The sequence below is a fragment of the Geotrypetes seraphini genome, chromosome 3, assembly GCF_902459505.1.
Source record: "Geotrypetes seraphini chromosome 3, aGeoSer1.1, whole genome shotgun sequence".
NCBI classification, from domain to species: Eukaryota; Metazoa; Chordata; class Amphibia; order Gymnophiona; family Dermophiidae; genus Geotrypetes; species Geotrypetes seraphini.
In genome coordinates, this window is record NC_047086.1 from 255,885,584 (window position 1) to 255,957,672 (window position 72,089).

General features: G+C 42.1%; 1 long non-coding RNA gene across 1 annotated transcript; it reads left to right on the forward strand.

The window, feature by feature from the left end:
• Nucleotides 1-3,866: 3,866 nt before the first annotated feature.
• On the forward strand, nt 3,867-43,429 carry LOC117357899. The gene is made up of 3 exons (XR_004538894.1): nt 3,867-4,686; nt 41,699-42,700; nt 43,310-43,429. It is a non-coding gene; the product is annotated as an uncharacterized LOC117357899 (long non-coding RNA).
• The last annotated feature ends 28,660 nt before the right edge of the window (nt 43,430-72,089 follow it).

The window sequence follows — 72,089 nt, forward strand, 5'->3', positions numbered from 1 at the left end:
CTGGATCGGGGGGGGCGGAGCAGGGCTTCCACGCCGGCCCGATCTGGCTGGCTCGTGTTGGTGCTGTGCGCTGGCTTTTTTATGGATCGGGGGGGGCGGAGCAGGGCTCCCACGCTCCTCTCCTTGTGCAGAGGGGGCCGGAGAAAGAGTGCAGAGTCCTCCGGTGTTGTTTTTTTAAAGTCGGCTCTCCTGTGCCGGGAGGGGGGCGGAGCAGGGCTCCCACGCTCCTCTCCTTGTGCAGAGGGGGCCGGAGAAAGAGTGAAGAGTCCTCCGGTGCTGTTTTTTTTTTTTTTTTTTTTAAAGTCGGCTCTCCTGTGCCGGGAGGGGGGCGGAGCAGGGCTCCCACGCTCCTCTCCTTGTGCAGAGGGGGCCGGAGAAAGAGTGTAGAGTCCTCCGGTGTTGTTTTTTTTAAAGTCGGCTCTCCTGTGCCGGGAGGGGGGCGGAGCAGGGCTCCCACGCTCCTCTCCTTGTGCAGAGGGGGCCGGAGAAGGAGTGAAGAGTCCTCCGGTGCTGTTTTTTTTTTTTTTTTTCAAAGTCGGCTCTCCTGTGCCGGGAGGGGGGCGGAGCAGGGCTCCCACGCTCCTCTCCTTGTGCAGAGGGGGCCGGAGAAGGAGTGAAGAGTCCTCCGGTGCTGTTTTTTTTTTTTTAAGTCGGCTCTCCTGTGCCGGGAGGGGGGCGGAGCAGGGCTCCCACGCTCCTCTCCTTGTGCAGAGGGGGCCGGCGAAAGAGGCAGAAGTTCTCCGGTGCTGGTCTTTAGAAAAAGTCGGCTCTCCTGTGCCGGGAGGGGGGCGGAGCAGGGCTCCCACGCTCCTCTCCTTGTGCAGAGGGGCCGGCGAAAGAGGCAGAAGTTCTCCGGTGCTGGTCTTTAGAAAAGTCGGCTCTCCTGTGCCGGGAGGGGGGCGGAGCAGGGCTCCCACGCTCCTCTCCTTGTGCAGAGGGGGCCGGCGAAAGAGGCGGAAGTTCTCCGGTGCTGGTCTTTAGAAAAAGTCGGCTCTCCTGTGCCGGGAGGGGGGCGGAGCAGGGCTCCCACGCTCCTCTCCTTGTGCAGAGGGGGCCGGCGAAAGAGGCAGAAGTTCTCCGGTGCTGGTCTTTAGAAAAAGTCGGCTCTCCTGTGCCGGGAGGGGGGCGGAGCAGGGCTCCCACGCTCCTCTCCTTGTGCAGAGGGGCCGGCACTTCTACGTTTTGAGTTAGACCAAGTCAAAACAGGTATAAGTGCCAAAAAGGGGCCGCTGAGCTGATCGTGGCTGCTGCGATCAGCTCAGCGGCCCCAGCAACCTGCCTACCTGCCTACCCCCTAAAGCAATGATCACGGCATGAGAGATGGCTCATCTCCCCTGCCGCGATCCACCCTTCCCCCCCCCCCCCAACAATGTTCAGGGCTCCTTCCCCAGCCACCACCAAAAAAGAAATAGTCTTGTATTTTGTTGAACTTGAAGGTGTGGAGAGCTCACTTCAAACTGGATGATACCACAAAAATCCAGCGTACTGAGAAGCAGCAAACTATTACACTAACAGTCACAGCAACCTACATAAAGCACACTTAGAACCTATATATCAAGCTTATCATGCTATTACAGAACTGACATAGCTCAAATAGCAACTCTGTCTATGAAGAGACAGTACTGAGATCACACTGAGATCACACTTATCACACTGAGATCTAGAATACCATTACACCATCATCACCTATGGAGTAAACAGATTAAGCTGCACTGCTATCAAAACAGATTCTCAACAAATACAGAACAAGTAACTAAAAATACAAATACAAATATGCAGACAAAACCTGAACTCCAGGAAGTCAAACCTATGTAGTAGAACACTAGAAAAATAGAAAACAGAAATGCATTTCCTCTTCCCTGTGTAAAATATAAGAAGAGATGCTCATACCCACAGGCTACAAATTCCAATTACACTCCAAAATACATTACATTACATTAGTGATTTCTATTCCGCCTTTACCTTGCGGTTCAAGGCAGATTACATAAGAATTGTTATGAACATAAGAACATAAGAACATAAGCAATGCCTCTGCTGGGTCAGACCAGAGGTCCATCGTGCCCAGCAGTCCGCACACGCGGTGGCCCAACAGGTCCAGGACCTGTGCAGTAATCCTCTATCTATACCCTTCTATCCCCTTTTCCAGCAGGAAAATGTCCAATCCTTTCTTAAACCCCTGTACTGTACTCTGCCCTATTACGCCCTCTGGAAGCGCATTCCAGGTGTTCATATTGTTACGATATTAAGAAGTACTTAAGGAATATTTAGAACCTTTTCTATTTTGCTAAGGAGTAGTTGGTAATTGCAGGAGGTGTTCGGAACCTGTTTGGTTGTGTTATATTGGTTTTATGAATGTTTTGAAGAGTAGGGTTTGTGTTTCTTTTTTGAAGGTTTTGTAGTCTGTGGTCGAAGTCAGCAGATTGATGAGTAGTCGGTCCAGTTTCACTGTTCTGGTGGCCAGTAGGTTATCATACATTTTTTTTGTTTGACATTTTTGGTTGGCGGGTGTGTGAATATTGTGTGGGTTCTCCTTTGTCTGGTTGAGGAGGATTGAGTAAGTCGATTGTTCCAGTAGGAATTTGAAGTGCACTCTGGTTTGTATTGGGAGCCAGTGTGAGACGTGATATGCTTCTGTGATGTGGTCGTATTTTTTCAATGAATAGATATGTCTTAGGGCTGTGTTTTGTATTGTTTGAAGTTGTTTTATCGTGGTTGATGGGCAGGGGAGATAAAGTATGTTGCAGTAGTCTATTAGGCTTAGGATTAGTGATTGAACCACTAGTTGGAATTGTTTTCTGTCAAAGAATTTTCAAAATTGTCTTAGGTTTCTCATGCTGGATGCAGTACTCCAGGTGAGGGCACACCATGGTCCGGTACAGCGGCATGATAACCTTCTCCGATCTGTTCGTGATCCCTTTCTTTATCATTTTGCTTAGATTTTAGGGGTTAAGCTAGACCAGAAGTGCCCTCTTGGGAGGTTTTGTTACTAAAAGAAGTCTTTTATTGTTATTTATTGGTATGTATGAATTTATATAGGTCCGTCCTATCATAAAATGGAGTTCTTTTCCTTTATATATTTGTATTTGTAAACCACTTGGACCTGTCATAAGTTTTAATAAAATATAATACATATTACGGCTAGAGAAATGGCCCCATGAAGATCCTCTGGGTTGTGTGTGTGCCTGCATGGTCACATTGATGTGTATGTCCATGCACACACAGGAAGAAGCAAATCGACTGGTGTTCTCTCAGGATTTCTGCAGCTGGCATTGTGCTTGTTGCAGGTTTCCGGGTCTCGGCTGCGAGACCCAGAAACCTGCAACAAGTTGACTGGCATTTGCATATGTGCACACACATGCATGTCAATGTGACCATGTAGGCACACGTGACCCAGCAGAACTTCAAAGGGCCTTTTTTCTATCTACACTAGTAGCAGGGATTGCTGGATATGAGGGCCACAAAAACTATGGGGGCCACATGTGGCCGAGAGTCTGCATTTCGGACACCACTGACATACAGGGTCAGAACAATGGTCCATTTAGCCCAGTATCCTATTTCTACAGTGGCCAATCCAGCACACAAGACCTGGCAGAAACCCAAATAGTAGTAACATTTCATGCTACTGATCCCAGGAAAGCACTGGATTCCCCCATGTCTGTCTCAGATTATGCTTTTTTCCTCCAGAAACTTGTCCAGTGTTGTGCAGTCAAATTCAGATCACTACTGTCAGGGCCTTCAAGGGATTCAGAGAATCCTCAGCCCAACAGCCATAATTTTTTTTTTTTTGGTAGGGGTTACTTTTTGTTTGATGCAGTTTGATTGATTGAGCAGGCTGCCTACTCAACAAATCAAATTGCATCAAGTAAAAAGTAAACAAAAAAATAAAAAAACAGGGCTGTAGAGTTGGGGATTCACTGAATCTCCTGAAAGCCCTCACTGTATGCCACTGAATTTGTCCAAACCTTTTTTTTTAAACCCAGCTAAGCTAACCACTGTTACCACATCCTCTGACAACAAAGGTAAGTATACTTGTAGGCATATCAAAATGAGGAAGAGTGCCTAGATAGTTGTGAATAAAGGCTGATAGCACCTGAAACTCAGCCTGGTTCCTATTGAGATGGAAGTGAAAAGGAGAAGGGAGAAAATGCCAAGTCAATCCTTAACACAAATGTGGTGTATATATTGCATTAGTATGATAATATGCCCTATATCTTATAAAATGCTTTAGGGAAACTGCTTTGAAAGAAACAAAGGCATATGAATTATTTAGATATATAAATGATAGGAAGAAGTGTCAAAATGAAATAGTGAGGCTCAAGTGTGAGGGGGACAAATATGCAGAAACCAATAAGGATAAGGCTGATCTGTTAACAATTATTTCTGTTCTGTGTTCATGAAAAGACTGGGATGAAAGACTGGGAGTTGGACCGCAAAAAACAAATGCAAATGAGAATGGATGTATGGCAGACAAGGACAGATTCTCAGAAGACTGTGTTTGTGAGGAACAAGCTAAATTAAAAGTAGACAAAGCAATGGGGCCTGATGGGATACATCTGAGGGTGCTCAAAGAACTCAGAAAAGTTCTGGTTGCTCCGTTGTCTCGTCATTTTAATGTTTCCTTAGAGTCTGGTGTGGTCCCAGAGGACTGGAGAAGATTGGATGTGGTCCCTCTGCACAAGACTGGAAGTAAGGAGGAGGTTGAGAATTACAGGCTGGTTATTCTGACCTTGGTAGTGAGTAAACTATTGGAAACGCTTCTTAAGCAGAGGATAGTAAAATTTCTAGAATTGAGTGGACTGCAGGACCGAGGCAGCATGGTTTTACAAGAGGCAGACAAATCTGATTGATTTCTTTGACTGGATGACTAAACAGTTGGATATGTGAGGGGTGCTAGATATAGTGTACTTGGACCTTAGCAAAGCTTTTGACATGGTGCCACATGATAAATAAACTGAGTTCATGCGGTATTGGCCCCAAAGTGACAAACTGGATTAAAAGCTGGTTAAATGGAAGGAGACAAAGGGTTGGCGTTGTGTTCCAGAGCTCCTACCTCTTCTGGTAGCCTTCCCATCTGGCCCTCTCCCTTCCACCTGTACCCGGCTGCACACCCGGCCTCGTGGCCCTCTTCAGTGACTCGTTAGTGGTGGTGCTCAAGACAGGTTGCCAACATCAGTTCCTTCACTCTGCAAATTCCACCTTTGCGGAAACAGGAAATTTAAACAAAGTAGGCAGGACTCACCGAGGGAAGGTCTCAACATCAGCACCCTATCTTGATCACTGCTGCTGATGAATTGCCAAAGAAGGCCGCGGGGCAGGGGGTGTGGCTGGGTGCAGGTGGAAGGGAGAAGGCCAGATGCAGGACTCATGGGTGAGAGAGAGAAAGAGAGAAGGGAAGGAAACAAAAGGAAATATGCCATACCAGGCTGGGCCAAAGTGTGGAGGGAGAGTGAAAAGATGCTGACTACAGGGTGCAGGGACAAAGGCAGAGGGGAGGATAAGCCGAAAATGGAGACAGTGACATACAGAAGGGGCAAGCAGGGACTATAAGGATAGGGATAGAGAGGGAGCAATGCTGAAAGGGGGGGGGGGGGGTAGATGGGTGTATAGAGGAAGGCAATGCTGAAGAGGCTAGATTGGCACACAGAGGGGGATAATACTGAAATGTGTGTGGTGGGGAGGGGGGTGATGGGGAAACAGATGGGGTAGGGCTGAAAAGGGAAGAGCAGATAGGGACACAGAGAGGGAGCAATGCTGAAAGAGGGTAGTACTGAAAAAATAGAGGTGAAATAGAGACACAGAGAAGCAATGCTGAAAAGGGGGGGGGGAGATAAGTGCATTGAGAGGGCAGATGGTGAAAATGGAGGAAAAGAGGTAAGATAGGGACATTCGTGAGATAGGCACACAAAAGTGTGATGCTGGAAAAGCGGTAGAATGGTAACTCTGACAGACACAGAAGGGAAATGCTAGATCAAGGAGAGATGGGGGCTCAGGCCGGATGGAATGGGGAGAAAGAGGCCAAGCCATATGGAAGAGGTACAGAAAGAGGATAGACATTGGAAAGAATGAGACAGAAGAGAAGACGAGGAAAGTAGAAACCCAGAAACATCCAAGGTAGCTAATTTTTTTATTTTTTTTTAATAGCTGTGTTAATAAATATTTATAATTTCAAAATAGAAGTAAAGTGATCTTTTTATTAGACTAATTTTAATATATTTGTACTAGTTTTAAGAGACTAAAGTTCCTTCAGGTTTGGAAAGGATACCATGAAGGAGGTTTTGGCCTCTGAAAGCTAATAGAAAATGGTATATCTTATTTTCTATTTTTGTTTTTTTCTATGTGGTGATTGGTATTTGTAAGCCTTTCAAATTTATATCTGCTGTTTTTATATTTTGCACAGTACTAGAGGACATGCACCACTGTTTATGTGGCACTGCATTCTATGCAGATTCTGGCTTCTTAGGATGCAGTTTCATTGTTGTCTACATATTTTATTTTTAGTTTTCAGTTACTTATTTTATACTGGGTGAGAGTGTATCTATGTTCAGTGTGTGTGGAAAAAAGACATGCTTTTCTGTTAGCATTGACTGTGCAGAATTGATCTATACTAATCTGGCTTGTTTAGTTTTACAATGGGTGTACTGATGTTCTAGTACTCACTGCAAAGGTTAAGATGCTGCAATTTCCTAGGTGTGACTCGTGGATTATTACTAAAAATATTTTTTTCATATAGAGGAGAGGGTGTTTAGAAATGATTAACTCCAGGTGTCAAATATGCTAGGTATCTTACTGATGGCTGGAGTCTGAGTTCTAGACCCGATGCTGCACCAATAGAGGTCAGCTCAGGTCACACCGGTCACCTTATCTTCTGGTGCTTGTTGTGCAGCAAGCAAAAAGAGCCTCCTTTCCCCTCTGATCTTTTGCATTGCATGTAGCTGGAAGCCCAAGGAGATAATAATAATAATAATTTATTTTCTTGTATACCGCCCCACCAACAATTCTAGGTGGTTCACAACAAAGAAACTGAAACATTTCAGAACATACAATTTCAAAAACACACTTCTACATACATCAGTCAAATGCAGCAATAGCTAAGATGCGATCTCAAGTCGTTGCTATCATTAAAAGATAGGTTAAAAATAATTATAAAACACCATCGTAATATAAAAAAAAAAATCAGCATTCTTGTTTATCGAATAGATAAGTTTTAAATAATTTCCTAAATGTAAAGTAAGACTAGGCTTGAGCAATTAACGGGCTCATCCAGGAGTTCATCTTCCCTGCCTGATACTCCAATGTCCTGTCCAAAAAAGTCTTATAACGACAGGCCCTTGGGGTAGGGAAGATGAACATACCTGAGTTTCTGGTACATTTTATTGAATAAGACAATTTCAAGTAAGATATCAAATAAGAGGTAATAATCCAAAAAGTGCCTTATAACAAATATACCCAAACTTAAAAAACACTCTGGCCCCAAATGGCAGCCAATGCAGTCTAGCATAAAAAGGACTAACATGATCATATTTTTTAAGACCGAAAATCAAATGGACTGAAGCATTCTGAACTAATCAGAGTCTTAATAAAGTCTTTTTTGGTAACCCTAAATAGACAATATTGCAATAATCCAAGGTAGATAACACAGTAGACTGGACCAGCAACTGAAAGGACTCCATATCAAAAAACTTCTTAAAGGTCCTCAATTTCCACAAAATTGCATAACTTTTTTAAATTAGCAAGTCTGTATGCTTCCCAAAAGTTAAGCTACGATCCAAAGTTATTCCCAAAATTTTCAAATATCTCAAAGCTTTGACCCTTCAATTGAATAATTGTTTCCTGAATTTTATCATTAAGGCTAACTAGAAAAATCTTGTTTTTTTCAGGATTAAGCTTCAACCTAACCTGTAACATCCACAATTCTAGCTTTTCCAAAATATTGGAAATTTGAGTAATCAATTCATTCGAGATAACCTTGCAAGGTAACAATATGTAATATCATCCGCATATGTATAGAACATTACATTTAAACTTTGAAGTACCAATGCCAAAGAAACTAAATATATGTTAAACAACATTGGAGATAAAAGAGAACCCTGCGGAAAGATTGAAGAGGCCAGCCAGGATCCAGGAGGGACTTACTGCACAGACAGTGCAGTTGTACCAGGGTTCTGCTGCCCAAGTTAGCCTGAAGTTGGGAAAAAATAAAATAATGCTCTCTATCCTAAGACTAGGGGCAACCAAAAAGAGGATATATCAGGAAGTTCCTCCCAATTGCCTGTTCCCTGGGAAAGAGATAAAGAAAAGGCTATGGGGCTCATAATTAAAAAAAAAAAAAAAAACCCATCTAAAAAGTGGCCTAAATGGATACTTGGACGATCAAAAAGCCTGATCGTCCAAGTACCTATAATCAAAGCTGGTTTTAGACGTTTCTAAAATCAGCTTAGGCCTTTCCCCTGCCTCTAAATGCATAAAGCCAAAAGAGGCGTTTTTAGAGGAGGGGAAAGGGCGGTCGGTGGGCCGACCTAGAACTAGGCGTACAGCAGGTATAACCAAAGCTTTAGGCAGGTTGCCTAGTCGGCACTTATACGTTTTGACTTAGACCAAGTCAAAACAGATATAAGTGCTGAAAAAGTGGCCGCTGAGCTGATCGCTGCAGCTCAGCAGCCCCAGCAACCTGCCTATCGCTGCAAGAGAGATGGTTCATCTCTCCTGCCGAGCTGGTGATCGGCCCAGGTGGCTCAAATCCTGCCCACAGGTGGGGCCTGAGACTTATGCCCATATGCCCTGCCCATATGCCTAAGGCCCCACCCACAGGAGGGGCTTAAGCCTACTGGGCCTATTCTGGTTGGCCCAGGCATCTCAGGCCCCACCTGTGGGCGGAATTTGAGCCGCCTGGGCCAATCAGGCCCTAAGGCCAGCCATTCAACAATGGCTGGCCTGTCGGAAGGATGGGCTTGGCACCCGTCTGTCTGACCAATGTTTTGAAGTTACGGGGGGGTGGGGGTGTTGTGGGGATCAGAGGGGGGGTCTTGGGTTGGCGGGGGGCAATTGGGGGCTCGGGGGGTCCTTGCATCAAGGGTAGGATGGCTTGGGCTCCCTCCTGACCGATCGTGTCAGAGGGGGTTCGGGGTTCGCCTGGGCAGGAGGGCTTGGGCTCCCTCATGCCCTGATAGTGTCGGGGGGTTCGGGGGTGCCATGGGGCAGGAGGGCTTGGGCTCCCTCCTGCCCGGATCGTTGTAAAGGGGGGGGGATTCTGTAACCGGTATTGTTTTTGACAGACACAGGTTACAGAAACCAGCTTTTAGGCGAAGGACTGGCTCCTCCTTCGCCTAAAAACTCTTGTTTTGGGCGTTTGAGAGTTAGGCTTTTTTTTAGGTTGATTATATGGTGTTAGTGTAGACGTAGTGGTGGTCTGGGTGTTTAAACAGCTGAACGAAGAGGCAGGCCATTATTTAAAAAAACTCATTTTGGACGTTTTTTTGATAATGGACATTTTCCCTGCTTCTACTTTCAACGTTTAAGGCCTTAGGTCTTATGCCCCTCTATGGACTGGCTGCCAGGTCCTCAAGAAATAAACTCTAAATGGAATGGATGCTATGAATTTAAGTAGAGGATTTTTTTTTTGGGGGGGAGGGGAGTTGACAATTTATAACTTGTGGTCTGCTTATGTTACTGAGACTCCTAGGGCTGTTTGCTATATGTGACCATTTGCTGAATGTTTTTAAAAAGTTGGGAGAAGTACTGAACCTGACTATGGTCAGGAAAGAAAGCTAGTTTCCCTGGCTAGGCTTTGAAATAAAGCCCACAGAGCCTGCTAGTTTAGTGTTTGGTTGGTATTTTCAATTGACCCTGATGCTTCAGATCTGTTAACAGCTGGAGGACTGTTTAATGTTGTTTCCACATGGTTATAAACTCAAGGGTTGGTCCACTCCACTCAATATTTTATTACTCACAACTGAAAGTCTGATATATTATGGGTGCAACACAACAAAGGATGGGGGTGCCATGGAGGGCAAGTCACATGGAATGTAATTATAGTTTGCTACGACCCTGACTGCACACAGCAGACAACTGCCTAGGCAAATGGCGGAGCAAGGGGCGGGACCATGTGTCCTCTTTTTTGGCTTCACAAATATGGTAACCCTACTCAGGAGTAATGTAAGAAAATACTTCTTTACAGAAAGGGTGGTAGACGCGTGGAATAGTCTCCCATTGGAGGTGGTGGAAATGAAGACTATCTGAATTCAAAACAGCATGAGACAGGCATGTGGGATCTCTTAGAGGAGGAGATAGCGGATGTTGTGGATGAGCAGACTGAATGGACTATTCAGCCTTTATCTGCCATCATGTTTCTATGTTTCTATTATTCTCCTGTGTATCACCTCTTGATAAATAACATTGCTACTTATAGTATACTGGCTGTGCATAATCTGCTGAGCATGTTTTGGTTAAGGACTGTTTTATTTTATTTCATGAGCTTTTTAAAATCATTGTAAAGGATGCATTGCTTATTTGACAAAAAAAAATGTGCTTACCGTTTTTTTCAGGGAAAATGTGTGCAAAATCTGAGTGCAGTATTTTAGTGATGATATTAAAATGTACTGTCTCTACAGAATGAGATGTTAAATTGTAATCTTGGTAAAAATTTCAAAACAAGAAAAGTATCGTTTATGACAGCAGAACTCACATTATAGAAAACGAAGTCAATGAACATCAAAGGTGATTACTGAAAAAGACACATAAAGAAAATAGGAATGTACTCGTATAAAGAAAGAGTTATAAACGGTAGATGATCTCTATTTTACCTTGGTTATCAGCAGGGTAACTGCTTCATAGTTTTCAGTGAATCATACAGCTCATGGAATTTGACATTTTACATATCAATTGTATATTTATTTTGCATGTATTTTAATGCCAGTTATACTTTGTGCTATGGTAACTGTACTCTGCTTAACTGATTTGGGCAATAGTTCTTATTTTCCTCTTTGCCATATTTTAAACACACAGATATACTGTAGAAACAGACACTGGAACCCAGAAAGTAGGCTTGAAGGCTCAGATTTTATAAATGGCTCCTGAAGAAAGGTGCCCAGATTGGCACACCTAGCCGATGTAGGCACCTAACCTAGGCCCCTCTTTTACTAAGCCGTGGTAGAGGTTTCCACCATGGCCTGGAGCACTAAATGCTCTTATGCTCATAGGAATTCTATCCTAATGCAATAAAACATTCCGGGCTGTAGTAGAAACCTTTACCGTGGCTTGGTGAAAAAAAGAGGGGTGTGTGTAATGTTTTAATTAGCTTAATTGGCACCATTAATGGGCAATAATGAGCTCATAAATGACAAAAATTAAAAATTAATAGATGGTAGGGGCCCAGCTTGGTAAGTGCCTACTGCTTTCAGGTAGGCATCTAGCCCAAGATACCTACCAGAAAGTGGGTGTAGTTAGGGGTGGATCTTGGGCATGTTTTGCCACTAGGCACCTAACTTAGGTGCCAGTATTTAGGTCGAGAAAACTCTGGCATAAATAGGGGGCACCTAAGATTTTAACGTCTATTGGTGCCTATTTAGGTGCTGCTAGGCACGATTCAATTTGGATTTAGATGTCATATCGAAAATGTCCCTCTCCATGTAATATGTTGGTCATATAAATGCACTCTGAATATGGTCACTCTGTTCTTTGGTTTTACAGAAATACCTCTTTTTTGTTAAAGATCTCAATATGCATACTTTGGAAGAAAGGTGGGAGAAAGAAGATATGATAAAGCCGAAATAGAAACTGCTATCGAAACTGTCTAACCACTTTTGGCTGAAACCAAAATTGAAGAGTTTTCTAACAGCTGGAGCAACCCTTGTGGTGTTCCACAGGGCTTGCCATTCTCCCCTTTACTCTCTAATATTTACTTAGCATCTCTAGGAGATTGTCCAATTTCAAGATTAAATTATTTAGTTATGCAGACGATATCATGGGTTTGATCCCTATTTTCACCTCCCAGATTAATCAAATTGTTACAGATATCTTGTTGGCTATTGAATCATGGATGGCAGAATTTAACTTAAAAATTAACACCGATAAGACTAAATTCTTCTATGCCTCCCCAAATTTGAAGGAAGATGCCACATCAATTGTCTTAAATGCTAAAACTTATACTGTTCAAGCCTCTATTAAGATACTTGGTGCAATTTTGTACTGAATTTTAACTTTGAAAGACCAGGTTGATTCTATGGTATTTAAGGGTTTCCACACATTGTGGAAACTAAGAAACTCAGAGCATACTTCAATATAAATTAGTTTCGATTACTAGTTCAATCCCTAATCTTAAGCCAATTTGATTACTGTAACATCGTGCATCTCGCTGGATCCCCCCCAAATCTTCAAAGGCTTTGCATCATACAGAATGCAGTGGTTCGCCTGATCTATAATCAGAAGTATGATCATGTTACACCTTTTTATCATCAATTACATTGGTTATCGATTGAAGAGCGGACAAAGTTCAAGTTTGGATGTTTCTGTTTCAAAACATTGGCAGGCTTAAGCCCTGAATATCTTTTGGAATCATTCACAATCAATAGCTCCAAGCACTCCAAGAAATCTCATGCATTATTTTCTTTTCCGTCCACCAAAGGTTGTAAATTTAAAAGATTGCAACAACGTCTGCTGTCTTTCCAAGCAGCATTATGGAATAAGGACTTGAATTAATCATATCAGCTGATTCCTATCAACAATTTCAATGTGCTTTAAAAAAGTATCTCTTTATAGAATCTTTTGGAAATTAGGTATGTTTCGTTATTCGTACCCATCTTTTGTATTGTGAACTGCATAGAACTTAGTGGTAATTGTGGTATAGAAGTGAGTTTTTTATGTTTATGTTTATATTCGAGTCCAAACCAAACATATGATCAATTGCCAGTTTATCAGACAGCTCAGCAAAAACCTGCTGGCCTGATAAACCTAATTATGAAATCAGGGTCAAGCCATTTTACAGAGAGAGGAAGAAAATAATCCTTCTGCCCTCCATTTTAAGTCAGCCATCTCCATTAAATCTATCATCCTGCTATCCCCAGCCAAGTTAATAAAATAATATGCTTAGTTCCTTACATAGTAACCCTATATATCCAGGTATTTTTTCTGTCCCTATTGGGCTCACAATCCAAGTTATGTACCTGGGGCAATGGAGGGTCAGAAGGAGCTGCAGGGGGAATCAAACTTGGCTTCCCAGATTCTTAGTCCACTGTACTAACCATTGGGCAATGTTTCCCTAGGAGTTATTATTTTTAATGCAAAAGAAAAATTATGCAAAATCTTTCCCTGTTAAATCAAAAATATGAATTAATTGCTGAGGATGAGCTAAATTGTGAGTCACTTAGGACATATGTAATCCGCCTTGAACCGCAAGGTAACGGCGAAATAGAAATCACTAATGTAATGTAATGTCAAGATTGAATGCAAGGAAAGTTGGTTTTGAAGCCCAAATATTTCTGTTTGATTTCTATTATAGCTTGCTAATACATTCTAGGTAATCTTTTATAAAAATGTAGATCTAAACTGGAATTCAATTGCTTTCCATCTCTGAATTAATTGGCACACTTTGAATGAAACCAAAACAGAAACTTCTTATATGAGTTAACCCAAATCATCTCCAAAGAAACCCAGGTTTCTATACACATTTTGTTAGGAACTCATTCCACAGTTCCCCTAAGTTTTCCAATAACACCCCTGCATAATTAACATGCAACTCTTCAAAAACTGCCAGCAATTCCTTTTGCTGAGAATCTTATAGAGGTCACTAGGAAAATTTGGTTTTGTCTGTTCAACTACTTGGGGAATTCCTTGGATAAAAAGATATACCTAATAATAGCTAATCTAGCAAATTTGATAAATAATCAGGAACTCTCTGGAACTTCTCAGAAACAACTGCTAGGTCTAACATGTGACCAGCAACATGGGTGCATCCAGCAAAAAACTTGAAGCTTATCCCATGTTTCCAAAGTTAAACAAAATTCAATTATTACATTTAAAGTATCATCATCTTGTGTTCCCTTAAAATCCGTCAAAATGGGAGATCATGAATTGTAAGTCCCATAGAACCTGGAGTGTGTCTGCCAGTAGTGAAGCTGTATATGATTTGCTTTCTCATCCCATTCCTAATTAAGCTCATCTTTAATTCTGTGCTATAAACAACGTTTCATTAAAAAGAACCATCTGCAAAAATAATTCAATTATTGTTTAAAGCAAAACTAGGTAGTTATACCTTAATCTGTTTTTGATATTATTAAGCCTTCATTTTCCCAAACAGCTTGCTGATAAATTAAGGTATGTTTACTGTTAGTGATAAATGAGAAACTATATGGATGTTGGGAGTAAAATGGAAGCCAGTAATGAAACTTCTTAAAAGGGATAGGATGAATCAGTTTCTCTCTTTCTCTTTCTTATACCAAAACAGAAATGACATTAAGAAGCTAATTTTATAACAGAAGACCTAGACTGTGAAGACATTTGGGGAAAGACATTTGAAGACATTTGGAGAAAGGGCGGGACCGCCGGAAGAGGAAGCAGCGCAGACGCAGGGCTCAGAAAAGGGGCGGGACCGCCGGCAGAGGAAGCAGCAGGACAACGGTAGGTAGCTTCTCCATGATGGGGGTGGGTGGGGAGGCTGTGGGGGTGCGAGCGGTCCTTCGGGGTGGGGGTGCGAGCGGTCCTTCGAGTGCAAGCGGTCCTTCGGAGTGGGGGTGCGAGCGGTCCTGCGGGGGGGAGGGTGGGCATCAGGCTTTCAGGGTGGGGACAGGACTTCAAGAGGGAGAGGAGAGTCGGGGCGGACGAAAGGAGAGTCGGGGCTGCCAGAGGAGAGTCGGGGCGGGCGAAAGGAGAGTCGGGGCAGCCAGAGGAGAGTCGGGGCAGGTGAAAGGAGAGTCAGGGCAGCCAGAGGAGAGTCGGGGCGGGCGAAGGGAGAGTCGGGCGGCGACGGGACAGTTGGGGCGGCATGCGCGGTATAGGGGTGTGCGTGATATATAAAAATTTCTTTACATAAATTATAGTTTCCCGCGTGCTATACCCGTGTGCGCGTTTTACACGGATGCGCAGTATATGAGTGAAAATACGGTAGTGTGTGCTGTTCTTAGCTGCAATGTCAACAGTTAATGCATTGGCTTGATATTCAACATGTGCTAATTCCTGTGCAAACAGCATGCCATAAAAAAAGAGTGGGAAATAAACCAGGGCTATACCCTGCAGAAGTAGCTTTAATGTTTAAAGCAGTGATTCCCAAGCCTGTCTTAGAGAACACCAGCCAGTCAGGTTTTCAGAATATTCACAATAAATAGTCATGTGATCAGTTTGCATACACTGCCTCCTTGGTATGCAAATAAATCTCCTGTATATCCATTGTGAATATTCTGAAACCTGACTGGCTGGGGTTTGGGAATCACCAGGTTAGAGCAACAGACTGAGATGCAAGGGTGCCCTGTTCAAATCTCATAGCAGCTGCTTGTGAAGTTGAGCAAGCCACTTAGGGGTAGATATTTCACTGCTGGTTCTCAGCATTTTACTAACCTCTGCTGGTTTTATGCCTGGAAATTCAATGTTGGGTCATATCTGGGCTCTGGCACTGAATTTCTGGGTATATACAGGCTGCGTAAATATAACCAAATAAGTACAATATTCAGCACTTAAGCAGCTATGGTGAGCCATATAGATTGTAAACAATTTTTTTTTTTTTTTTTTTTTAGTTCAAAGTGTTTTATTAAATTTTTGAAAAAACACAATACAAAGGAATAAAATAAGCAGAAAAAGAAAATACTTGCAAAGTACATGGTCCAAACACATAGAACATAATCGTTAAAGTTATGCTTCTAGTATGCAGTTATGCAAAATTTGTAGGAATAATACATGTTAATTTAATAGTGTGCCATATAAGCATATCATCATTTCTCAAGAAATATATATACGTAATAAACAATTTTTATTGACTGAAAAACAGGTGGAACCATAGGAAAACAGTTGTATACAAAAGACATCAAACAGAGGCGAGATAACCTCTAGAACATAGCAGAATTTTACAAAGTCATATTACATTACATTACATTAGTAATTTCTATTCCGCCATTACCTTGCGGTTCAAGGCGGATTACATCCAAACTAAAACGTCATTTATATCAACCCACTTACCCCAAAAATCCCAGAACTCCCTTCCAAACTGCCCTCCCTCACCCCCCCTTCAAACATGGAGGGGGATGTGAACTTACAATCTAAACAGTCAACACAGACAAACAGGATGTAATGGACACAGTTAAGGGGAACGGTTAATCAGAAGGAGGGTTAAGGACTGAAGGCTATATCAAAAAGGTGGGTTTTCAGTCTGCTTTTAAACAAGAGAAGGGAAGAGGCTTAGTGGACAAACTCAGGTAGTTTATTCCAGGCATAGGGTGCAGCTAGATGAAAGGAACAAAGTCTAGAATTGGCAGTAGAGGAGAAGGGTATAGCTAAGGGCAGCTTATCTGAGGAATGGAGTTCTCTGAGAGGTGTATAAGAAGAGATATTGAGGGTCAGCAGAATGAACACACTTGTAGGTCAACAATAGGAGCTTGAACTGTAAGCGATGGAGGATAGGAAGCCAGTGAAGTGACTTAAGGAGAGGGGTGACATGAGTATAGCGAAGTTGGTAGAAGATGAGTCATGGAGCAGAATTTTGCACTGATTACAAGGGAGAGAGGCGACACTGAGGGAGACCAGTTAGATTGCAGTAATCTAAGAGTGAGGTTACGAGAGCAAGGACAAGGGTCCAGATAGTGTAATCAGAGAGGAAGGGGCAAATTTTGGTAATATTGAGGAGAAAGAAATGACAGGTCTTAGCAGCTTGTTGGATGTGCATAGAAAGTGAGAGGTCGGTAGTGAAGATGACTCCAAGGTTGTGAGCAGAGGGACTGGAACAATGACAATATTATTTACCGAAATGGAGAAAGGAGGAGGAGGAGCAGAGGGTTTGGGAGGAACAGCTCAGTCTTGGACATATTTAGTTTCAGATGATGGCAGGACATCCAGGCAGCAATGTCAGCCAAACAGGCAGAGACTTTTTCTTGGACTTTAGGTGAAATTTTGGGTGTAGAGAGGTAGATCTGGGAGTCATCAGGATATATAGTAAGTGATATTGGAAGCCATGTGAGGAGCTCAGGGCACCGAGAGAAGAGATGTAGAGAGAGAAGAGAAGAGGTCCTAAGACACAACCCTGGGGTACGCCAACCACTAGCGGGGTAGCAGCAGAAGAAGACCCACCAATACATACACTAAAGGTGAATTGGGAGATGTAGGATGCAAACCAGGAGAGGACAGATTCCTGGAATCCTAAGGAGGACAGCTTATCAAGGAGTAAGCTGTGATTAACAGTATCAAAGGCAGCAAACAGGTCAAAAAGAATGAGGACCAAGTAAAGGCCTAGTAACCTGCTAATGCACTATTCCAGTGTATCGCAAATTGTATGCCATGGCACACTAGTGTGCTGTGGTGAGAGATTCTGGATGAGGAGGAGAGGCGCCGAATGACTGGCTACTGGTGCCGGCACCTCTTCTCCTCACCAGCGCCTCTCCTCTTGCAGCACCACCCACCCCCCCCCAACTGGCTCAGGGCCCAGTCTGGATGGCCTATGTGCATCCGCGGACATCAACATGATGACATCACAAATGTGTATGATGTCATTGCATAAATGTCCGCACATTTCCAGATGCCTTCCAGACAGGGCACAGTTTTTAGTGTACCACAGCTTCCAGAAGTTTGCAAGACACTGCACTTTTACTCACAGTTGGAAGGTGGGTGTTTACATGGGTTCAGCCTGAGCTGAACATATTCCTTGATTCTATACAATATTCAGTTTTCTCTGGGTCCAAAATTATGGAACCTTCTTCCAAGTCATCTCAGACTTCAGACATCCCTCAATATTTTTAAGAAAGATCTCAAAACTTTTTTTTATTTACTGATGCTTTTTCCTAAGCATTTAATTTTATAAAGAGTACTATAGATCACACCAGTTGGAGTATATAGACCGTTCCTTGACCTCATGTGTTACTCTTCCCCCACTTTTCTATTACAAATTGTATTTCATCCTTTTTATCCTACTGTATCGTACAATGTTTTTATTATTTTATGGTTTACTGTATTACTTTTTTAATATTATTAGTTATTTGAACCCTTAATATTTTTATTGTAAGACGCTTAGCTGTAATACAATTTGTGGGATATCAAGAATAAATAAATTTGAAACATGTGCATCTTCATTAATTGACTATAAATTAGATTTAGCCAATTTTGGGCTATAAATGGCCTTCGTTGGTGCTAATTGACACCAGTTAACAGTTACCAACATAACTGCCCTTAGTCGTTATTTTACAGATTGAACAACGTCAATTACAGAGTGAACAACGTTCAGGGGCTTTGTGAATCTGGAAAGGGCATGACCATGTCGGGCAGGGGCACAGCCAGACATCTAATTTTGGGTGGGCCAGGACTCCCACTCTCACTCAGGCGAGGTGAAACAATCTAATCTAGTCCCTCGGCCTTTTGCTGCAGCCTACCTTTTGAAAAGCCAATTTTCACTGTCAGCAAACATCCTGACTGACACACTGCTCATGCGGGCCCCACAACTCGGGAGGGCTTCAATGGCTGGGAGGGTGTAGATGGGCTGGAGTAAGTCTTAACAGAGATTTTGGCAGTTGGAACCCAAGCACAGTGCAGGGTAAAGCTTTGGATTCTTGCCCAGAAATAGCTAAGAAGAAAAAAATTAAAAATTTAAATTGAATCAGGTTGGGCAGACTGGATGGACCATTTGGGTCTTTATCTGCCGTCATCTACTATGTTACTATGTTACTAACCTTCCTTCTGATGCACTCTGACTGTGCAGAAATAGGAAGTTGCGTCAGAAGGCCGGCTGGCACAAGCAGCATGTGTCAGTCAGGCTGCTTTCTGCCGGTGAAGATCGGCCCTTTAAAGGTATGTGAAAAGAGTATGCCACCTAAAAAAAAAAAATCTATTTAAATATGGATATGATTATTGATCACAATTCAAGAGGCCCTTTTACTAAAGTTTAATGCATGCTAACAGACATCAGCATGTGCTGCCACTTGGTCCATAGGTCTGAAATAGGACACCCAATTTTTTGTGTGCGTTATTGTTCATTAGCAAGTTCTAAGCTGTAGAAAAGGGGCCCCCAAATGACTTCTCTGCCAGTGTAAAAATAAAATAAAAATAAAAATTATGGGAGGATAAATTTTTCTTACTGCGCTTCAGATCTCAAAATAATTACAACCTTAGTTGAAAGTATATCTCTCTGTTCAACTGAAAATAAATGTTAAATAAAATCAATTGCTTCATCCCTTAAATAACCAAACTTTTCAAAAGATCATTTAACTGCCTCAAGACCATGTACGTGATTGATTCAAGTATACAATGAAGAAACATCTGCACTCACCCCAGGGAAATTAGGATACCAGTCAATAGAGGATATTCTTTCAGGAAGATCAGTTGTGTCACATAAAAGTGAATTACTTTTAATTGGTTCTTTTTGAAGAAAAAAAATCAATTTAATCAACGATAGTTTCAAGACGAAACTCTGCATCCATCATTAATGGCCTACTTGACATGTTTTCTAAATATTTTTGACTATTATAAGGAGAGTTAAAATAAGGTATGATAGAAATGATACTTTAAAAAAATTATATTCAGATCTTTTTATAATTCCTCTGACAGGTTTTTCTCTAAATCTGACCCAATATCTCTTCTTATCTCTGCGCTTTAGTTAGCAGCAGGTTAAAATTGGGGAAGAAGTGTCCAAGCCATGGATACTCAGATTTGGGGTTCTATTTTATCCTCTATGGGGCCCTTTTACTAAGCTGCATTAGGTGCTAATGCACAGCTAATGTACCTTAAAATGGTATACTATGGGCGTGCTCAGGCATCATACACTAAGGCCATATTCTATAAACGGTACCTCCATTATATGCAAATTTCTTTCATGCATATTCATTGTGGATATCCTGAAAACCTGACTGGCAAGGGGGTACTCCAGGACCGAGTTGAGAAGCACTGCTTTGAACTTCTCCTCATCCTTGTAGACAGGATATTTCAGAGCCTTGAATTTAAAAGTTCTTGTACTTTTTATCTGCTTTATACTCCATTTCTAATCTTCTAATTTCCAGCATAATTGTCCCCTTTCCACCCTTAAAATTACCCCCTTTTCACCCAAAAAGAAGAGGCAAATATGAGAAGAGAATAGTGAGGGAGGCAGTTGGAATGGAGTATCAGTTTGGTTAATTTTTGTTGTTGTTTCTTTCCAATATAATGTAAAGCATTTGGTAGGGACAGAAGGCAGCGCACTCCTCTACACATATTCCAAAATCTGGAATACCATAGGGCTCATTGTTACTGCCTTTGCTTTAAACATTTATGTGGTTCCTTTTGTAAAAGTAATTCGGAGCCATGCTGTTAGGGTGGATTGCCATCTGTTACTGGACAATTTTTAGCTGTTGTCAATGGTTAGCAATGATCTGGCAACAGTTCCTGCAGATCAGACGGCATGTCTGCAGACAGCAGCAGTAGCTGTTTGGCTAGATGGAGTGACTATAAAGCTTAATCCAGATAAAACAGTTCTGTTGGAAAAGCAGACAGAAGAGAGTAGTGATCTTCACTAATTTGAAGTAGGCACTAGGCTGCCAAAAAGACTTCAGCATGAGAGTCAGGACAAGTGTTGGGTAAAGTGGATTATGTTCAGGATCCCTGGATGATAAGAGGGGGAAGTGGCCCCTCTCCAATGATGTATTCAGTCCAGCTGCTCAGGCACACTAGGGCAATGTGTATCACTAAAAAGAAGTCTGATTCTAAACTGAGCGAGAGTGCTCCACCTTCAATCCTGCCAGTGGGGTGGGGTGGGGTTGGGATGCTGTTTTATTATTACATTATCAGTAGTGAGGGACAGGCAAACTTTTCAGGATTTCAGGGAAACCTGCCTGTTCCTTGCAATAGAAAACACAATATTGAAGCACTACCCTCTACTGGCAGCAATGCAGTTGGAGGACTTCTGCTCAGCTTAGAAGAAACAATTGGCTCTCTCCTTCGGTCCAATTTGTCTCCACCAATCCAGATTTCCCCTAAAACTCTATTTTTCCAATATTCACCTCCCCAACCCTATCCCACCAGCCACCATCATCCTTTCCGAATCCCGCCAAGCTGCATCTCCCCCTGACCATTCCCACAGTCTTAAACCAGACACTGACTTTGGGATATATGTTCCCTTTTCTTCCAGCATTATGAGGCATTCAGTAAGCTTGATTTGCGTGGTGTACAACTTCTTTCTTTTCTTTTTTTCTTTTAGCCTTACTTGGCCAGACCAATGGTCCATCAAGCCCAATAGCCCATTCTCACGGTGGCCAATCCAGGTCACTAGTACCTGGCCAAAACCCCATGTCTTTCTCAATAACAGACTATGGACTTTTCCTCCAGGAACTTGTACAAACCTTTCATAAAACCAGCTACGCTATCCACTCTTACAACATCCTCTAGTGAAGCGTTCCAGAGTTTAACTATTCTGAGTGAAAAAAAAATTCCTCTTATTGGTTTTAAAAGTATTTCCCTGTAACTTCATTGAGTGTCCCCCTAGTCTTTGTAATTTTTGATGGAGTGAAAAATTGATCCACTTCTACCCATTCTACTCCACTCAGGATTTTGTAGACTTCAATCATATCTCCCCTCAGCCGTCTCTTTTCCAAGCTGAAGAGCCTTAACCGTTTTAGTCTTTCTTCATACGAGAGGAGTCCCATCCCCTTTACCATTTTGGTCGCTCTTCTTTGAACCTTTTCTAACATCACTATATCTTTCTTAAGATAAGGAGACCAGAATTGAACACAATACTTCAGATGAGGTCACACCATGGAGCGATACAGGGGCATTATAACATTCTTAGTCTTGTTAACCATCCTTTTTTTAATAATTCCTAGCATCCTGTTTGCCTTTTTGACCACCGCCACACATTGGGCGGAAGGTTTCATCGTATTGTTTACAATGATACCCAGATCCTTTTCTTGGGCACTAATCCCCAAGGTGGACCTTAGTATCCGGTTACTGTGATTCAGGTTATTCTTCTCAATGTGCATCTCTTTGCATTTGTACACACTAAATTTCATCTGCCATTTGGACGCCCAGTCTTTCAATTTCCTAAGGTCCACCTGCAATTTTCACAGAGGTCAATCCAGGTCACAAGTACCTGGCAAAAACTCAAGGAGCAGCAGCATTCCATGCCATTGATCCAGGGCAAGAATTGGCTTCCCCCATGTCTGTCTCAACAACAGACTATGAACGTTTTCCCAGAAACTTGTCCAAAACCTGCTACATTAACCGCTCTTACCACATCCTCTGGAAACGCATTTTAGAGCTTAACTATTCTCTAAGTGGAAAAATATTTCATCCTATTGGTTTTAAAAGTATTACTCTGTAACTTCATCGAGTGTCTGAGACACAAAATCTATATATACAGTGTATCGACAAGGGATCCAAGAGGAAAAAGAACAAGGAACTGGCATAGCGGTGAAGGTAGCGATCAGAGCCAAGAAGACTTCATTTAAGGAATGGAAAAGGTCGAAAATGGACGAAAACTGGAAAAAGCACCAACAGCATCAAAGCAGGTGCCATAAGATGGTATGAGGGGCCAAAAGAGACTACGAGGAAAAAATAGCCAAGGAGGCAAAAAAATTCAAGCTATTCTTTTGATATATTAAGGGGAAACGACCCATGAAGGAAGCGGTGGGGCCGTTGGATGACCATAGAATAAAGGGAGTGCTAAAGAAAGACAAAGCCATTGCCGAGAAACTGAATACATTTTTTGCATCTGTGTTTACCAAAGAGGATATACACAACATACCAGAAGCCGACAGGCTATATGCGGGAAATGAAGACTGGAAACTGACAGGGTTGACGGTCAGTCTAGAAGAGGTATGCAGGCAGATTGATAGGCTTAAAAATGATAAATCCCTGGCATCCATCCGAGGGTAATCAAGGAACTGAAAGGGGCTATAACTGAACTGCTTCAACTAATAGCCAATCTGTCGATCAAATCAGGAAGGATTCCGGAAGACTGGAGGGTAGTGAATGTTACGCCGATCTTCAAGAAAGATTCGAGGCGTGATCCAGGAAACTACAGACTGGTGAGTCTAACCTCAGTACTGGGAAAGATGGAAGAAGCGCTGATAAAGGACTGCATCATTGAGCACCTTGACGGACACAATATGATGAGGACCAGCAAGCACGGCTTCAGCAAGGGAAGATCTTGCTTGATGAACTTGCTGCACTTCTTCGAGGGAGTAAACAGGCAGATAGACAAGGGTGAGCCGGTCGACATTGTATATCTGGATTTTCAGAAGGCGCTCGACAAGGTCCCGCATGAACAACTACTTCGAAAAATTGAGAGCCATGGAATCGAGGGTAAAATACTCATGTGGATTCAAAACTGGCTGGTGGATAGGAAACAGAGAATGGGAGTAAATGGACAATACTCGGACTGGAAAAGCGTCACGAGTGGAGTGCCGCAGGGTTCGGTGCTTGGATCCATGCTCTTCAACATATTTATAAATGATCTGGAAATTGGCACAATGAGTGAGGTGATTAAATTTGCAGACGATACAAAGTTATTCAGAGTAGTGAAGATGCAGGAAGATTGCGAAGATCTGCAACGTGACATAAACATGCTCGAGAAATGGGCCGCAACATGGCAAATGAGGTTCAACGTGGATAAGTGTAAGGTGATGCATGTCGGTATCAAAAATCTTATACACGAATACAGGATGTCTGGAGCGGTACTTGGAGAGACCCCCCCCCCCCAGGAAAGAGACTTGGAAGTACTGATTGACAAGACATTGAAGCCGTCCATGCAATGCGTGGCAGTGGCGAAAATGGTGAATAGAATGCTAGGAATGATTAAGAAAGGGATCACGAACAGATCGGAGATGGTTATCATGCCGTTGTACTGGGCCATGGTACGCCCTCACCTGGAATACTGCATCCAGCACTGGTTGCCGTACAAGAAGAAGACCATGGTACTAATCAAAAGGGTCCAGAGAAGACTGACTAAAATGGTTAAGGGGCTGGTGGAGTTGCCGTACAGCGAGAGATTAGAGAAACTGGCCTCTTCTCCCTTGAAAAGAGGAGACTGAGAGTGGACATATCGAAACATTCAAGATACTGAAGGGAATAGACTTACTAAATAAAGCCAGGTTGTTCACCCTTTCCAAGTTAGGGAGAACGAGAGGGCACTCTCTAAAGTTAAAAGGGGATAGATTTCGTACAAACGTAAGGAAGCTCTTCTTCACCCAGAGAGTGGTGGAAAACTGGAACGCTCTTCTGGAGGCTGTTATAAGGGAAAACAACCTCCAGGGATTCAAGACAAAGTTAAACAAGTTCCTGCTGAACCGCAACGTAGGCAGGTAGGGCTGGTCTCAGTTAGGGCACTGGTCTTTGACCTATGGGCCGCCATGAGAGCGGACTGCTGGGCACGATAGACCACTGGTCTGACCCAGCAGTGGTAATTCTTATGTCCCCCCTAGTCTTTGTAAATCATCAATCTACTTGTACCCGTTCTACACCACTCAGGATTTTGTAGACTTCAATCATATCTCCCCTCAGCCATCTCTTTTCTAAGCTGAAGAGCCCTAACCTCTTTTGTCTTTTCTCATACGATAGGAGTTCCATCCACTTTATCATCTTGGTAGCTCTTACTTGAACCTTTTATAGTACCGCTATATCTTTTTTGAGATAAGGAGACCAGAACGGAACACAATACTCAAGGTGAGGTCGCACTATTGAGCGATACAGAGGCATTAGAACATTTTTAGTCTTGTTTACTCTCCCTTTTCTAATAATTCCTACCATCTTTTATGTTTTTTTGGCTGCCACCACATATTAAGCGGAAGGTTTCAACATAACCCATTCTAAACTCTTTGAGGAAAATGGGATAGAAAATGAATTACCAAAATCTTTTTCTTGAAACCCCCCTCCCCCCCAATGGTGTACCCTAGCATCCGGTAACTATGATTTGGATTATTCTTCCCAATCTGCATCATTTTGCATTTGTCCACATTATATTTAATCTGCTATTTGCATGCCCATCTTCCAGATTTCGAAGGTCTTACTGCAGTTTTTTTACAGTCCGCATGCGTTTTAACAACTTTGAGCAATTTAGTGTCATCTGCAAATTTAATCATCTTGTAGTTCCAATTTCCAGATCATTTATAAATACAGTAAGTTAAATATCACCAGTTCCAGTCCTGCGGCACACCACTATTTACCCTCCTCCATTGAGAAAAATGGCTAAACCTATCCTTTGCCACAAACTCTTTCAGCTTCTTTTAAATATTTTCCTCATTTTATCATATTCGCCCTTATGAAAATTAAATGCCACTACAATAAATTTCTTTAGCAACATCACTCCAGTTATCTGCTCAAATTTGATCATGTTATAATCAATGTTTCCCAGCGGACCCAACAGTTACTTCCCCTACTATGTCTTGCACTCCCATGACAACAGCAGAAATATCCACAGGACCCGTTTCTGTCGTAGTGGGAATGCGCCGTGGAGCCCCAATTATCCAGTGCGAGGCAATGTCGCCGGATCAGAGATTTTGGCAGGTAAGTACTGTTTTTTCTTTACCTGTTTTTTTTTTTTTTTTTCTGCTGGTGGAACTGTGTCGTAGTGTTTTTTGGAGTGTAGAACTTCCCTCTGTATTTACAGCACTGCCGTTTTGCACTACCAAAGAGCATTGAAGTGTTGCATGACTATAAGTGAAGTTTTTATGACCAATGAAGCCAAATTGAGTTATTTTCTCCACTTATTTTTTCTTTTGTTGTTCCTTATTTCCTTCTTCAGTTCTTTTGTTTTGTTAGGTGTGCTTGGATAGTGTGTCTGTGCAAGGAGCTCATTTTCAAAAAAGAAAAACATCCAAAAAAGTGGAATAAAGGGGTATATGAACATTTTTCTTCACAAACCCTTCCAATTTACTATTTTCAAAACCTACTTTCTTAGATGAATTTCTATGCTGTTCATCTGCAGTTCGTCAAAATCCCAAAGGTGGACTTATGACCTGGACATTTTTCTGCCATAATCAAACATTTTAGAATAATAATAATAATAATTTTATTTTTTATATACCGCTCTACCACATACAGTACTAAAATTATACAATCAGTGAATAAAATGCATCATTTTAAAAAGTTGAATTAAAACTATATGAGTGGTGAATAAAATACAATGTACTAGAAAACAGTAAAATTCCGCAAAAAATATGCTAAGAATTGCCAGTCAGTAAACTGGGACATAAATTTACAAATTTATTGAATAAATCAGTTTTTAGTAATTTCCTAAAGGACGTATATGAATGAGCCTGAGAAATAATGGTACTTAGCCATTGATCCATTGTACCTGCCTGGAAACCGAATAATTTATCAAAAAATCTCTTGTATAAGTCCAGGGAACAATTTGGATTTTTGGGTTAGACTTGTTTTAAAAAATAAGTGCCAAAAAGGTGCCCAAAGTGACCAGATAAGCACTGGAGGGATGCAGACATGACCCCTCACATGCCCCCAGTGCTTACTGCCCCCCTCCTACCCACCTAAGATGTAAATTATAGAATGACACCGGGAAAAAATTTCTCCCCATCACCGTCCTGTCCCTGCAAACTCATCCCCGTCACTGTCCTGTCCCCATGAGCTTGGTCCCCATCACCGTCCCTTCCCCGCAAGCTCGGTCATCATCCCATCCCCGGGAGCTCAGTCTCCGCCCCATCCCCATAAACTATCTGATCCCATCCACAAGTCTCGAATAGTTTTATACTGAACTTATTTTATTAAAGTATAAAAAGAAACAATATTCTGTACAATTGTAATTTTATAAATCAAAGTTCTGGCTGCTGAACTAGAGAAAGAGAAGTTGAGCTAGCAGAGCTTTGTTTATCAACACAACTAATATACTACTTTATCCTAAAGCAAAAAAAAAAGAAAATAAATATAATTTTTTTCCTGCCTTTGTTGTCTGGTTTCTGGTTTCCTCATCTTCTCCTCATTCAATTCATTGTCCACCTTCTCTCTCCCTCCACATCCTCCCCCAATTGGTTTGGTACCCATCTTCTTCTCTCCACTCTCCCCCCCATAGTCTGTCATCTCTCTCTTCCTCATTTCCCTTCAGCGTCTATCTCCACTCTCCACTTCTGTTCCCCATTTCCCTTCTGTACCTTCTCCCCACTCTCCACTTCTCTTCCCAATTTCCCTTCAGCATCTTCAGCCCACTCTCTTGCCCATTTCCCTTCAGTGTCTTCAGCCCACTCTCCCTCAATACCAGTCTTCAATGTTCGCCTACCCTTACCTTTTTTTGTTTGATGGTGTTTTCTCCTCTTTGATATGGGGAAGTGGAAAGGAGCTGCCTGGCCAACTCCTTCAGTACCCGGGAGCTCTAGAAGTCTGGTGCAAACAACAGTCGATGGGAGATTTGCACGTCAAGTGAAGGAGACACTCCCAACTTTGGGAGGAACGCTGAACTCTACGGCGAGCCTTAGTTCAGATCAGGTTTCTCTTAGCCAGATCCAGGGGCAGGCTGCTCTCCAACCCGGAAGAGAGAGCCCTGTGGTGAGAGAGGCATCCCAGCTTGCCCAAGAGGAAAGGCAGTTGTTGAGCCCTGGAGGAGCAGTAGGAGGAGAGTTAGTGGCTGAGAATGATCCCACTAGAGCCCTGAAGAGGCTAGAGAGATTTCATCATCCATGAGAGGGAACAAGTGTTTTAGAGAGTTGGTAAAACCTGTTGTCAATATGGATGAACTGTGGAGAGCTATTGAAATCAGGGATTCAAATTTCAGGAAAGCAGTAACTATGGTAAGAACTGATTGTGCTTCTATCAACTCCCAGGTAAATGTTGCAAGAACAAGGTGAGAGTATAAAGAGACATGAAGAACAGATTAAACAAAATAAAACTTTAGAAGGGGAGATTGTTAAAAAAAGCCTTTAGTCAGAAAAAGTTGGAGTTTAAGGAAAATAAACAGAGGAAAAATAATCTGAGGCTTAAACTTTCCTAAATCTCCAATAATATCAGCAGTGGAAATGGTTCGGAGATATCTGAAAGAGACTTTGTTAATACCAAGGGAAAGTCTACCACCAATAGAGCTCAGTATATTTCTCTAGGGAGGAAACAAGATAAATAATAATAATAATAATCAGTTTATCTATTGCAGGGCTGTGGGAGTAGAAGGCGGTAAACAAAATTTGACTAACTTTCTGGAGAATTCACTGGAAGTAATAACTGAAAGTACTACTCTTAGAATTTGATAGGGATTTAATTCTTCAGACTTATTTTAGACATATGAATGATAAATTTTTTGGTTCGACAGTGCATTTATTTCCTGACATATCTCAAGTGATGCAGAAAAGAATAAAGGACTTTTTGGCATATAGGCCAAGGGGGCCAAGTTATGGGAGCATCTTTTATATTGATATTTCCTGAAAAATACTGCGTCTCACCAGAGGGGAAAATTTTCCATTTTTTCAAACCAAAACAATTGTTGGAGTTTATTGTGACTAAAGAAGGGGGGGGGGGGAGTAATTATTGTTCTCCGTTTCTGTCCTTTTGGTCAATGTATAATTCTTCTTTATTTTTTCTTACATTTGGATCCTTAAATATTGTAGAATAAATAATTCATTATCATTTCTTAGATTATATTGTGTGCCACATGTCTATGTGGCAGTTTGATTTCCAAATCTGTATTCAAGTAAGGATTGCTTGTTTATATTTTGAAATTCAATCTAATATAATAAAATGGTAAGCTGCGCATGCGCACTTCCTATGCATGCGTCCGTTTTCCGTGAGCTGTAGCACACATAGGAAGTGCGCATGCGCGGCTTACGGTCTGGCCTCATGCGAGGCAAGACAAGTGGCATGCGCGCTCTTCCCTGCTCTCCACCGCTGCCGGCCGCTAGCACCCCCTGCCCTCTCCAAGCCGGGACCGCAGCCAGCCAACGATCGCTTCCACAGCACGCGAGAGGAGAAGGGAGAGGGCTGAGGGCTGTCCCGCTGGCAGCATGGCCCCGATCCCCTTGCGCCGCAGCAACCCCCTCCCGCACCAACTACTGCTGCTCCTGTTTGAAGCGGCCTGATGAGGTTCGCGGACGGCTGTAGCGAACCTCGCAGGCCGCTCTCCACATGAAGCACGTTCCCTCTGACGCGATCGCATCAGAAGGAACATGCTATCATATGGAGAGCGGCCTGCGAGGTTCAATACAGCCGCCCATGAACCTAAGCAGGCCGCTTTGAACAGGAATAGGAGCGGCAGCGGCGGCAGGAAACATGGATGCATGGAGGAAGGTAAGAACGGGAGGGGAAGCCAAAAAAGAAGGGCCCTGGAGCAGCCAGAAAAGGGAGCTGTTTTGGTGGGAGGGTTGTGCTGAGTGAACGAAGCAGGCAGACAACCATTGCACAACAGGGGGAGAGGCAAAGGGGGCTGCTTTGGGGGGATGGTTGTGCTGGGGGCTGACAGCAATCATGGGGGAAACAAAAGACGGCCACGGAGCAGGCAGGCATGGCACAACAGGGGGCCAGAGGGAGAGCGAAAGGGGGCTGCTTGGGGGGGATGGGTGTGCTGAGGGCAGACAGCAATCAGGGAGGGGGGAGGAACAGAAGGGGGGCCACGAAGCAGGCAGGCATTGCACAACAGGGGGAGAGGGAAAGGGGCCTGCTTTGGGGGGATGGTTGTTCTGGGGGCAGAAAGCAATCATGGGGGGGACATAAGGGGGCCACAGAGCAGGCAGGCATGGCACAACTGGGGGCCAGGGGGAGAGGGAAAGGGGGCTGCTTTGGGGGGATGGTTGTTCTGGGGGCAGACAGCAATCATGGGGGGGGGAACAGAAGGGGGCCAAGAAGCAGGCAGGCATTGCACAACAGGGGGAGAGGGAAAGGAGGCTGCTTTGGCAAGCAGGGGGGCCAAGGAGACAGACAGAAAGAAAGACGCACAGACAGGGGACCAGAGAGAGACACAGACACAAAGAATGACAGACAGACAGCGTCCAGGGAGAGAGAGAGAGACAAATAAAAAACAAAAAACAGACATACAGACATCTACTCTAGCACCCGTTATTGTAACGGGCTTAAACACTAGTAAATATATAAAATATATAAATAACAATAACAACAAAAAGTTAGATGTCCTAGTGTCTAGACCTTTTGGTAGCCAAGACATCCAAGTAGACAATTTTTCGAAAAAATATATTTTGACATCCCATTTGAAAATGGACATTTTGTGGGAAACATCCAAATTTGGACTTAGGCATTCTATCGAAAATGGCCCTCCACGTCTCCTAGTGGCTTAAATAACATGATAGAATGACAATTGTGATTGGAGAGTTTGAATTGATGACATGGAGGGGCATTTTCAATATGATGTTTAAATCTGATTTTTTACCAAACACATGTAGGAGAAGAACCACCAAAAATTGTAGATAAACAACTGAAACATAAACCAGTGGAAGTTAATACACACTTAATCATACAAAAATTGTAGGAAAAGCCTCAAAAGTCCCAGTGTGCACAGTTTGATAACTGAATTGCAAACACTAAACAAGATTAGTTTCTATCACGGGCAAAAAACCTCCAAATGAAACAGAAAAATCTTTACTTCAAGACAAGGCGAGACAATTTCAAAGCCTCTAATCAAATTATCTGTAGAATGGTTTATATAATCCAGTAGCCCATATTCATGACACTAATCTAGGTCACTAGTACCTGGAACATCCCAAAGAGTAGCAACATTTCATGCTACCGATCCAGGGCAAGCAGTGGCTTCCCTCATGTCTGTCTCAATAACAGACTATGGACATTTCCTCCAGGAACTTGTCCAAACCTTCCATAAAACCAGCTACGCTATCCGCTCTTACCACAACCTCTGGAAACACGTTCCAGAGCTCAACTATTCTCTGAGCGAAAAAATATTTTCTCCTATTGGTTTTAAAATTTCTTTGAATGGCCCCTAGTTTTTGTAATTTTTGCCGCAGTAAAAAATGTGATCCACTTGTTCTACGATTCGCAAAAATCAAAATATTGACTAGCCATTTCGAATATTTTTCATATATATTGCATAGTCCCCCTCTTTTACTAAGGCGTGCTAGCCAATTTAGCGCATGCTAACACGCCCTTTATATTCTATGGACGTGTTAGCATTTAGCACATGCTAATCGTTAGTGCGTGCTAAATTGATAAGCGCACCTTAGTAAAAGGACCTCAGTGTTTCTTACCATATTTCCTAAATAGCCATTTTTAAATCCTAACTTCCATTATTCAAAATTTAGTATTGCAGAAATTTGCTCTCAGCACAGTACAAAAAATACTCAATAATGCTAAAATCAGATTGTTGGCAAATATTTGCTAATGCTGAGTCATAATTCAAATGCACAAAATCTATCATAGGTCATAATGTCTTCATTTTTATGCACAGCATACATAAAACACTACTTTCTATAGTTCAAGGTGATTTCTTAAATTAAATAGCTCATTAGTTTCTGACTATTCTGTCAAAATTTATTCATTACATAAAACTCAACCACATTTTCCAGCAGATACAACTAGAATGACAAAGTAGATAATTTCCTTATGGAGTATTTTGAATTGTTTCATCTCTACAGGGACATTTTTGTACAGTAATTTCTTTTGTCTCGCCTCTTAAAATCTCCATTTCAGTAATTTATTTTCTTAACTATTGAACTGTTTGGTTTTCAATTCTTTAAATATTTAAAATAAAATGTTTATCCTAAAGCAATATTGATTTATTCAAATCACCTTGAAACTTTACCCTTTATCTGAATTCATTAAGTAATTGGCACATTCTAATTTATTACAAATTAAAAGAAATGTGTCCTTGCTTATTATTGCTTGTCTATGGTTTCAGAAGTTTTTTTTATTTCTACCATATTCTTCAGAAACAACTCCTTCCATTTAGAGTTTAGTATGACCTGTCCTAAATTCCATATTCTTGATTTAAGACAAGTTGATGATCAACAAAGAGAAGATTCAATCTTCATTTCTCAATGTTAAACTGCTACTTTCCCAATCTACTTGGATTATAATTGTATGTAAATTTATCAATCAAGAAATGGTCTAAACCAGTGGTTCCCAACCCTGTCCTGGAGGAACACCAGGCCAATTGGGTTTTCAGGCTAGCCCTAATGAATATGCATGAAGCAAATTTGCATGCCTATCACTTCCATCATATGCAAATCTCTCTCATGCATATTCATTAGGGCTAGCCTGAAAACCCGATTGGCCTGGTGTTCCTCCAGGACAGGGTTGGGAATCACTGGTCTAAACCACTTTTAAACCCAGATATCCTAGATGCATTGATCAGGGCTGGCTCGAGTGACTGGTGCTCTGAGTCAACTTTTGAATTGAAGTCCCCCATAATGTGGGATCTCACTTCTCCCTCCTCCTTCCTCCCTCCCCCTCACCTGTGATCTGGTATCTCCCCTTTTCTCTCTCAAGTCACCCCTCCTATTGGACTTCTTGAGCCATTGGCTCAGGGCACTGATGATAAAGAGTGCCAGAATCCAAGTATGGCATCTAGCCCTATATTGTTTATTAAATTTAATATATTATCCTTTTTGCAGAACAATTCAAGGTGCTGTACAATAAAATATCAAATTTATAAAAGTGGAACTCCATCAATAAAAGGAAAGAATTGACCATACATAGATATAGGACTTACAAACTGGCACTCAAACACCGTGTCCATTAGGGTTGTCCAGAAAAACCTAAAGTTGGAAAAATATGCAAGTTGAAGTGCAGCGTGAAGCCTTGTAGCAAGGAGTTGAACAGCATCCAGGCTTTAACCTGGGCATCTCAAGAAGACATTGAATGCTTGAGTGTTTGGAATGCTGTTGATAGATAATTACACTAGAGTATATGGGGTTCATAATGAAAAGAGAAAAACGTCCAAAAATTGGCCTAAGTCGGCGCTTGGATGAACATTACCCAAATATGTCCAAGTGCCGATAATAAAAACGGGTTTTGGACGTATTTCTAAATGACCTAGGCCTACATAGTGCCACTGAATGACCAAAGCTAAATGGGGCATTTTGGGAGGAGTGTCGAGGGCGGGAGTTGGGCGGGACGTGGGCAGGCTTAGATTTAGTCATACAGCATGTAAAACCAAAAGTTATACAGCCCACGATCGACGGAACTTGGACGTTGTGACTTTTTTTTTACTACGGTCCACTGAAAAGTGCTGAAGTACTCAATGTGGCCCTCGTGTCAAAAAGTTTGGAGACCCCTGATCTAGAGATAGGAATAACCAATGAGGTAATTAAGTTTGCTGATGACACAAAGTTGTTGATAGCTGTTAAATCACAAGAGGATTGTGAAAAATTAGAAAAGGAGAGCAGTTGGAGATGCAGGCAAAATGGAGATTGTACATTTGCCCACTCCCCTCTTCATGCTCCTAGTCTCCACCCTTGACACCGCATCTTAAATTTCCCCTCATTCCTAACTGCAGCTACCCACCCCCTCTAATACCCTTAGCTACCTCCCATTTTCTTATTCCTGTTTTAACCTCTTAGACCAACCCCTTCTTTCCTACCTGCCTTCCTTCCCCCTCCCCCACCTCAAAACTCTATCCTCAGCTAAGTGCCAGGCCGCCACCCGTTTGTATTTCTGACTTTCCTATGTGGCAAGGCCAGTTTATGTAGCAAGGTCAGTTTCTGACTAGGAGACTGGGCATCAAAATGGCAGATGACGTTTAATGTGAGTAAGTGCATTGTGATGCATGTGTGAAAGTGGAATCTGAACTATAGCTATGTAATGCAGGGTTCCAGGGCAGATATGATAGAGAGTTATAAAATACTGAGTGGAGTGGAAAGGGTTGATGTGAATCACTTGTTTACTGTTTCCAAAAATACTATGACTAGGAGGCATGTGATGAAGCTACTAAGTAGATTTAAAATAAACCGGAGATAATATTTCTATACTCAATATATAATTGAACTCTGGAATTTATTCAAGTTTAAATTTCAAGTTTATTTGACATTTGATAAAATCACTTTTTTCATAGATTACAAAGCGATGGACAATTAAAAAAATGGAGACTAACAATTTTTAGGAGGGATCACAGACGTACTTTCAACAAGAGGGAGATGGACGGAGGAACTACAACTTAGTATAGAAAAGAGAACAAAAATGGATAAAACAGAAAGATATTTGATTGATCAATGCTTGCCTGCTTTGAGTGAAAGCAGGAAAATGTGGTGAAATCAGTTAGCATAGTAAGGTTTAAAAAATGTTTGGATAATTTCCTAAAAGAGAAGTCCATAGACCATTATTGAGATAGCTTGAGGAAATTCACTGCTTATTGCTAAGATTTTACATAGAATGTTTATATCTCAAAGGAATTTAGTGATATTTGGTTATTTACCATAAATATTAACAGGAGTCAGATTGCCTATGATTATACTAAATATCACACTGGTACTGAATACAAAATTCTTTATCAGAAATGCATAATTGACCTAATCTTAAAATCTGCCCAGTGGGAATGTTATCACATAATGATCTAGGATGACAACTGGTGTAATTTAACATTCCCACTGGGCAGGTTTAAAGATTAGGTCAATTATGCAATTCTGATGAAGAATTTCATGCTAAATCCTTTCACATTACATGGTTTAAGAAGAAACAATATCCCTAGTTGAAATGGAATTGTTGACTTTGACCATATAAGTCAGCAAATCCAAAGTCAACTTATATATATCCCATCAAATTCTTCTTAAATATTTGCTATTCATAAGATTATAAATTACATTAGTCCACATGTATACCTTTTTATTGAGCAACCTTGATATGCTTTTGGCTACATAGAAACATAGAGTGTGACGGCAGAAGAGGGCCGACAGCCCAACAAGTCTGCCCACTAAGAACTCTCCCTCCCTGGTGTACCCCTCTTTCATGCATAACTTTGTAACACTCCCACCTGTTTGTCCCAGTGACTTTTGAAGTCTGGTTCACTACTGGCCTCGACCACCTGGCGTGGAAGTTTATTCCAATGATCAATCACCCGTTTGGTGAAGAAGTATTTCCTGGTGTCACTATGAAATCTTCCCCCCTTAAGTTTTAGGGGATGCCCTCTTGTTGCCGTGGGACCTGTAAGAAAAAAAGATTTCTTCCTCCACCTTAATACGACCCGTGATCAGTGTTCCCGCTAAGCTGCGTTGGCCTGCGCTCACGCACAAAATATTACATCGCAGCGCACAAGTTTCTCTTCACAGCGCACACACGCGTCGCAAATTTCCCCACAATTGCCATGCTTCGGTTCCTCTTCTTCCTTCCTTCCTCCCCCCCCGCGGGACCCTGCGGCACCATCAACTCTTACTCCCTCTAATGTCGGCCCTGCAGCTCCAGACTTCCTCGCACCTTCTCCCCTCCCCCTTTGGATCGCTATTATTTTAAATGTTATAGCCGCGGAGCTGTATCCATCAGTGGAGATGTCTAACCTCGGCCTGCCCCGGAACTCTTACTGCAACAGTGACTTCCTGTTCCTGCCTAGACGGGCGGCTGCTGCAGTAAGAGTTCCGGGGCAGGCCGAGGTTAGACATCTCCACTGATGGATACAGCTCCGCGGCTATAACATTTAAAATAATAGCGATCCAAAGGGGGAGGGGAGAAGGTGCGAGGAAGTCTGGAGCTGCAGGGCCGACATTAGAGGGAGTAAGAGTTGATGGTGCCGCAGGGTCCCGCGGGGGGGGGGGGGGGAGGAAGGAAGGAAGAAGAGGAACCGAAGCATGGCAATTGTGGGGAAGTGCAGAGCTGCAGGGAAGAGTGTTGCGGTACCCAGCTGGAGGGAGAAGGAAGATGAGGGAGGGAATTAAAGGAGATGCCAGGGCTTGGAGCATAGGAGGAAGGTATGCCAGTCTAAGGGAAAAGGAAGGGGGAGATGTGAGAGCATGGAGGGGGAACGAAAGATGGAAGAAAAGGAAAGGAGAGAGATGCCAGAGAATCAGGGAAGGGGAGAGACCAGACTATGAGGAGAGGTGTGGGAGAGGGAAGGCGAGGAGAGAGATGCCAGACCAATGGGGTGAAAGGAGAGATGGAAGGGGGAGGCATACAGTTTCTGGAAGGGGCATAGAAGGAGAGAAGATGCCATATAGGGGAAGAGAGACGGCAGACAGTGAATGGAAGGAAGAGAGTTACAAGAAGATGAGGAAAGGAGAAACCACAGAAGACAAAGGTAGAAAAAAATTTCTATTTATTTATTGCTTTAGGAGACATGTGTCACTGTTTCTGTGAAGCATTGTATGCAGAGTCCAGCTTCTTGCTGGTTCAATTTAACCTTTGTCTATGTATTTTTATTTTATCCCCCCTTTTACAAAACTGTGAAGCGTTTTTAGCACCAGCCTTGGTGGTAGCAGCTCTGATGCTCAGAATTTTATGAGCATCAGAGCTGTTACCTCCGTAGCTAAAATCCACACTACAGTTTTGTAAAAGAGGGAGGGGTTAGTTTGTGATTACATATTCCTTACTAGGCGAAGGTGTTTTCTGTGTTCTGTGTGTTCGAAAGACATGGTTTTCTGTTAGGATTGACGGTGTAGGATTGATCTGTGCTGGTCTGGCTTGTTTAGTTTTACAATGGGTGTATTGATGTACTGTTCACTGCAATATGTAAGATGCTGCCTTTTCCTAGGTACTCATGTGTGACGTGTGGTTTGTTACTAAAAATCATGTTTTTCTTACAGATGGGGGGGGGGGTGCCAAAAAATGATGGGCCCCGGATGTTACATATGCTAGGTACGCCACTATATGTAAAGATACCAGAAAGCTGGCGTAGCAAAAACTTCTAAGTTTTGAGTATTTAACCCTCCCACAATCTCACGGGCACTCGTTTCAAGTTTATTGAGATTTTGATTTAAACGCAATATCAAATATTTTCAATGCGTATAACAAAAATAAATTTGGGGAAATAAATAAAACCATTTGAACCAGTGTTCCCGCTAAGCTGCGCTGGCGCACAAAATATTACATCGCAGCGCACACGTTTCTCGTCACAGCGCACGATCGGAAGAGGCGTACGGCAGATGGCAGGGCGGCGAGAGGAGAATCGGGCGAGTTGGCTCATAACTTGCTGGCGCCCGATATTTTTGGCTCACGGTGAAAAAAGTTTGCTCACAACACCCGCCCGCTTAGAGGGAACACTGCCCGTGATATATTTGAATGTTTCTATCATATCCCCCCTTTCTCTGCGCTCCTCGAGAGAATATAGGCGTAGTCTGGTCAGACGTTCCTCATATGGGATGTCTTTAAGTCCTGAGACCATCCTAGTGGCCATTCTAATCTAATCTAATCTAATCCTTAGGTTTGTATACCGCATCATCTCCACGTCTGGATCGACTCCATTCTTTTCACATCCTTTTGATAATGTGTCCTCCAAAACTGGACACAGTACTCCGGGTGAGGTCTCACCATGGATCTGTACAATGGTAGTATGACTTCAGGCTTTCGGCTGATAAAGCTCCTTCTGATGCAACCCAGCATTTGTCTTGCCTTTGCTGAAGCTTTCTCCACCTGATTGGCAGCTTTCATATCTTCCCGGATGGAAAAGAGTAAAGAGTGGAGTTCCCCAGGAGTGCTGGGACTGCTGCTTTTGACCATATTTATCAATGATCTAGAGCTGGGAATAACTAGTAAGATAATTAAATTTGTTGATGACATAAAGTTGTTCAAAGTTGTTAAATTGCAAGAGGATTGTAAAAAAAATTGCAAAAGGACCTTGTGAGACTGGGAGACTGGGTGTCAAAATGGCAGATGATGTTTAATGTGAGCAAGTGCATAGTGATGCATTTGGAAAAGAGGAACCTGAACTATAGCTACGTTATTCATTAGGAGTCACTACCCAGGAAAAGGATCTAGGTGTCATTGTTAAGGATAGTTTGAAACCTTCAGCTCGGTGTGATGGTGGCAGTTAGAAAGCAAATAGAATGTTAGGAATTATCAGGAAAGGAATAGATAGCAAAGATGAGAATGTTATAATGCCTTGTATTGCTCCATGGTGCAGCCACACCTCAAAACAACAGGTTTTTTTTAACTTTATTAATTTTTCAAGCAAACAAAAGTACAGAACAATATATATACAATCATTAATCCACTACAGTAAGCACTTATAATCTGTCAATAATAATACATAAAGAATAACCCCCCTCTCTTCCCTTCTATAACTGTAGACAAAGAACATAACAAAGCAAATATATATTCCCCCCCCCAACCTCCCACCCTACCCTGGATGTGTGTGTAATTCCACAAAAACTATAAAGATAAAAGACAATTATAACGAAGTAATAAAAGACGTCAATGGGCCCCAAATCAAATTAAATAATGTGCTATGCCCCAATATATCAGCATTCATTTTCTCATACCTGTAGCATTGGCATAAATTTGCCAACCAAAAAGGAAAATTAAGGCAATCACAATTTTTCCAATTATGAATAACCATTTGTATGGCTACCCCGGTCATAATAAGGAGTAGCCGGCTTTTATATCAGTTTTTAAAAATCCCACAGACAGAAATACTTTTTTGGATTTCGCTAACAATCATCCTTGAGCATTGAAGCGGAGCTTCCCTATCGCTCAATTTCTAAGATATAGGTGGATTTGCTCAGACTTGAATGAATATAGAACATAAAGCCAGGATCTTCATCATCACCTGAGGGCCAGAGGCTATTGGGCTCATAAAAAAAAACAAACATCCAAAAACCCCAGGATTCACTAAACCTCCAAACCGTGCATGATCCATTTCCGTTGCATGCCGGCCGACAAATTCAGTAAAGGCCTGCATGCAAATGGGGACGATCGTTAACACGCCCCCTACCCAAGGCCAGAGCGATCCACGCTCATGCGCACATCCTGAAAGTAGTGACAGGAGAAACAGCCTCCTGTCACTGCTGTCAGGGCTCAGCCCAGATCTCTCTTGCCTGCTCCCGGACTCCCCTGCTCTCTGCCGCCATTCCCTGCAGTGCAAGCCCGTGATTTTAAAGTGGGCCTGCACTGCAGGGAATGGTGGCAGAAAGGAGGAGAGTCCAGTGAACAGGGAAGAGAGATCTAACACCGGCCTGACACACCGGCCCTGCCCGACACCCCCTAGGCCCTGGTCACCTAAAAGCTGGGAGCAGGAGAGGTGCTCAGTCCCTCCTACTCCTAGGCCTCCCACCCCTCCGGCCAACCCCTGGTCGGCCCAGGCGGTCAGACCCGGCCCACCCACCCCGGTACCTTTAAAATAGTTAGGAGCAGGAGGGGTGCTCGGTTCCTCCTGCTCCTTCCGCTGAGGAGCTCCATCTTTGGGAGCAGGAGGGGTGCAAGGACCCTCCTCCTGCTCCTACGCTGCACAAATCTTCAGGAACAGGAGGAAAGTCCTCCTGTTCCTGCTGCTCTGGCAAACCACAGCCCAATAACGGCCTTAGGTCTCGCCCCTGTGCATCATCTGATGCACGGGGATAGGCTTAAGACACTGATAGGCTGAGGCGCCTCAGGCTCTTCCCTTTGGAGGGGCCGGGGCACCAAAGCCAATCAGGGAATTCCTTAGGGAGGAGTCTAGGGAAGTCCATGATTGGCCAAAACAATGGCCAATCAGGGAATTCCTTAGACTCCTCCCTAAGGAAGTCCCTGATTGATTGAGGTGTCCCAGGCCCTCCAAAGGGAGGAGCCTGAGACGCCTCAGCCTATCAGTGCCTTAGGCCTCTCTCCGTGCATCAGATGATGTGCCTGAGTGGGTCCTAAGGCTGCTATTGGGCAGCGGCCAGCCGGAGCAGCAGGAGCAGGAGGACTTTCCTCCTTTTTCCGAAGATTTGCACGGCATAGGAGCAGGAGGAGGGTCCAGGCACCCCTCCTGCTCCCGAAGATGGAGCTCCTCAGCGGAAGGAGCAGGAGGATCTGAGCACCCCTCCTGCTCCCAACTATTTTAAAGGTACCATGGAAAAAATGAATAAAAAAACCAGGCAGGCCTGTCAAAAAACTTGCAGACCTATCGGTAACTCAGTTACCGACAGGTCTGCAGCAGTCGGGTTCGTCATAGTAAAACCTGACTCAAAATAGCCAAGCAATTGTTAGTGAATCAATCGCTTGGCTATTTTGCATGTTGTTTTACTAATTTGAATGGGAGGATTGGGATCGTATCGCTGTAGGTCTTAGTGAATAGTGCAGGAGGGAAATTTGGTCACAAAGGGCTCACAAACCGATCGGTACACGATCGGTTTGCTTAGTGAATCCTGGCCTAAGTCGGTACATGGACAATGAAAATGACAACCCGTCCAGATACCAATAATCAAAACTGGTTTTAGACGTATATAAAACCAGCTTAGGTCTGTATGCCCAGAGAGAAAAGGGCCAGACGGAACTTATACATTTGGACTTAGACAATGTCAAATCAGGCATAAGTTCTGGATCGGGCCGCTGAGCTGATTCCGGCTGCCGCGATAAGCTCAGCGGCCCAGGCAAATTTTCCCCCCACACCCTGTAACAATTGTAGCAGGAGAGATGCCCAGCCCCTCCTACTGGACACCGCCCCCTATAAGACCGATTGGACATCCCTCCTGCCAGTGAAGAGCGCTTTGGGGGAGAGGGAGATCCGGCAGGAGAGATTAGGCATCTCTCCTGCCGGTGAAGAGCACACGCCGGTTGGGGGGGGGGGAGGGGGTTACGGCAGGAGAGATTGGGCATCTCTCCTGTCACAATCATTGTGGGGGACGGGATGGTTCCATAAGAACATAAGAATTGTCACTGCTGTGTCAGACCAGTGGTCCATCGTGCCCAGCAGTCCGCTCATGCGACAGCCCTTAGGTCAAAGACCAGTGCCCTAACTGAGACTAGTATTACCTGCGTACGTTCTGGTTCAGCAGGAACTTGTCTAACTTTGTCTTGAATCTCTGGAGGGTGTTTTCCCCTATAACAGCCTCTGGAAGAGTGTTCCAGTTTTCTACCACTCTCTGGGTGATGAAGAACTTCCTTACGTTTGTATGGAATCTATCCCCTTTAAACTTTAGAGAGTGCCCTCTTGTTCTATCTACCTTGGAGAGGGTGAACAACCTATCTTTATCTACTAAGTCTATTCCCTTCATTATCTTGAATGTTTCTATCATGTCTTCTCTCAGTCTCTTCTTTTCAAGGGAGAAGAAGCCCAGTTTCTCTAATCTCTCACTGTACAGCAACTCCTCCAGCCCCTTAATCATTTTAGTCACTCTTCTCTGGACACTTTCGAGTAGAACTGTGTCTTTCTTCATGTACGGCAACCAGTGCTGGACACAGTATTCCAGGTGAAGGCATACAATGGCCCAGTACAGTGGCATGATAACCTTCTCCGAACTGTTTGTATCCCCTTATTAATAATTCCTAGCATTCTGTTCGCCCTTTTCGCCGTCGCTGCGCATTGCACGGACGGCTTCATTGACTTTTTGTTACCGTCATTGTTTATGATAGAAGCCGATTAGAGAATTGTGCTTTTAGGTGAAGGACTGGCCCCTCCTTTACCTAAAAGGTCTTGTTTTGGTCGTTAGGGAGTGGGGTGATTTTTTGGTCGGGAATGTGTTGTAAGCATATACATAGTGAAATTTTTCTGAAGGTACATGTTTTTGTTAACATTGGGGAACTTTTTTTGTCACATGCACTTACACAGATTTTTTTTTTTCAGAAAAGGATGATAAAACCCTGATGTAGCCTTTATGGTGAAACGCTGATCAACATCGGTGCTTCATGGTCCTTAGACAGAAGATGAGTATTCAATGTTTGTAGTGCTCGATAAATATTTAAGTTCTCCAGTTGCATTTTTTGCATTGCACAAGGCTTTAAAATATTTCATCATTACAAGACAGGAGATTTGTTATGCCAATGATGTGGAACCGACCCTGACTATATACTACTCTGTATCTGGAGGGTAGTGGTGGGTCTCAGAGGATTTTTCCTCCTGATCATGTATTGGTTATATGAGCCGTGCCAATGTTCAGAAATGTTTATTTGTTAACAATATAAAGTAATGTGTGCTCACACACTCCTTAGGTGAAATTCAAGGAGTGGTTCCAGGTATAGTGCTCTGTAGCAGTCTTTTCTGATACTATCTCAAAAATCAGCAGAGCAGGTGGTCTGCAAAATTCAAAATGGTGGTCAAAGCAGTAGATCAGCTGAAGCAAAGTAGTCAAAATCAGTTTATTATTGAGGAGACACAGTACATATACAAAAGACCCAACACAAGCCGTGTTTCGCCCACACAAGGGCTGCATCGGGGGTTTAGTGAAACTATAAAACAATAACAGAACTCAATTAACAAAATCATAATCCCAAATCAATGTAAACATATAAAACAAGTTTAGAAAGGGAAACTAAAAGGGAGCATTTAAACCATCACCTTGAAGGAAGGTATAAAACAGTGTATAAATTATGCTGTTAATAAAACCCCGGATGTAGCCCTTGCTTGGGCGAAACACAGCTTGTGTTGGGTCTTTTGTTTGAGTACGGTTTTCACAACAGTAAATTGCACTACACGGACTTGCCCCTAAATATATAACTGACCTTTTCGTCTTCTCAGCCAACAGACACAAGAGAAGCTCACATTCCAACTTCGTTTCCCCCTCAGTGAGAGGTTGTAAACTGAAAAAAAACCATGAACATCTTCTCTCGCACCAAGCAGCATCATGGGGTAAAGACCTACAACAATTGCTTTCGCCCACTACTTATGAGGAATTTAGGAAACGTCTGAAAACACACCTGTTCCTAAAGTATCTAGACAACTGATCCTCTCTTCTCTCTCCCCTCTATAGCGATTAACTTGTTCTATTGATCACTCTCTCCTCAAAAATGGATTTCCTGTCCTATTAACCCTCTTTCTTCCTCCCCTCTTAAAGTCAATCAATTTGTACCTTTGCTTAATCTTTGTAAACCGCATAGAACTTCATGGTATTGCGGTATATAAGCTGTTGTTATTATTATTATTTTAACTACTTTGCTTCAGCTGATCTGCTGCTTTGACCACAATAAATGTATAAGTTGAAAGGTTGTATATATATGTTTTTAGATGCATATCAGTCAGGCAAATTTGAAACAGACCATTTCTTTTAACCATGGCAATATATGTAATGCAGCTGTTATGGTGCCTATATCTCTAAGCTCTCTAAGTTTTCTAAATTATCCTGCAAACTAATATTATCCTTAATCACCACTTGAGTTTTTGCCTGTGCTGTTTAACTTTGACTGTCTTGTGACAAGAAACACTTATCTTAATCTCCTATCCTTTTTTCCATTAACCCAGTTTGAGCTTCCATCAATTTAACTTTAGAAGAGATTGCATCAAATTTTATCTCTAATCTGTTCAATACAGTACAAACCATCTCTAAGGAATTTTCCTACTGATTACTTTCCACACAGGTATTAAATATTCCTTAGTTTGTAAATATTATTTGTACATTTGAAAAACTGTCTTTACTGTTCTGAGCTAAAAGTTCACTAGAGGTCCTGCATGTTTATGTACTATTTTTATGAGGCCAAATTCTCCAGAACTGAAATGAAACATGCGTTTACTCTGTATCGTACCACCACCAGCAACAAGAGCCACCACAAAACTTTAGGAATGTGCATTTTACGTCATTTCATTTTGTTTTAATGTGTACTGTAAATATTTTGGCATGCCCCAAAACTAGGGCTCACTATATATTTTAGCATTCGCTAGATGAGATTTCATGCAGTACGATGAAATAGGAGGCTCAATAAAGAACAAAATGAAATATATTTATTTGGCAAAATGATACAAGCAAACAAAAAACCCCAGAAGTTTTGTCTGCACATCCCTGCACAGCATCACTGACTTATTATTCAGCAATAATACTGCCAATAAATGGTAATAAAAATAAATCTATTGAGTATGAGATTCTACTTTATATGGGTAAATAAAAAAAATTCAGGAAAGCAAGTCTTCCCTATAGCTATCAAAGGATAACGGGGAAATACTAACACAGTAGACAATAGCAGAAAAAGACCAAATTGGCCCATCCAGTCTGCCTATTAAGGTTGTTATGGTTGTAACTGCCACTCTACAACCCCTCCTCTGAAAATTTAGAGTTGTAACTGCTTCTCCATGCAAGTTCCACCCAGCCCCATCTATCTATCTATATAATAATAAAACCCTAAGCGCGCATGCGCACTCCTATCTGTGTGTTCTGTGATCTGTATGTCCGTGGCAGGTAGGAGTGTGCATGCGCACTTCGAATCCCCCCTCACTCACTGTAAGGTAGAGATCATCGTTGTCGCTCCCCCCTCGGTGCACCCCTCCCCGGCGCATCTGAACCCCCGTTGACCCTCCCATCCAACCCTCCTATCGCTGAGTCTAGCGAGGAGAAGTTCCCTCAACAGGAAGTGTTGGGTCGAATTCAAATGCTCCAGGCAGGTCGGGAGGGGGCGGAGCAGGCTCGCATGCCCAGCGGGGACAGGGCAGGAACGAGGCTACCTGCAGGAGCCGGCCCGATGGCTGGAGATTGCCGTTGAGTCCGGGGAGGAGAGGTTCCCTCAACAGGAAGCGTCGGGTCGAATTCAAATGCTCCCGGCAGGTCGGGAGGGGGTGGAGCAGGCACGCATGCCCAGCGGGGACAGGGCAGGAACGAGGCTACCTGCAGGAGCTGGCCCGATGGCTGGAGATTGCCGTTGAGTCCGGGGAGGAGAGGTTCCCTCAACAGGAAGCGTCGGGTCGAATTCAAATGCTCCCGGCAGGTCGGGAGAGGGCGGAGCAGGCTCGCATGCCCAGCAGGGACAGGGCAGGAAAGAGACTCCCTGCAGGAGCCGGCCCGATGACTGGAGATTGCTGGACTGGACAGGGGGAGCAGGTAAGGGGTACTGCAGTACAGGGGGAGCATGGAAGAGGTGCTGCTGGACAGGGGGAGGTAAAAGGAAGGGAGAAGGGGTACTGCTGGACAGGGGGAGCAGGCAAAGGGTGGTGGTGGACTGCCGAGGAAAGAGAGAGACAGAAAGTGGCCAAGGAGAGAAAAAGAAAGAAAGAAAGACAGACACACATATTCTAGCACCCGTTAACGTAACGGGCTTAAAGACTAGTTTTATTAATAAATGCAAAGTCATTTCACTGCTGTTTTGAGCTGATGATCTCAGCTTGTTTTTTATGGGAGTTAGGTGAGTTCCCAGAGAATACATAGTTGTGAAGGTTGCTCTTCCTCAGTGGCAGACCTAGGGTAACATGGTAACATAGTAGATCAGGGGTGTCAAAGTCCCTCCTCGAGGGCCGTAATCCAGTCGGGTTTTCAGGATTTCCCCAATGAATATGCATTGAAAGCAGTGCATGCACATAGATCTCATGCATATTCATTGGGGAAATCCTGAAAACCCGACTGGATTCCGGCCCTCGAGGACCGACTTTGATACCTGTGTAGTAGATGATGGCAGATAAAGACCAAATGGTCCATCTAGTCTGCCCAATCTGATTCAATCAAAAAATTTATTGGGGGGGGGGGGGTTCTTCTCCTTCTTCTTAGCTATTTCTGGGCAAGAATCCAAAGATCTGCCCAGTACTGTTCTTAGGTTCCAACTACTGAAGTCTCCGTCAAAGCTCACTCCAGTCCATCTACACTCTCCCAGCCATTGAAGCCCTCTCTAGCCCATCCTCCCCCAAATGGGCATATACAGACACAGACCATGCAAGTCTGCCCAGTACTGACCTTAGTTCTTCAATATTTACTATTATTTTCTGATTCTAGATTCTCTGTGTTCATCCTATGCTTTTTTGAACTCCGTCACTGTTTTCACCTAACATAGTAGATGACGGCAGATAAAGACCCAAATGGTCCATCCAGTCTGCCCAACCTGATTCAATTTAAATTTTTTAATTTTTCCTTCTTAGCTATCGGGAGCACATTCCAGGCATCCACCACGATCTCCGTAAAGAAGAATTTCCTTACATCGCTCTTGAGTCTACCATCCCTCAATCTCAAATTATGGTTTTACCATTTTCCTTTCTCTGGAAAAGATTTTGTTCTACGTTAATACCTTTCAAGTATTTGAACGTCTGAATCATATCTCCCCTGTCCCTCCTTTCTTCTAGGGTATACATATTCAGGGCTTCTAGTCTCTCCTCATACATCTTATGTCGCAAACCTCATCATTTTTTTTGCCCTCTTCTGGACCTCTTCAAGCCTTTTTGTGTCCTTCGCCAGATACGGTCTCCTTGGCCAATCATTTTTTAACACACCACACCCCCCATATAAAAAAAGTATTTTTAGTTATTTTATTTATTTATTTTTAAAGCCTGTCCTCCCCAGAGAGCTTAGAACGGGTTACAGTTTAACATTCATAGTGTTACAATATAACATTGTATAGGGTTACAGCGCTGTGGTGTAAAAAAAAATAAACAAAAAAGACTTTCCTCTGTTTTAGGTCCTAGCTCACGCTTGCTGTCTAACACCAGCTCTGGCAGATTACACATTTCAAATTTGAAATATTATAATCCCAAAATAGAAAATACAATCATTTTTTCTACCTTTAGTTGTCTGGTCATTTTTATTATTCAAATCATGTTAGTCCCAAGCTCTAGTTTCTGATTGTCTTCTGTTAACTCGCTCGCCAGGATCTCCTGCCTATTTGATGTTTTCTTCTTTCTCCGTGCTCACCATCCATCTTCCATCTCTGTACCTTTCCTTGCACTGCCATATCCAGCATTTCTTTTTCTTTCTTACTGTCTACCACCTCTCTCTCTCCCCCCTTGCCTTATGCCCTGGTTCAAACATCTCTAGACCCATCCATGCAGCATCACTCCCTTCGTTCCCTCCATTATCATATGCAACATTTCTTTCTCTCTCCCTATGCATCATCTCTCCATGCCCTCCACCCTATGGCCAACATTTCTCCTCCTCTCTTCTCCATGCATGTCTTGCCTCCCCTCTAACATATGCAGGATTTCTCCCTCTCATCCTTTTCTACTCTGTTGCATCTCCCTTCCTCTTCTCCAGTCCATGTCCAACAATTCTTCCTCTCTCCCTCCATGTGCAGCTATCTAGCCCTTCCTATCACCCTGTGCAGCAGCTTTTCACCCCTCCCTCCTATCACCCTGTGCAGCAGCTTTTCACCCCTCCCTCCTATCCCCCTGTGTATCAGTTTCCCATCCCTCCCTCCCATCTCTCTGTGTAGCACCTGTGGACCCGACCGACTGACCCCCCCCCATCTCACCGTGAGAATTTTTTTACAGATTGTTTCACCAGGGCTTCTCTCTGCCACGTCATCAGTGACATCATCAGTGACATGGTATAAGGGAGGCCCAGGTGGGCCATAAGAAGTCTGTTTAGAGTGTTTTCTTATTCTTTGCAGACTTAACTTGCTGCTCTGCCGGCGTTGGGCCTTCCTCCTGCTTCTGCGAAGGCAGGACCCAGCAGAGAGGAAGACCCGACGCTGGCAGAGCAGTGAGTTCCTGGACCATGACGTCGACCACGGGAGTACCCCTTTAAGGTCTGCACCTGGGGCACAACAACCCCTCCATCCCTCCCTCCCTTGGTATGCCACTGCTCTTCCTACACACTTATGCTTGACATGCACTACCAAAGATAAAACTCTCACACTATACTAAGGTATCACAGCTAATAGTCCAATATTTTCTGTTAGAGGACTCTCATACACACTAAGGAAAATTATAACAGAGGTGAAACACAAACATATACTATATAGTTGGTTTTTGACATCCTCAGAGGTTCTACACAAAAAGACAGGACATAAGGTGACAAGAGTTACAATACACAGACAAGGGAAGGAACACATCCATGACAGAGAATGCCTGTCCCAGGAAATGTGATACCTCTCGCCTCTCTGTCAAGTCCTAGTTTATATTTCCTTGGTCTACTACCATCCTGGACAATAATTATACATATTCATGGTGTTGTATAGCCAAGCCAAATAGCACAATAAAAATTAGCAAGCTTTGATTCCCACCTTTGTTCTCAAAAGTTTCATGCCTGTTGTTTGCAGACTAAGGTTTTTCTACAATGTATGTTCCAAACATGGGAGGATGTTCCTAAATTGGTTAGCTTAGGCAAACATATTGCTACTTCACCGGAGATATCTTTCTACAGCTTTCAGCATCATTACCCCAGGTTCTGTTATATCTTCTCTCCCCATGGTCAATGCTTATTTATGCTGCTTTGATTAGTCACCCATCAGCAATCTATAAATCTTTGTATATATAAAAAATAAACACACAAAATATGATACGTGCTTAATAGTGGCTTATTTATGCCAGATTTTCTTTTGTGGAGTTTTAAAGTTGAAATTATACATTATCCTTCAGGACAATTCTGCAGTCCAACCAACCAACCAACTTTCTAAATTCTGAGCTTTATTTTGCCACTGTAACTGAAAAGTGTTATCTTATTTCATTAAGTGCTAATTTGCAGAAACCAAATTCTATCCACATCATTCTCTTCATGGTTGGGCTGAGAACTTGTTAGCAACCTCGTACAGAAAGGTTAAGGGTATTGCCTGGACATGTTCTCTCACATTTCAATCAACTTTCTTTTTAGATATCCTCTCACGTATCTTGCAAGACATCCTGAAAGGAACTTAAGGCCTTCAGAGCTAGATCTGTTTTAGAAGCATCTAAGTTCCACAAAGGTGCCCAAACTGACCAGATGACCACTGCATGCATCAAGGTAAGACACCCCCCACATTCTCTGAGTGCTCATTGACCCCCCTTCCACTATGCAAAAATGAGAACAAAAAGGTACATACCTGGCTCTAGAACAGCAGCATCTGGTATGGGGAAGCCTAGTAGAGCATCACACGTGTGTGCAGTGTTACTTGGTGAGTGGGCGAGTGAACCATAAAGAAGATGACCCAGGTCCATAAGACACCCAAACCCTGCTATACTGCTATATAGGTGCTACCTGCAGCTATAAGGGCTATTGGTATAGTACACAGGTGGGCATAGTAGGTTTTTTTTTGGGGGGTCACCATAAATTATAAGGGGTTTCTGGTGATATATACATTTGGCATTCTTCATGTGACGTTCACAGCAGTGCCCTCTAAGGCTTCCCATTGCCCTGTTGGGATGTCTATGTGACCAGTCTATTGCTAAGCTGGCCCCTCCCACATCCAAATGGTCTGGATTTGGACAATTTGAACTTGGATGTTTTTGTGGTCGAAAATTGGGTAAAAGGTTAGACATATAATTATACAATTTTCAAAAGAATAATTATATTTGGACGTCCAGCAGTTGCCATTCGAAAATGGTCATTTCTGTTCCTCCAACTTTGGACATCCAACTGGAAATGTCCAAGTTGGCTTAGACATTTGTTTTTTTGAAAATGCCCCTCCAAGTTCCTCCTGAACATGTGAGAAATTGCATCATACATTCTAGTTCACAGACTTTACATGGTCGCTCACAAAAATGCAGTAGTTGCAAATATGGAACGTTATTACCTGAATCCCTAAGGCAGGCTCTGTCTCTGGCAGTGTTCAAGTCCAAGTTAAAAGCTCACCTCTTTGAGACTGCTTTCAATTCTTAACTCTTCTCACCTTGGGTTCTCCATCCACAACCCTATAAGTCATGCCTGTCTGTCCATGTTAGATTGTAAGCTCTTCTGAGCAGGGAACATCTATTTAATGTCTAAATATATAGCGCTGCATACACCCTTCAGTGCTATAGAAATGTTGAATAGTAGTACTAGTAGCAGTAGTAATTTAGGACAGCTTTTGAACTGAATATTTCTGGCCCCCATCTAACTGTCGGCTCCTCCCCAATGCCACCCCCTGTTCCACCCTGGACCTGACCTCTTTTTTTGGGCTGATCAGAGACAATATTCAACAGCATTGATTGGTTAACTGCCGCTAAATATCAGCAGTTGGTTGGCCCCACACAATTTAAACAGGCTGGAGCTTCTCCTACCTGCTTAAATCACTTTGAATATATCAGCTGGGATTTTATTACAGTTCAACTTGCTAATTTGGGTATACCTATGACCATTCTCACTAAATACCTCCATGCATAATTAACAACTTTGTTTTCATGCCACCCCAACACTGCCTGGGTTCAGAGCTAATTTTCAGCATCACTGTCGAGTTAACTGTCACTGAATTTAATTGGCCAGACAACTCAGCATGGTTTAGTAGGATAGCAGCCACTGTTCCTTCTAAGATGAGCTGGAGTCCGCCACCTGCACTGCTGCCAGTGAGGGGCGGTGATTCAATATTGTGTTTTCAATCACTAGGAACAGGCAAGCTCTCTGAAGTCATGCAGATCTTACCTGTCCCTCATTACTGAAAATGTTATAGTGAAACAGCACCTACTACTGGCAGGACTATAAGTGGAGGATTTCCATTCAGAGAGAACAGCAGTAGGAGCTTCTCCTGTCTGCTTAAACCAGGCTTAATATCTACCCCTATACATTCTATGTCTCTCCCCTGATATAAATATTTTCCAAAGCCTTCATATGCTCTACCCATTTAAAAGTGTATATACTGTATACTCTTATGCATCCTTTTTGCTAGGTAAGGGCTTGATAACTTTCAGGCAGTTGGTTCAACTGGGTGATATGGCTGTCTGAAAAGTGAATCAGGAAAATAAAATAATGAAGATCAACAGGTTTTTTTTCAAGTGTGTAAACCCTTGCAACTGAGCAAGGTTTTCAAATACAGCAAAATGGAATGATTTGTGAAGCAAATCTAATCTCATGGCCATCTAGAATATTCTTTTAAGCACTGTCTATAAGGCCATTCTCTTATTTTCACAGGATTTGGTTCATACTTGTGGTGATCTGTGTGATTTGAAAGGAGATTATGTTTTCAGATGAAAATGGATATTGTTTATTAGACTAATATAAAATAATAGGCTAACCTTGTCAATTCTGTTTTAGGCCTGAGTGAAGTGCCTTTACAAAAGAACTCTTAACATTAAAGAAGTTCCAGTATAGCACAGACAGAAACTTTGAAAATGTAAATTTGTACAAATATATATAGGTGTAATTTATTGACCCTCTCCTTTCCTATCCTATATGGTACAGATTTTTAATCTCAAACCAAAAGACCTAAAATATACCAACTTAAGCTGATGGCTCAGACCTTATCTTAGATTTAAGCCACAAAAAGGGAGAATAACAATAGGCTAAATTTTCAGCCAGAGTACCTATACCCACCTATATCAAGTCATAGGTGTTGGACAGGGGAGGCCACAGGGGCCATGGCATCCCAAAAATTGGCGGTCAGAAGAGTCAGTTATGACTCTACTCCCACATCCCCCTCTTCCCAACTACTGTAATTTTAAATCTGCAGGAAGCTGGCATGCAGCATCACTATAGAATGAAGACTTCCGGGGCAGGTATACTCGTTGACACAGTGCGGCAGTTGCCTGAAGATTTAAAATTACAGTGACTGAGGAAGGTAGATTGGGGGAAGTCGTCATGCCACAGGATCCTGCTGGGGTTAGAGCAGAGCTTTTGGGCCTTCCCAACAGTTAGTGCTGCTATCCGTTTAGGTAGCAATGCTGAATAAATGAAGCGTTTGGTCATTATGCCAGTATCATCCTTTTAGTTTAGACCTGTCTGAATAATTTTGGGGGGCCTGGTCTCACTCCATCCCCAAGTGACACACTTTATATATGAACACTATTGGGCCAGAGTCAAATAAGCAGCCTGATACTGTCCATATAAGATTTGACAATCTACAGATAGTGAAGGTATGGCGCAGTGGTTGGAGCTACAGTGGGGTTGTAGGTTCAAACCACACGCTACTTACTCCTTGTAACCCTGGGCAAATCACTCAGTTCTCCATAGCCTCAGGTAAGTTAGATAGATTGTAAACCCACCGGGACAGATAGGGAAAATACTTGTGTACCTGATTGCAAAATTGCTTAGATAATCTTGATAAACGGTATATAAAAAGCTAATAAACTAGAAACTTCATCAGCTGCTTGTGTGTGTGTGTGTATATATACACACACACACACAAGCAGCTGATGAAGTTTCTAGTTTATTAGCTTTTTATATACCGTTTATCAAGATTATCTAAGCAATTTTGCAATCAGGTACACAAGTATTTTCCCTATCTGTCCCGGTGGGTTTACAATCTATCTATCTATATATATATATATAAACTTCTTTGAAATATCAGCTTTAATTTTTTTTTAACAAAAGAGCAACAATGAAATAAGGTGAACACCTCATCTGATCGTAATACTCCAGATGAGGTTTGGTCCGAAGATCTGTACTCTGTACCTATGTATTCTCATTTCCTTCTTTACCATTGTTATATTTTTCTGTGCAGACATCTCACTGCTTTTCCGCACTATTTGGCAACCTTGAGACCCTCAGATGTGATTATTTTAAAATAATGATGCAGGGAATTAGAGAAGCTAATTACTGCCTTTTAACGTTTTCAATGCTTATGATAATCATACTAGTAGGAGTCCATCTTTGCTTTAGAACCTGTTCTTCTTTTAAATGTTCATGCTGTTTCTTTGCTCACACTGTTTTCTGTGTGGGAGATTGCAATGGGAATTGCCTTTCTTTCTTTCTTCACCCATTTTCAGTAGTGCTTGCAAATACCAATTCACTCTTACTCCAAAGATGCAGTTATATGTGACATAAATTACCCCTACTTAGGCGTCAAGTATAATCAAAGTACTTTTGAAATTTGTCTGCAGGATGAAATATTATTGCATTTCTTAGAAAATTCATGAACAAGTCATGTTGTGATACTTCTTGCAGACGTGCAGAGTGCAAGCTATACAGTATTTCCTTCTGATATCACGGGGGTAATACTAGTAAAAACTAGGGAAAGCCAGAAATTGCTTTAGTCAAAAATGTGAACTGACTTTGCTGTTACAATAGTAACCTATCTATGGTGTGATCAAGATTTTTCCAGGTTACTCAGAGACATGAAACTCTACAAGGAAGGGGTATACCCTCCCAAGAATGGAACAGAGTTCACTTTCCAATCATTGTAACTGTTTCAATAAAGATCACACTTCAAGCTAGGATACAGATAAATAAAGAATGTATCACGATTTTTCAATGCTTCAATGTGTCATGGCTTTCTTTTCTTCATGAATAGTGTTAAGTTAACATCACTGAAACTGGGTAAGTTATAAAATAATAACTTAACTTTATGAAGAGTTTGGGGTCCCAACGTGGCCCCGTTTCACTTTCTTCCTCAGGAGACCCAATCATAAATTTGATAAAAGTCCTTTAAAACTCTGAATAATATGAGAATTGGTGATGTATAATTGCTTCTACAAGACAAAAAATAACATAAAGTCGGGTGTGAGAGAAAATGCCACAACCCACACCACGACAAAACTCATAGTGACTTGTAAGGCTAAGAGTACGGGAGGAACTTTGCAATGTACATACCACTGCTGGAAATTGCTCTCTCTTCACAAAGTTATTCTCAAACTGCCAGCTTGAGAATAACTTTGTGAAGAGAGAGAGCAATTTCCAGCAATTTCCAGCAGTGAAGCAATTATACACATTGAAGCATTGAAAAACCGCGATACATTCTTTATTTATCTGTATCCTAGCTTGAAGTGTGATCTTTATTGAAACAGTTACAATGATTGGAAAGTGAACTCTGTTCCATTCTTGGGAGGGTATACCCCTTCCTTGTAGAGTTTCATGCCTCTGAGTAACCTGGAAAAATCTTGATCACACCATAGATAGGTTACTATTGTAACAGCAAAGTCAGCTATACAGTATTAGCATATGTGTGCAAGTTTTGTAATTTATCAAAATGCTGGGAAACAAAAGATTTGCATAGGAAACTGTGGGCTCCTTTTACTAACGTGCGCTAGCGTTTTTAGCACGCGCTGAAGATTAGCGTGTGCAAACCATGCGCTAAACGAAAAATACTAACGCAAGCTCTAAGGAGGTGTTAGCGTCTAGTGCGTACGGCATTGTAGTGCGTACTAAGCCCGCGCTAAAACCAATAGCGCACCTGAGTAAAAGGAGCCCTGTGTTTCTTTTAATTATCCCTCAACATATCCAGGTAGGCATGGACTGAAATCCTATCATCATAATAACTGTCGAAAGAGAGTCTCAAGAAACAAATGACATAAAAAAGGATGCTACTTGAAACTCGACAGTGATCTGAACCATCAGAGATTATAAACACCTTTTACTATATAATTTTTCTGGAACCTCAGGCCACCACTCAGAGCTCAAACTCATTCATTGCTCTAAGCTATAAGTGGAAGCTCCTCATCGGATCCTTTTATATTTTTTTAAGCCTCTTTTTGCTTTTGTGATTTGTTTTTTGTTTTTTCTTAAACAGTTTAATAATCAAACTCAAAGCTTAAGACATTAAGCAATACTTAGCTCGATCTTGTGGTCTTTGGCTAAGGGGGACATCATACCAACATGTTTCGCTAAACAGCTTTATCAAGGTTTAAATATATTTGTGGATAGTGGTCACAAGTCTTGGCGGTAAATTTGAAAGGGGTTAAACCTTGATAAAGCTGTTTAGCGAAACATGTTGGTATGATGTCCCCCTTAGCCAAAGACCACAAGATCGAGCTAAGTATTGCTTAATGTCTTAAGCTTTGAGTTTGATTATTAAACTGTTTAAGAAAAAACAAAAAACAAATCACAAAAGCAAAAAGAGGCTTAAAAAAATATAAAAGGATCCGATGAGGAGCTTCCACATATAGCTTAGAGCAATGAACGAGTTTGAGCTCTGAGTGGTGGCCTGAGGTTCCAGAAAAATTATATAGTAAAAGGTGTTTATAATCTCTGATGGTTCAGATCACTGTCGAGTTTCAAGTAGATTACTATTGAAAAAATCACCTTAAAAAATACCATAACAATAGTTGTGCATAGCAAGCTTATAAAAAAGGATGCAACATTGGACGCAGGAGACATCTCCTTCCTTCTGGCATTGGCGCAAGTGTCTTCATTAGTTATTGTTATGGGAATTCCAGGACCTTCATTTGACTTTTAGGAAATCAAAACTTTTTATTCTGTATGGGGCCACTATATACAATTGTTGCCTCATCGTGTGCGCAGCTCTCTCCTCAATTGCTTGGGGGATGCGGCTGTTCCTCTTATTGGGGGGATTTGATATGGTGGTTCTGATTGGTGCATGCACACACACTTTCATGCTTCTCTCTTTCTTTTTCACTGCATGACTGGGGGGAAGGGACGGGAATTAATGGTCTAGGAAGGGGTTTCACTGGGGTTCATAATAATCCAGGGTCTTGGTGTGTTATAATGTTCCTTTGGGTTATTCCTCTTTTGAACTTGTCAAAGAGTTATTTATTTTTTTGGTATAGTCATGGCCTAATCTCTTTATTGTTCACATCTCTTGAGGTGGTGGGGTAGGAATGTTGTTATATTATGTACTTTTCACTATTGCATTTTCATTCTTGCAGTGTCAATATTTCTGTATTATTCTGTCTTCTGATGTTACAATTTGAAATTGATGCAGGACTTTAGATGTTCTTTGTTTAGCTATATTCCTAAATTTTCCATTGGTGATTATATTTGTTTTTTTGCATCAATAAAAAATTGTTTGATCGTGAAGAAAATAGGTTATATAATTGGACAGTAATAAAGTGTTACTGTTCAGAGGGGGGGGGAGGGTGTGGTTTGGTTGTATTGCATTGTATACTGTGATTGTACTTGTGAACTTTGGTTTTTCTGCAAACTTAATAAACATAAAGTGTTACTGTTCTTTTAAATGCTATTCGAATTAAAAAAAATGTATAACAATAACAACAAAAAAGGATGCAGCTTCATTTAAGAGATATTTTATTCAAATATATTTATTCAAATATTGTATCACAGACAAACAATCTTCCAAATTTTCAATGATCTCCACTCCATTTTCCATGTTGTTGATCACTGATCATAGAACCAGCAGGACTATGTCCTCCTTTTCCAAAACTGCGACAGCAGTTTCTAGCATGGGGAGTCGTGCTGAATGGCCCGTGCTGCTCCCGACGCTCATTGAGTTCCTATGAGCATCGGAAGCAGCGCGGGCCATTCAGCGTGGTTCTCCACACTAGAAACTGCTATCGCAGTTTCATAAAAGAGGGGGTATGTGTGCTTCAGTTCACCTCTCAAAGGACCCATAACTTCACTATCATTTCCACCATTGCCCAGTATCCCTATCACAAAGCCAGCTTTCACCCACTAGGTGCTACTGCCCCCCAGCTAGCATTCCTGTACCGTTCCTTTGGGGTTTTGCAGCCCAAATGCATGACCCTGCATTTCTTAGCTACTAAATTTTAGCTGCCAAATTTCAGATCATTGTTCAAGCTTCACTAGGTCTTTCTTCAAGTTATTCACACCATCCGGGTTGTCTTCTATGTCTCTGCATTTCCAAATGCCTGTTACTTGGGCACTGTTGCTCTCATTCAACATCAAGTTGCTTAAAGCAGCCATTTCACCATCTGCCAATTAAAGGGTTAAAATACCAACTAATAGAATTTTTGTTCTCTCACTCTTACACAATTAGAAAAAAAACATTAAAAACCTCTCTCCCCACCCATAGGACCAATTAAACTATAGCCTACAGAACCACAACCATATATACTTTCATCTGATTCAAGTATTTACATTGTCAAATTTTCAGATAATCCTCCCACAGGATGAAATACCCTAATCATTTGCTCCCCAAATTATTTGCTCTTGTCATCTTTTTAGATTAGTAAAATGACCATCAGCTCTTTCACTTGTACTATTTCTATTTACTGCAGTGTACTGAATTACAAGTCTAAGCAGCAATATGATCCCAAATTATAAAAGAATAAAAGCTTTTGGGAGTCACCTGTTTGTTTTATTTATTTTCCTTCTGATATATTGCCTGAAAGCAATTGAAGTAATGTACATTCAGGTATAGTAGACATCTTTCTGTCCCTGTAGAACTCACAATCTGAGTTTGTACCTGAGGCAATCTAAGGTTAAGTGACTTGCCCAAGATCAGAAGGAGCTGCAGTGGGATTTGAACTAGGGTCCCACACCTAGTTCTCAGCCTGCTCTTTTAACCATTAAGCAATGTTCACTGAGATGCTAAGAATTATTAGGAAATGGGTTTAAAAAAAAAGAAAGACTATCATAATGTCTGTGTATAACTCTGTGGTGAGACAGAAAAGTGTGTGGTTCTAATCACTGCAACTCAATACAGCAGAATTGGAAAATATACAGTATAGAGAAAGATGACTAAACCGATTAAGAGGATAGCAGGACTCTTTTATGAGGAATGGCTAAAGAGGTTAGGGCTCTTCTACATGCATAAAAGATGGCTGAAGTGAGATGTGATAGAGGCCTATAAAATTCTGAGTGGAGTAGAATGGGTAAATGTAAATCAATTGTTTATTCTTTCCTAAAATACAAAGATGAGTGGGTGCACCATGAAGTTAAATAGTAGCACATTTAAAACAAACAGAAGAAAATATTTTTCCACTTCTGGGCTCACTTTCAAAAAATAAAGATATCTAAAAACTATCACACAAGTGGTATATATGTTCAGGAAAGCAAAAAACGTGTAAATCACATAATCAAAAGGTTTTTAAAAAGGCATCCAGGTATGCTGGATACCCATTGAAAGACACTCAAGATGTGGGTGGTATGTTGTTAGGGTTACCATACGGCTCCAGGAAAAGGAGGACAGATTGAGACATCCAGATTTTACTTCCACTAAAAGCAATGGAAGTAAAACCCGGATGTCTCACTCTGTCCTCCTTTTTCTGGAGCCATATGGTAACCTTATATGTGGGCATGTTATGGGCCTGCCGTGGGCATGCTTAGAGACTGAGGCCCTGATTCTCCAAAAGTGCATCCCGATTTTAGGCAGCTGTAGGCGTCCTACAGCTGTCTAATCAGCCAATCGGGATGCACGTTTTAAAAAAAAAAAAATGCTCCCCAGGCAGGCCTGAAGGCGCCTCCGGGAGCCTAGGGAGACCCGCAAGATGCCTAAGCTCGCCTAAGGGCCTTAGGCGAACCTAGGTGGCCCTACGTGTCTCCCTAGTAGAGGAAGAAACCTTAAAATGTAGGCCAGCAAAATGCTGGTCTACATTGTAAGTAGACGCAGCCGCTATACTTATCACGGCAAGGGATCTCTCTGCCGCTATAAGTATAGCGGGCCGCAGCCTGTCCGATCGGATGACCCCCCCTCCGACACTACTGACCGCCCCCCCCCGACATTACCGATCTCCCTCCCACCTCGACACTACCGATTGCTGGCAGGAGGGTGTCCAATCCCTCGTGCCCGAAGACGCACCCCCCCGCCCCCCCCGGCGCTAACAACCCCCAAACCTCCAAACTAACCTGTTCTTCAGGCCAGACGGTTCTTGACCGTCCAGCCTGTAGGCCCGCCTGGTCGAAATGAGGCGGGCTCGCCCCTTCCCGGCCCATCCCGCCGAAGCCTAAGGCCTGTGGCCCAGGCTCTAGAAGCCTGGACCAATCAGGCCTTAGGCATAGCGGGTCCGCCCATCCCCACTAAGGCTAAGGTCTGATTGGCCCACCAATCTCCCCCTTCTGTAGGTCAACTAGAACTCACTGCTTCCCCCACAACACATTTCTCTCCCTCTCTTTGCTTCCTTCCCACAGGTGACAGAGGCTATCCACAGTGAGTCTGGCTAATGACCCCCATCATGCACCCCAAAAATGCTACAGAGAATGACAATTGGCAGGAGCACCAGAGCCACATCGAGTACCTTTGGTCAGCTCAAGAATTGCTTTAGATGTTTTGACTATTGGGGGGGGGGGGGAGAGTAGCTGATCTACCGACCAGAGAAGGTGGCTAAGATGTTAATGGCTTGCTGCATGCTCCATAACCTCGCTCTCCGAAAAAAGGCAGCCTCTCCCAGCCAATACACACACACATAGCAACACCGGCAGCAGGCACCAGATGCAGATAATAAGCCCTAAGCTCTGCAGAACAGACCAGGGTGCATTCTAGCAGGTAGTTCACACCAGGCATATAATCTATATTATTTTGAGACTCTACCAGGTACTTGTGATCTGGACTGGTCACTGTTGGAAAGAAGAATTTGGGCTAGATAGATTTTTGGTCTGACCCGGTACAGCAACTCATACATAGAAACATAGAAAAATGACGGCAGAAAAGAGCTATAGCCCATCAAGTCTGCCCACTCTACTGACCCATCCCCTTAAGTCTATGTCCTAACGACAAATTCCTTAACTTGACCCTCGTAGGGATCCCACATAGGTATCCCATTTATTCTTAAAGTCTGCCACGCTGCTGGCCTCGATCACCTGCACTGGAAGCTTGTTCCAATGGTCAACCACTCTTTCCGTGAAGAAATACTTCCTGGAGTCGCCATGAAATTTCCCGCTCCTGAGTTTGAGCGGATGCCCTCTTGTGGCCAAGGGTCCTTTGAGAAAGAAAATATCATCTTCCATCTCGATACGTCCTGTGATGAATTTAAATGTCTCAATGATGTCTCCCCTCTCCCTACATTCTTCGAGAGTGTAGAGCTGCAATTTGTTCAGTCTCTCTTCGTACAAGAGACCCTTGAGCCCCGAGATCATCCTGGTGGCCATCCGCTGAACCGATTCGACTCTGAGCACATCTTTACGGTAATGTGGCCTCCAGAATAGCACACAGTATTCCAGATGAGGTCTCACCATGGTTCTGTACAATGGCATTATGACTTCAGGCTTCTGGCTGACGAAGCTTCTATTGATACAATCATCATCTGCCTTGCCTTAGATGAAGCCTTCTCCACTTGATTGGCAGTTTTCATGTCTGCACTGACGATTACTCCTAAATCTCGTTCTTATTATGAACCTATGTATACAGACATTTGATAAAACATAAAATGGTTATTGCCACTTATCTCTTATAAAGGTAAAATAACTGATGATAACCTGCAAATGGCTTGATATTATCCATGAAATTCAAGGAACAAGTTTCAAGTTTTATTAAGGTTTTTTGTATGTGCAATATCATATACTTCAATGCGTATAACATTTTTAAAAAATAGGGGACAAAAAACATTTTTTATACAATTGAATACAAATTATATGCATTCTAATACATAACTGATGCAGAGGGCGAGGGGGATGAACTATAATCTTTAAAGAAAGAGAAGAAACATTTAGGGAAAAACACATATGGTAGGAACACAAGAGAAAAACAAAACAAAAAAAGGGATATAAAGGCAGAAATGATCATAGAAAAAAGAAGATAAATTTCCGACCTACTCGTAGGTCTAATTAAGATCTAAAAAATTTAGTGATTGGTAAGTTAAGCTATCTATGTTCCAAATGCGTCCTTGTACAGGAAGCTTTTTAAGTAACGCTTGAATTTTTCTAAAGAAGGTTCATTGTGTAAGTATATTGGTAAATTGTTCCAAAACTGGGGTGCTAAAACTGAGAAAATGGTAGATCTCCTGGTCCCTATTACTTTTAAAGAAGGGATTATCAGTAAATGTTGTTATGTTGATCTAAGTGCCCTGAATGGAGAATACGGTATCCCTGGAAAAGCGGAGACTTAGAGGGGATATGATAGAAACTTACAAGATCATGAAGGGTATAGAGAAAGTTGAGAGGGACAGATTCTTCAGACTGGCGGGGGCAACAAAAACTAGATGGCACTCAAAAAAATTGAAGGGAGACAGATTCAGAACAAATGCTAGGAAGTTCTTCACTCAGAGGGTGGTGGACACCTGGAATGCGCTTCCAGAAGAGGTGGTAGAGCAGAGTACGATTTTGGGTTTCAAAATGGGATTGGATGAGTTCCTGAAGGAAAAGGGGATTGAAGGGTACAATTAGAGGGTTACTATACAGTACAAAATGCTTTAGAGTAATAGATCACTTACAGGTCATTGACCTGGGGGGCCGCCGTGGGAGTGGACTGCTGGGTATGATGGACCTATGTTCTTATGTTCTTAAGAGATGATCCCAAAATATCGGAGCATGTGATTGTTGCATTTTAAAAGTTAACAGTATAATTTTAAAAGTTATTCTATGTGTGATTGGTAACCAATATGCTGCTTGTAGAAGTGGTGTAACGTGATCATATTTTTTTGAATTAGTAATAATTTTTATTGCTGTATTTTGTATTATCTGTAATCTTCTTATTTTTTGGGGGGTTCTGCCATGATATAAGGTGTTGCAATAATCAAGCCTAGAAATGATTAATGAGTGTATTAGAATGTTAAGAGCTTCAGGTTTTAAAACTTTTGATAAGGATCTAATGAGATGTAACTTATAAAAACAATTTTTAACCACTGAACTAATCTGGTCATGATAAGAAAGTTCCTGATCTAATATTACTCCCATAGGGAAATGCAAGGTCATGCATATAGGGAAAAAACCCCCGATGTTCACTTACAAAATGGGGGGATCAGCGCTAGGGGTGAGCAACCTTGAAAGAGACCTGGGAGTGATGGTAGATACAACATTGAAGGCGTCGGCGCAGTGTGCCACGGCCTCAAGGAAAGCAAACAGAATGTTGGGTATCATTAAGAAGGGTATCACGACCAGGACAAAGGAAGTCATCCTGCCACTGTATCGTGCTATGGTGCGCCGGCACCTGGAGTACTGTGTTCAGTTCTGGTCGCCGTACCTCAAGAAGGACATGGAGGTACTTGAGAGGGTCCAGAGAAGAGCAACTAAGCTAATAAAGGGCATGGAGGACCTCTCATATACTGACAGACTGAAAAAACTAGGGCTTTTCTCCCTGGAAAAGCGGAGACTTAGAGGAGACATGATAGAAACCTTCAAGATCATGAAGGGCATAGAAAAAATAGACAGGGACAGATTTTTCAAATTAAGGGGATCAATAAATACAAGGGTGCACTCAGAGAAATTGAAAGGGGAGAGGTTTAGAACAAACGCCAGGAAGTTCTTTTTCACAGAGAGGGTGGTGGATACATGGAACGCGCTACCAGAGGATGTGATAAACAGGAGCACGCTACAGGGGTTCAAAGAAGCTTTGGATAGGTACTTGGAAGACAAAGGGATTGAGGGGTACAGATAAGAGTAAAGGTAAATTATAGGGATGGGATTAGAGGTAAGTTACAAAATTAATCAGGGACCACTGTTCAGGCATTAGGCCTGATGGGCCGCTGCGGGAGCGGTCCGCTGAGCAAGATGGACCTCTGGTCTGACTCAGCGGGGGCAACTTTTTATGTTCTTATGTTCAATATTTTCATTGTAATTACTATTTGGAGAGGGATATTGTCTAGGAGTATTTGTGATGAAAATTTAAGATCATTTTTCCATGGGAAAAACATTGTTTTAACTTGTTATTTATAATTGTTATCTCATTGGGGTCTGCTATATTTAAAGGGTACAGAAGTTGGATGTCATCTGCATATGCAAAAGAATAAAAAGCCCGAGAGCCTGTCTCGACGGGCGGCTCTAACGCGGAGCTGGGGGCCCGCGTTGCCGTCCGTCGGGATGATAGATAGGAGGGGGCAGGTAGGCAGAAAATATTTTAAGAAGGGAGGAGGTCTTTCCCACCGTGGGAGGGACCTCCTATAGGTTAAATTGGGGCCGCAGGGTTGCGTGGGTGGGGGGTATATAAGCTGAGGGCTCGGAGGACCGTAACGGTTTCCGGTCCTCCGAGGCAGCTTTCCCACCCTCCCACCCGTTAGTTCTGTTGAGGGAGTGGGGGTTTTTTTTTTATTTGGCGGTATCCCGAGCTACTGGCGGCTGGTCTCATCATGGGATGAGTGGTAGGCCGGCTGGGAGCCGTGCCGGTGGGTCGGATGACCCTGGACAATGGGGCATGTGGGGACATGCCACCCCTCGGACTCTTGCTTAGATGGCAGGGTCGGGGGCCATTTTCATCTATGTCGGTAGCTCGGGATCAGGGGTCACAATGGTGGGTTCCATTGTGGCGGTTTAATCAGGAAAATGTTAGTTAAGGATGTTTAATATATGTGGTTTAATATATGTAAATTGTATTTAAATATGTTTTCAATAAACAGGGCTGCGGCCAGGTTTTTTCCACTCAGGTCTATGTGTCTCATTGGTGTGCGGGTGGGATTGGTAATTAATGTTGAAATGGTATGCATGGGGTAAGCGGGCCGCTCCAGCTTCCGCTGTTAGAGAATCAAATAGACTGACTGAGGGTTAAGAGAGGTGATAAGATATTAAATAAAAGTGGGGAAAGAATTGAACCTTGCGGAATCCCATAAGAATTGGTGAAGCTGTTCGATGATGAATTATTAAAGATAACTTTAGCTGACCGATCTTGAAAATATGATTTAAACCAATTTAATACTTGGTCGGAGATGCCAACTGAAGATAGTCTTTTGATGAGTAAATGATGGTCTATGATGTCAAATGCCACAGATAAATCAAGTGAAACCAGAAAGACAGATTTATGGTGATCTAGGTGATATTGTATATTGGTTGTGAGTCCTATCATAGAATGTTCAGTTGAATGGTTTGATCTATAAAGCCTGTCTGATTGGGATGTAGTGTGTGAGTTTTTTCTATAAAGTTGGTTACATGATTAAAAACAACTTTTTCTATTAATTTGGCAAGAAAGGGAAGATTAGCTATGGGTCGGTAATTTGATTCAGTTGCTATTGATTTTTTGGTTTTTTTTATAATTGGTCAGATGATTGCCTCTTTCCATTCATAGAAGGAAATGTTAATAAAATGTTAATTTAACTACAAATTAGAGAGATAAATTTCTTGGTAATCTGTGACACTAATCTCTATATGTTCTCATAATCACAGCTATATTTCAAATAGAAATTTTTCTTTATCTTTTATGATTTAACAAAATAAATATTTATAAATTATTTTTGTAAATTTATTTGTGAAGTGCTCAGACCAAGAAACCCATAAAATAGTGAAGTCACTACAATGAGGTTTTCAAGGGGACCATCATCGCCTTCACAAGTCCCCAGCCCTCCCTATATCTAAAGGCTTATATGAAGTCTATCTGGTAAATGCACCCAGCTGATGGTACTGGTCTATTTTGGGGAGCAATTAACGATGTTGCCTCTCATTGGTGACTTATAAATAAATATAAAGTGCTTATATAAAATGCTGATTATATTTTCTTATCTGGTTAAATTCCCGTCCCTCCAACCCGGATTTCGTCTCTTCGTCAGGGAGGGACACTAAGAAAAAAGCAGACAAACAATATATATCAACTCAACTTAACGTGTTTAAATAATTTCTATACTGTCTAAATCAGGATCTAAACACTACTAAAGCATTATTAATATCTTGAAGAACCCTATATTTAAGTTCTTGTAAACTTTTTAAATTCAATTATTACCTAGTGTAGGCTCGATTGTTGGAAGAACAGTCAAAGTGGACGGGCCGTCTGAACCTATCTGCTTATTGATTCGCCATTTATAGTGACGGGCCGGAAATGGTAATGAGCCATACGGCCGGAAGTAGACGCAACATCAGATGGTTTCTGTCTAAGAATCTAAATTGCTAGCCAATCAATATCTAAATTCAAACCATTTGGCTCCAAAGTGTGCCAATTGTATATCAAACGCTGTTCTTTTTGTATTAGAGATCTTGATATATCACCGTCATGTTTACGTGTTTGAATCAATACTGTATATTTTAGATCTTGGAGTGAGTGTGACTTCTCAGCCCAATGTGAAACCAAGGGAGCAGTAATTCGATTTGTTCTGATATTACTTAGATGTTCTGTGATTCGTGTTTTAATTTTACGATCACGCTCACTCCAAGATCTAAAATATACAGTATTGATTCAAACACGTAAACATGACGGTGATATATCAAGATCTCTAATACAAAAAGAACAGCGTTTGATATACAATTGGCACACTTTGGAGCCAAATGGTTTGAATTTAGATATTGATTGGCTAGCAATTTAGATTCTTAGACAGAAACCATCTGATGTTGCGTCTACTTCCGGCCGTATGGCTCATTACCATTTCCGGCCCGTCACTATAAATGGCGAATCAATAAGCAGATAGGTTCAGACGGCCCGTCCACTTTGACTGTTCTTCCAACAATCGAGCCTACACTAGGTAATAATTGAATTTAAAAAGTTTACAAGAACTTAAATATAGGGTTCTTCAAGATATTAATAATGCTTTAGTAGTGTTTAGATCCTGATTTAGACAGTATAGAAATTATTTAAACACGTTAAGTTGAGTTGATATATATTGTTTGTCTGCTTTTTTCTTAGTGTCCCTCCCTGACGAAGAGACGAAATCTGGGTTGGAGGGACGGGAATTTAACCAGATAAGAAAATATAATCAGCATTTTATATAAGCACTTTATATTTATTTATAAGTCACCAATGAGAGGCAACATCGTTAATTGCTCCCCAAAATAGACCAGTACCATCAGCTGGGTGCATTTACCAGATAGACTTCATATAAGCCTTTAGATATAGGGAGGGCTGGGGACTTGTGAAGGCGATGATGGTCCCCTTGAAAACCTCATTGTAGTGACTTCACTATTTTATGGGTTTCTTGGTCTGAGCACTTCACAAATAAATTTACAAAAATAATTTATAAATATTTATTTTGTTAAATCATAAAAGATAAAGAAAAATTTCTAATTGAAATATAGCTGTGATTATGAGAACAAATAAAATGTTAATAAAATTTAATGAAGTCAACAGAAGCTTAGGTTTCAGCAACTTAAAGGCTTTTCCTGCATAACCCCAAGACAATGATTCCCTGTACCAACATATCTGCCCTATTATCTTGTTTTGACATCTTACTTTGCTACACTAATCAAGAAACCCACTCTTTTAGTTCAACAGTTATAAAAGGTTAAAGTCTGCAAGCCGTTACAAAGAATGGCTACTTAATGAATTGTAAGAGACCGTATTGCTTACATTAAGGTATAGTAGAAAGAAGTTCTGTAATCATTATTTGCAAGAGACACTACACAGAAAAACCTGCTTTGAAAAGTTGTCAACCCTCAACCTTTCACTTACAGCCCTGAGGACTAGTTCCTGTACAAACTATTATTGTTTTAAGGAAGGCCTCAAGAGCTAATAGCCTCAAGCAGTGGACAGTGAAAGACAGACATCTGTAGTGAGCAAGTTACAGTACTTTAGCAAGACAATACAGTGACCAGGAGCTTAGGAGTACCTGTATATTTACTAACAGAACATAAATGCACTACTAAAATGACTCATTGTTTCAGATTCTGTGACAGCTTCTTTGCAGTTTCAGTAGATGTTTACAAACAATCCTCTTCTGTCACTTTACAGCTCAAGTTAAAAAGATAGATATTTACAAACAAGAGATGCAATAAATATTTTAATTTGCTATTTTATAGTGAATCTTGCCAAATGTGATTGAGTCATTAGATGTGCAGTTGTGATGAAGCAGTAGCTTCAAACAATAACAGCTAGGAAGACAGTGTTGTGGAAATGAACCTAGAAGTAACAATGCCTTAAGGAAAAAGACAACAGGAAATCACTGGGGCTTATAGATCTAGGAAGAGCAGGAAGCAACAAACCTCTGGGAAATGTAGTTACAGACACTCCCTGCCTGATACTCATATTCAAAGTGGTTTAAACAAGCAGGAAAGGTCCCTGACTAATTAAACTGCTTGGGGTCTCCCAGCCACTGACCAATGCCACTGAATATCAGCTTTGACCATCCAGAAAAAAAGTGGGCATATCAGGAGCAGTACAAGTAGGGTTACCAGATGTCCAGGCCACATTATCAAAAGGATGTGAAAAGAATGGAGTCAGTTCAGCGTATAGCCACTAAGATGGTCTCAGGACTTAAGGATCTCCCATATGAAGAATGTCTAAACAGGCTGCAGTTATATTCTCTTGAAGAACGCAGAGAAAGGGGTGACATGATAGAAACATTCAAATATCTTACGGGCCATATTGAGGTGGAGGAAGATATCCTCTTCCTTACGGGTCCCATGACAACCAGAGGGCATCCGCTCAAACTCAAGGGTGGGAGATTTCATGGTGACATCAGAAAATACTTCTTCACCAAAAGAGTGGTTGATCGATGGAATTGTCTTCCACGTCAGATAGTTGAGGCCAGTAACGCACTCGACTTCAAGGGACGATGGGATAAACGTTGGTTCGCTCCGTGGAAATGCTTAAAAAGAGGGTTCTTGTTGAGGAAGGATTCTTGGAGTGGGTTCCCTACAGGAAATTCTTAGAGAGAGGGTTCTTGTTGAGGGAGGGTTCTTCGAATGGGCAAACTTGCTGAGCCCTTTTCTGCCGTCACACTCTTATGTTTCTATGTTTCTCTATGACTTTCCAAAACCCAGCAGTTATCCTTTGAAAAGCTCTGGCCATATGTGGAAGGCCTCTGAGCATGCTTGGATGACATCACACATGGTCACACATGCTCAGAGGCCTCCAAACATGACCGAAGGTCAGGAATAATGAGACAAAGCTTTCAGGGGTGGAGCTTAAAGGTTGAACGGGGTGGACCTAAGGCAGAATTGGACATGGCCAGGCATCCGGGATTTTGCCGAGAAAAATATGGTGACCCCAGGTACAAGGAATGGTTGGGGAGGAGCCGACAGGTATGTGGGTGCTGGCATTATTCAGTACTGGTACCCCCATAGCTAAGCAAATTAATTTAGGGCAGCTTAAAAGTTGTCTTAAATTCACTTGCTTAGCTATGCGGGCCCTGGCACTGAATATTGGCTGGGACACACACACACACTTCTTGACATGGAAGTCCCATGAGAAAGATTCTGAACCTGGACATGGAAGGAAGGGAGTAGGGGAAGAGAACTAAAAATATTAGACCTGGGGTCAAAAGGGAGAGAGTGAGGGAGATGTGCTGAACAATGGAAGGGAGAGATCTGGACTATGGGGGCAGGAGAGAAGAACTGCAGGAAAGAGAGAAGGAACAATGTGGAGAAAGAAGGGGGAGGGGAAGAGAGATGGTGCAGGAAGATACATGGGGATGAAGGGTAAGGGACAGGGAGATGTTTAGCCATGAGATTGAGGTTGAGGTTGAGAGAGAGAGAGAAAGAAGATGCTGGGTTTCAAGTAGAAGGAGAGGGAGGAAGGAGAGATACTGGAATTAGTGAAACCATATTGGAGAGATCAGTGGACTGGCAAGGAGGTGAGAGGAGATAATAAGTACGTTTTAAGTGAAATGTGTATTTACTGAATGTTCTTGTATGTTTTATAGTATATGTTTTCTTGTACCCCATGCAGAACTATTAGAAGGAGTGGACTATTTTTCTAATAACTAGGCACTTGGGACCTGGGTTGGCCACTGTTGGAAACAGGAAACTGGGCTTGATAGACCTCTGGTCTGTCCCAGTATAGCAATTCTTATGTTCTTATACTGGGGAATAGATGAAAGATGGAAGAGAATAGGATGATGGGGAAGGAGTGAGATGGGAAATGGGAGGGCTAGGGCATAGGTGAAGGAGATGGAAAGTTGATAGCTGAAAAGTAAAAAGGAGGAGGAGAATGAAATATGAGGAAAGGCTACCGAGGCTAGGGTTCTTCAGCTTGGAGAAGAGATGGCTCAGGGATGATATAATAGAGGTCTCTAAAATACTGAGTAGAGTAGAAAGGGTAGATGTGAAATGTTTGTTCACTCTTTCCAAAAATACTAGGACTAGGGAGCATGTGAAAAAGCTATTAAGTAGTAGATTTAAAACAAACCATAAAAAATATTTCTTCACACAATGAGTAATTAAACTCTGGAATTTGTTGCCAAAGAATGTAGTGAAATCAGTTAGCTTAGCGGGGTTTTAAAAAGGCTTGGATAATTTCCTAAAAGAGAAGCCCATAGGCCTTTATTGGTTTGGCATGGGGAAATCCAGTGCTTATTCCTAGGATAAGCAGCATAAAATTTGGGATTTAGCTAGTTACTTGGGACCTGGATTGGTCACTGTTGGAAATTGGATCCTGGGTTTAATGGTCTGGCCCAGTATGGCAATTCTTATGTTAGCAAAATAAATTGTTGAGACAGCAAAGGTAGAAAAAAAAGTGTTTTGTTTTGAATTTATTAACTGGAATTTGTTAGCTTGAATGTGAGCTTTGGGTAGATGTGAATTGCTTGTTTACTCTTTTCAAAAATACTAGGACTAGGGGGCATGAAATAAAGCTACTAAATAGTAGATTTAAAACAAACCAGTGAAAATATTTCTTCACACAATGTATATTAAACTCTTGAATTTGTTGCCCTGATAATGTGGTGAAATCAGTTAGCTTAGCAGGGTTTAATAAAAAGGTTTAGGTGATTTACTAAAAGAGAAGTCCATGGATCATTATTGAGATGGTTTGGGGAAAATCCACTGTTTATTCCTAGGATAAGCAGCATAAAATCTGTTTTATTACTTGGGATCTATTTTTATTAATTGCTAGTATGCCCCAGATAGGAGCTCAGTATGATTTGTAATATAAAAATTGGTCATAACTAGGAATTGCAACAGAATAAAGAATTCAGCAGTTAAGATTATCCATCAAAATATTACCATTTATTGTCAAATCACATACTTTTGAAAAGGATAGGCTTGAAGAGATTTCCATAATATAGTATAAGAGGAAATACATTTTAATTAAACTGGAATTGTATTCCACCATTTTGCTGCAAGATATGAAAAAAAATGACTGGATGCAATGCTTTATATTTTACCCATTTAGGACTTGGGAACACCAGTTTCAAATAATTACTGACCCTTCATTGTTTCCTAAAATGTAGAACATTAATCAAATGACTCATATATTCTGGGGTTTCTCTCTGAAAATTTCTTTAAAAACATAGTACACAGTTTAAAATTGCCCTGGCTTCCACAGGTAACTAGTGTAATCTCTTATAATAAAACGCTAAGCGCGCATGTGCACTCACACCGCCGTGTTGCCTGATCTGTAGTTCCGTGGCCGGCAGAGTCCGCATGCGCGCTTACCACACAAGGCCAGACAAAGTTCAGATGCGCTCCAGGTCGGCGAGTCGATGGTGTCTAGGATCCATTCCTGGTGGCAGGGGGGTCGGCGCCAGGGTCGGGGGGGGGGAGGCGGCGGTGGGCCCACCATGTCGATGAGGAGGAGGAGACGCGGGGTGCGAACACGGCCAAAGGGAGCCGTTGGGGCTTGCGTGCTCAAACCTTTGGGCACGCGGGCGGGAGTTGTCGCTGCCGAGGTGGGCTTTTAAGGAGGTGGGCTTTTAAGGTGGACTGGGACAGTTGCAGCCAGGCACCCTGGCGGGTTTCCGTCTTCATCCAATAGGGCAAAGCTGACGGTCCACCGGTTCAAAATTGCTAAAATTGCCTCTTTAGAGGAAATGATTTGATCAGTAGCTCTTGCAGTTTTAGCACAAGTCCCACTTCGTTACTAACACTAAAATAACCTTTTATATATATATATCTACTAGCACCCGTTAATGTAACGGGCTAAAACACTAGTTTTATACAAAGAGACAGGTGGGGAGATTGAAGAAAAGGGACAAGAAGGAAACACGATCACAAACACGATTGGTGGGCTTAGTGAATCTAGCCCTAAGTTCTTAAACTGTATCATATCATCTCAAAATCACAATCCAATCCATATCAAACAACAACAAACCCCCAATTTGTTTTATACATCCCCAGGGAGCTATTAGGTGACAAAACTAGCTCCCCTTAAATTCTTAAACTGTGTAACCTCACCCAAACAAGACCCATGGTAACGTCAAGCCATGCATCCCCTTGCAGTGGTGTCGCCTGCAAGTTATACATTTAATTATTTATTAACTGCAGATGCCCCAATACCACATTTTTACACTCCCTTGGCAGCTGTAACCTCCTCCCATCCAAACGCTGAAAGCACCCAACCCGCCCCCTAACCTAGAAACTCTCTAACAACAACCCAACTCAATGAGAGGGTGGGTGGATAAATTTTTCCTAGCCCTACCCTATCCTTCCCTGTTTTCCTCACACTAGCACTCCAACCTGCCAAAATGCATGACCAATTGCCAAACCACTTCTCCCCCAAACTCTTCATTTACCTCAACCAATCGCTCATTTGTATAAATCTACCTTTATCTCCTTCTTCCAAACAACCTGCATTCTAACTCCCTGACTATCAGCACCAAACTAACCCATTTCTTACTCCCTTCCTTTAAATTTTAATTAGTAGGTTACTAGGCTCAGCTAATGTTATCTTCCACCAGCTTACTCTGGTGTCCAGATATTTTGGAGATGTTCTAGGGGTAGAGCTGGCACTTAGCCAGATAAGTGTCAATATTCAGTACTTAACTGGTCAAGGTCACCACATAAAAGTTAATCCTAACTTTATGTGGTATCCCATAGAAGGTTCCCATAGTTTAGCTGGATCCGAAAACCCAGAAATTCAATGCCAGAGTACTGGCACCTACACTGGCACTGAATTTTCAGGCATTATGCCAGTGGTAGTCAGTAAAATGCTAGTTCTTGTTGGCTGAATATCAGCCCTTCAGTTGTTGTTTTTTTCCAAGGATACCTCCGTTATATTTCTGCCAGACGTGCAAAGTGCCTCTTCCTGTAATCTAGTTATTAACATGACTCGTCTGTTAAATACTTCTTAATGCCTGATAATTTTATTCATGGCATCCTGATTACTTTTCTTCCAAGCTCTTTTAACATTTTGAGCCTGTTATATCAAGCAGACCAGATTATCATAACTGTCCAAAGCCCTTCAGCTTTCAGAAAGATCTCAATCCTGAATTTCCAAGTTGGATAATTAGTGCAATTCAGCATTTAAATGTGATCTCTACTCTTCTCACATTTTTTAGTTACTTCCACCTTCAGTTTGTACATAAAGGGTCCTTCTTACTAAAATGCCCTAGAATGTGCACTTACTGTGACTTAATAAGAGATTTTACTGCGTTGTAGCTGCAAATATTTTGTGTTACTTTGGAGAGGGAGGAGCAACTATTTTATATTCCAGATTGTGCATTAAGATTCCCATTAGTGGTCAGTACCTGCTGAAAAATAATGTGGAACCACTTACCGCCTCCTATTTAGGAGGTGATAAGTGGTCCTTTGTTATCTCTGTTTTAGCGTATAGTAAGTATAATGCATTAGTTGGTTAATGCTGTCATATCCACACTCTGCCCATGCCGTGCCACCTGCAGAAAAAAAAAATCTCAAAAATTCAGTAATGCATGATTTAACATGTAGAAACAGGTAAACTACCACCAAATCCCTTAATGCATTTAT